Genomic DNA, 72,089 nt, shown 5'->3' with positions numbered 1-72,089 from the left:
ATGTTATTTCTCAATGAGGTTAGACCCAAAGTTTTGTTTACCATGTGGCTCCAATGTCATGAAAGATTGTTAACTGTGGATCGACTGGCTAAATGGGGAATCCAAGTGAACATAAGTTGCACTTTTGTGTATGAATGAAGATGAAATTCATCACCATCTCCATAGCAGTATCGATGAGATTATTGAGATGGCTCCAACTATCAAATGCTCAAACCAATTCTTGGCAACAATTGTTTACATAGATGCTTATCCACTCCAAATGAAAGTCACTGAAGGCAAGAATACTTAAGATTATATATGCAGAATATATTTATGCGATCTGGAAAGAGAGGAACAATAGAGTTGTTGAAGGCAAGACAAGGAATGTGGAATGACTTGCTATAGAAGTTGCATGCATATGCAACATCAGAGCTCAAGGGGGGAGTGAGTAAAAGGGTGCAACAACTTCATTTCTGATACTAATCAACTATACATAGACCAGCTGACTAGAAAGTAATATGTTGACTTATGTACTACATATAGTATAGGTACAGAGATAGGAATGTATATGGAATGTAGCAAGTAGAGGATGACTTAGCTGATTTGTAATGACTGTTCTTGGTGATTAATGAAATATTCTAATTACCAAAAAAAGAAGTATAGATATAAAATCCTTCGGTGAATTAAGTTCTTAAATAATAGAAATTTTTATATAGTTCAAATAAGGAAAGATTTAATGACTGGGGTTTGCTTTTATGTGTCAAGATTGTGTAAGGCTATTGAGTCGAAACTCATTCCTGAATCATCATTTGGGTCTTAAGAATCTTGATAATTTAGATTATCGTCTTCTCCTGAGCTTTGTCTTGGAGATATTTCTGGACTGGGATTTTTGATCATATATTTGCGTTCGTTCTCCCTATCTTGGAAGAATTTTTCTTATGTTTGTTTAACTATATCTTCGATTTTCTCATTTTTTTTTCTTTTTAGAGATTATGTTTTTCTTTTTCAATACTTCTCCTTGTACTAATGTTCTAGGTAGTCTTCGTCTTGTTTAGCTTCATGAACCTTCATTTTCACTTTTAGCCATAAACGGATTTGATAAGTCTTTACCGGTTACCGTTTGAACCGGACTAGTTGTATCTGTTATTCCCGGTCAATATTGCTGTATTTGTAAATATTAATTCTGCAAAATATAAGTTAACATAATGAAACAATAATAATAAATTCGAGCCCACTGAATTCACAGTGTTTCCTTAAGGAATTTAATCCCCTCCTAGTACCCAAGGTAATGGATTATTTCCTCCCAGGATAGAACGAATAACACACTGGTGTAGCGGTACTTCAAACCCCAGTGTTTCGGCGAACACAAAGTTCGGTAGCAAATCACACTTACAGTTGCTTTGTTTGAAGTTAAAAAACAATGCAGAACGAAGGAGTATATACTCAGAAAAACGTATGAAAGTTCTGAGAGGAAGGAATGCAATGTATAGCCAATTTGTTGAGCGAATTGTATGTTGAGTTAAGTATCTTTCTTCAACATTTGCTGCTCATATATATAGCAGCCAAGAAGGAGTGCAAGACCAAACGTCCACCCTTCATGGTGGAGCAAGCATTACATGTTTGTGGAGCAAGCACTTCATGGTGGGAAGACCATTATCCGGCTGCCAAATTATCAATACACGGATTGGAAAATATCCGTTACAAATACGGATAATCTTACGTTAATATTTACTATTAACAAATAAATTTGGTCTAAAAAATTAATCAATCAATCGATCATTTGACCAAATCCAAATCCAAATCCAAAGCCGAAGCCGAAGCCGTAGCCGAAGCCGAGCCGAGCGAGCGAGCGACGACGACGGCGCGAGGCTTGCTTTCTTCTTAACTCTTTAAGAGCTACAAGAAGAGCAATTATATATATACCCACCAAAAATGTCTTCCACTTCCAATATGGGACAATGTCTCATTGTTAAGAGGGGAAACTTAAAATTTTACTCAAAATTTTATTTTCCCTCCATTTCCCATTCATCCTCATTTTAAGAATATTACATCTTAAAAATAAAACCTCAACAATCCCCCACATGAATGGGGAATGGCTATATCACGGAAGTATGCATGAAAAACTGTGTGATTTACAAGCAAGGATTAATTGCATCTGGATAAGTAGGTTTCCCTTTGAACTTTCCGTAGTAAACTTATGTCGGATATACTCGGTCAATCGGTAGATTTGATATCTTTGAACCGTCGATCTTTGGTGTATACCTAGACAACCATAAGTCACACAATCAACCCTTAACCGTCTTTGGTTCTCATTGTTGTGTTCGTTTCAGCCATGAACACCGCCTGGTTTCATAAGTGCGTAGAGAACTGGCCTTACAAAGTTCTCCTTGAAGCGGCTCACACTTCACACTTAAATAGGTGATTCCTAAACGTGTCATCCTGTAGATACACTATTTGATATACCCCGTATCAAATTTAGAAATCATTAAAAAGCCTTAATGCTTTATCCTTGGTACTGAACATTGTCTCATCACGAGAATGGACTAAAATTTTATTTGACAATGTTGAACCGTCATTAATGACTTTGTTTGATCTCTTTGAACCTAGATCTTGGGATCTCTAGTCTTCTAGGTAGAGTTACCGCCACAATGACTTGTTCTCGGCCATAGCCCCATTCCCCTTGATGATTTCTCAACTACCTCTCTAGTTAGGCCTTTTGTAAGTGGATCCGACACATTATCACTTGACTTTACATAGTCAATTGTGATAATTCCTCTATAGAGTAATTGCCTAACGGTTTTATGTCTTCGTCGTATATGACGAGATTTACCGTTATACATGACGCTCCCAGCCCTTCCAATTGCCGCTTGACTATCACAATGTATGCATATTGGTGCCAACGGTTTGGGCCAAAATGGAATGTCTTCCAAGAAATTCCGGAGCCATTCAGCTTCTTCACCGGCTTTATCTAAGGCTATGAATTCAGCCTCCATTGTAGAGCGGGCAATACATGTTTGTTTGGACGACTTCCAAGATACCGCTCCTCCACCAATAGTGAATACATATCCACTCGTGGACTTAGAATCAGTTGAACCGGTGATCCAATTTGCATCACAGTATCCCTCAATCACCGCAGGGAAATTACTGTAGTGCAATTCAAAGTTCTGGGTATGTTCTAAATATCCCAAAACTCGTTTCATTGCCATCCAATGAGATTGGCCTGGATTGCTCGTATATCGACTCAGTTTACTTATAGCACAAGCTATGTCTGGTCGTGTACAATTCATGATATACATTAAGCATCCCAATACACGAGCATAATCCAATTGTGATATGCTTTGGCCTTTGTTCTTTGCTAATGCAAGATTCACGTCAATTGGAGTCTTTGCAACTTTAAAGCCCAAGTGCTTGAATTTTTCAAGTACTGTCTTAATATAATGAGATTGTGACAATGCCAGACCTTGAGGAGTCTTATTGATCTTAATTCCCAGAATTAAATCAGCAACTCCCAAGTCTTTCATATCAAACTTGCTATTGAGCATACGCTTAGTAGCATTTATGTTGGCAATGTCATTACTCATTATCAACATATCATCCACATATAAGCAAACAATGACTATGTGATTTGGAACATTTTTAATATACACGCATTTATCACATTCATTTATCTTAAAACCATTTGACAACATTGTTTGGTCAAATTTCGCATGCCATTGTTTGGGTGCTTGTTTTAGTCCGTAAAGAGACTTAACAAGTCTACATACCTTCTTTTCTTTACCTGGAACCACAAACCCTTCAGGTTGTTCCATGTAAATTTCTTCCTCCAACTCTCCATTTAAGAAGGCCGTCTTAACATCCATTTGATGAATTTCAAGACCATACACTGCAGCTAATGCTACTAATATCCGTATGGACGTAATTCTTGTAACTGGAGAGTATGTATCAAAGTAGTCTAGACCTTCTCGTTGTCTATACCCTTTGACTACGAGCCTTGCCTTGAATTTATCAATAGTGCCATCATCTTTGATTTTTCTCTTAAAAATCCATTTAGAACCCAAAGGTTTATTTCCAGGAGGAAGATCAACCAATTCCCATGTATGGTTGTTCAATATGGATTCTATTTCACTATTGACTGCCTCTTTCCAAAAGAATGATTCCGAAGAAGTCATAGCTTCTTTAAATGTTTGAGGCTCATTCTCCAATAAGAAAGTCACAAAATCTGGTCCAAATGAAGTAGACGTTCTTTGACGTTTACTACGTCTTGGATTCTCCTGATTACATGTACTTTCTTTTGTTTCTTCCCGAGGTCGTTTAGATCCTTCACCAAACGACTCACATTCCTTTTTATACGGATATATATTTTCAAAAAACTCAGCATTATTTGATTCTATAACCGTATTATTATGAATGTCGGGATTTTCTGATTTATGAACCAGAAATCGATATGCTTTACTATTTGTCGCATATCCTATGAAAACACAATCAACGGTTTTCGGTCCTATCTTTACCCTTTTGGGTTTAGGAACTTGCACTTTTGCCAAACACCCCCACACTTTAAAATAATTCAAGTTGGGCTTCCTTCCTTTCCATTGTTCATAAGGAATGGATTGTGTTTTGCTATGGGGCACTCGATTTAATATTCGATTAGCCGTAAGAATGGCTTCCCCCACAAGTTCTGTGGCAAACCAGAACTTATCAACAACGCATTCATCATCTCCTTTAATGTGCGATTCTTTCTTTCCGCAATCCCATTAGATTGGGGCGTGTAAGGGGCTGTTGTTTGATGAATAATTCCATATTCTAAACATATTTCTTCAAAAGGAGATTCATATTCACCACCCCTATCACTTCTTATCATTTTTACTTTCTTGTTAAGTTGCGTTTCAACTTCATTTTTGTATTGCCTGAATGCGTCTATTGCTTCATCTTTACTATTCAGTAAGTAAACATAGCAATATCGAGTACCATCGTCAATAAAAGTTATGAAATACTTCTTTCCACCACGAGATGGTATTGACTTCATGTCACAAATATCTGTGTGAATTAAGTCTAAAGGATTTGAATTCCTTTCAACTGACTTATAAGGATGTTTAACATACTTAGATTCCACACATATTTGACATTTTGATTTTTCGCATTCAAACTTGGGCAGTACTTCCAAGTTAATCATTTTCCGCAAGGTTTTATAATTGACATGACCCAAACGTACATGCCATAAATCATTTGACTCAAGTAAGTAAGAAGAAGCTGAAATATTATTATTATTTTCAACAACCATTACATTTAGATTGAAAAGGCCCTCGGTGAGGTAACCTTTTCCCACAAATATTTCATTCTTACTAATTAGAACCTTGTTGGATACAAAAACGCACTTAAAACCGTGCTTAACAAGAAGTCCAGTAGAGACTAAATTCTTTCTCATTTCGGGAACATGAAGGACATTGTTCAAAGTCATGACCTTGCCAGAAGTCATTTTTAGAAATACCTTCCCATATCCTTCAACTTTTGCTGTTGAAGCATTTCCCATATAAACTGTCTCTCCGGGTTCAGCAAGAGCATAGGTAGCAAAAGCCTCTCTAACTGCACAAACATGGCGAGTGGCTCCTGAATCAAACCACCACAGTTTAGGATTTCCCACCAAGTTACATTCAGAGAGCATGGCACACAAGTTATCAACATCATCATGGTTTACTGCCATGTTTGCTTGACCCCTTTTCTTGTCTTTCTTCGGAGCACGACACTCCGTAGATTTGTGTCCGGTTTTCCCACAGTTGTAGCAGTTTCCACTGAACCGCTTCTTGCTTGGGTTGTATTTCGGACCAGAAGCCTTCTTCCTCTTTTTGTTAGCTTCAACAATATTTGCTCCCATTATTGTTGAATTTCCACGGCCTCTCCTTTCAGCAGCTTTATTGTCCTCTTCGATTCTCAACCGAACAATGAGATCTTCAAGGGACATTTCCTTTCGTTTGTATTTCAAATAATTTTTGAAGTCCTTCCACAACGGAGGCAACTTCTCAATCATTGCTGCTACTTGGAATGCTTCGTTGATTACAAGACCTTCAGCAAGTAGATCATGAATAATCACTTGCAATTCCTGGACTTGAGTAATAACAGACTTGCTATCTATCATTTTGTAGTCCAGAAATTTTACGGCAACGAATTTCTTCATCCCGGCATCTTCAGTCTTATATTTCTTTTCAAGCGCATTCCACAATTCTTTAGATGTCTCCATGCTACTGTATACATTATACAGATTATCATCCAGTCCGCTAAGAATATAATTCTTGCATAAAAAATCAGAATGCTTCTACGCTTCAATCACGAGAAAGCGTTCATTATCTGGAGTTTTATCCGGCAGATCAGGAACATCTTCCTTGATGAACTTCTGTAGACATAACGTAGTTAAGTAGAAGAACATTTTCTGCTGCCAGCGTTTGAAATCAATCCCGGAAAATTTTCCGGGTTTTTCTGCCGGTGCCAACGCCGGTGTTCGGCTTGTCGTTGCGTTGGCAGTCGCCATCGGAACAGCTTGGTTTTCATTTTCAGTCATCATCTTTTCTGTAAAAGAATGACACAAACAGACGTTTAATACACGTTTTCAAACTGGAGTAAAAATCACGTAGATTTTAATATCCAACAAAACGCCACGAAGGCTTAACTCTCCAAAACGGGAGTACACAAACCACAAAGGTTTTAGTTTGCAGAATAATAAGAATAACACAAGTACAGAAATAAATATTAAATTCCTTAAGGTTGTTATTCCCGGTCAATATTGCTGTATTTGTAAATATTAATTCTGCAAAATATAAGTTAACATAATGAAACAATAATAATAAATTCGAGCCCACTGAATTCACAGTGTTTCCTTAAGGAATTTAATCCCCTCCTAGTACCCAAGGTAATGGATTATTTCCTCCCAGGATAGAACGAATAACACACTGGTGTAGCGGTACTTCAAACCCCAGTGTTTCGGCGAACACAAAGTTCGGTAGCAAATCACACTTACAGTTGCTTTGTTTGAAGTTAAAAAACAATGCAGAACGAAGGAGTATATACTCAGAAAAACGTATGGAAGTTCTGAGAGGAAGGAGTGCAATGTATAGCCAATTTGTTGAGCGAATTGTATGTTGAGTTAAGTATCTTTCTTCAACATTTGCTGCTCATATATATAGCAGCCAAGAAGGAGTGCAAGACCAAACGTCCACCCTTCATGGTGGAGCAAGCATTACATGTTTGTGGAGCAAGCACTTCATGGTGGGAAGACCATTATCCGGCTGCCAAATTATCAATACACGGATTGAAAAATATCCGTTATAAATACGGATAATCTTACGTTAATATTTACTATTAACAAATAAATTTAGTCCAAAAAATTAATCAATTAATCGAATCCGAAGCCGAAGCCGAAGCCGAAGCCGAAGCCGAAGCCGAAGCCGAAGCCGTAGCCGAAGCCGAGCCGAGCGAGCGAGCGACGACGACGGCGCGAGGCTTGCTTTCTTCTTAACTCTTTAAGAGCTACAAGAAGAGCAATTATATATATACCCACCAAAAATGTCTTCCACTTCCAATATGGGACAATGTCTCATTGTTAAGAGGGGGAAACTTAAAATTTTACTCAAAATTTCATTTTCCCTCCATTTCCCATTCATCCTCATTTTAAGAATATTACATCTTAAAAATAAAACCTCAACAGTATCTCCATCTGATACAGTGGATTTTATTGCATTCATTAGGGAATGCACACCCTTCTCATCCATTTTATTTATGATGCACTGTGAGAGGTCCCGAGTTCATTTCTCGGAATGCAACTCATGGTAATTTATTGAATAATGTTTTACCCAATTCTTGATCAAAATAAAATGGATGAGAAGGGTGTGCATTCCCCAATGAATGCAATAAAATCCACTGTATCAGATGGATATACAGCTAGTCCGATTTATCCTTTATGAAATTTATTGCATAATTTACTATTCCTAGAAATCTTTATAATTCCATAATATTATCTAGTTTATCTGGCATTTCTAAGGCTTTCTTAGCTATATAGGGTTGTAATTTAATTTTTCCATCCCCTAAAACTACTCCTAAGAAATTTATGAAAACAAATATCTTATATTCTCCAAATATACTGTCCATTTTTCTTTGAAAAATAGGTGAAGAAAATACAACAAAACTCATACACGATGAAGAGTTAATGAATATAGAAAATTATGATGCACTGGTATGTAATGCGGATAAAAAATTAAATACAATAAAGATACTTGCAAACGCCTATAAATTAAGTGTTCTATGAAGACGAGAGACACACTACAACAACCTAAGAAAACTAACATATTCCCTTCCTCACCAATGCCAAAATTCAATTTTCACCTTTCAAACCTTGTAATATAAACCCCTTTGTAAGATAGCAAAAATTCAAAGAATAAGTTTCCTAGTCCTTGAGTTACTGTAAGAGATGCCTTTTCGTTGTCTTTTCATTGCATTATTGTGCCTTGATAAGTCTTTACTGGTTACTGTTATGTCTATTAGCTGACAATAATTTTTAGCCTACTTAAGTACTTAACTGCTCTGCTAAATTATTATCTTTTCCTTTAATATGTTCAAATTTAAGTTATATATTGATATAGTTTCAACCATCTTCTTCTACTGCTATTCTTTTCATTTATTTTTTGATGGAATTTAACTATAGCTTCACAATCAGTTCTAATTAATATTTATGGTTTATTTAATATATATAGTCTGAAACTATTTAGTCCATAGATTATAGCTAATATTTCCGCATTTACTAAGAAAGCCTTAGAAATGCCAGATAAATGCCTTAGAAAGCCTTTGACAAGTGAAACTTACTCAGTTGGTAAAGCACCTCTACCCACGATTGTTAGGTCCTAGGTTCGAGTCACGCTGGAGGGGAAGTATGGAAACACTATAGATCCTCTTAATTTGGGAGGAATTTAAAAAATAAACTAGATAATATTAAAGAATTACAAAGGTTTCTAAGAATAGTAAATTATGATGCACTCGTCCTTTTATAAATTATATACGATAATGCAAGACCTACAGTAACTCAAGGACAATAATGCAAGACATATTCTGAAAACTTCACGTGAACAAGAGAAAAGAAAGATTCTTCCAGCAAAATGAAGTCCGGAAGTGAAGTCCGCAAATTAGTTGACAATAATTTTTAGCCTACTTAAGTACTTAACTGCTCTGCTAAATTATTATCTTTTCCTTTAATATGTTCAAATTTAAGTTATATATTGATATAGTTTCAACCATCTTCTTCTACTGCTATTCTTTTCATTTATTTTTTGATGGAATTTAACTATAGCTTCACAATCAGTTCTAATTAATATTTATGGTTTATTTAATATATATAGTCTGAAACTATTTAGTCCATAGATTATAGCTAATATTTCCGCATTTACTAAGAAAGCCTTAGAAATGCCAGATAAATGCCTTAGAAAGCCTTTGACAAGTGAAACTTACTCAGTTGGTAAAGCACCTCTACCCACGATTGTTAGGTCCTAGGTTCGAGTCACGCTGGAGGGGAAGTATGGAAACACTATAGATCCTCTTAATTTGGGAGGAATTTAAAAAATAAACTAGATAATATTAAAGAATTACAAAGGTTTCTAAGAATAGTAAATTATGATGCACTCGTCCTTTTATAAATTATATACGATAATGCAAGACCTACAGTAACTCAAGGACAATAATGCAAGACATATTCTGAAAACTTCACGTGAACAAGAGAAAAGAAAGATTCTTCCAGCAAAATGAAGTCCGGAAGTGAAGTCCGCAAATTAGTTGACAATAATTTTTAGCCTACTTAAGTACTTAACTGCTCTGCTAAATTATTATCTTTTCCTTTAATATGTTCAAATTTAAGTTATATATTGATATAGTTTCAACCATCTTCTTCTACTGCTATTCTTTTCATTTATTTTTTGATGGAATTTAACTATAGCTTCACAATCAGTTCTAATTAATATTTATGGTTTATTTAATATATATAGTCTGAAACTATTTAGTCCATAGATTATAGCTAATATTTCCGCATTTACTAAGAAAGCCTTAGAAATGCCAGATAAATGCCTTAGAAAGCCTTTGACAAGTGAAACTTACTCAGTTGGTAAAGCACCTCTACCCACGATTGTTAGGTCCTAGGTTCGAGTCACGCTGGAGGGGAAGTATGGAAACACTATAGATCCTCTTAATTTGGGAGGAATTTAAAAAATAAACTAGATAATATTAAAGAATTACAAAGGTTTCTAAGAATAGTAAATTATGATGCACTCGTCCTTTTATAAATTATATACGATAATGCAAGACCTACAGTAACTCAAGGACAATAATGCAAGACATATTCTGAAAACTTCACGTGAACAAGAGAAAAGAAAGATTCTTCCAGCAAAATGAAGTCCGGAAGTGAAGTCCGCAAACGCCTATAAATTAAGTGTTCTATGAAAACGAGAGATACGCTACAACAACCTAATATATATATATATAGATTCTTGAACAAAAAGAAATTGCTTTCTTTTCGTTTAAGTATATAAAATAACGTAATATTTTCTTTTCCAAAAAAATTACAAATCTTCTCTCTCGTTGAGGAGAAAAAACCTTCCCAGCTACACCAGCCTTCCGCCAAGCACCAGTTCAATTTTCGTCGGCCCGCCAGCGTCCAACGACTTTGTAACCATAAGTTTCTCTCTTGTTTATTTTCCAGCACCATTTCTTTCTTCTTCTTTTTTCAGAAAATTTTGCCCTATTTCAACGTTGCACTATTATGTATGTAATTATTAATTTATCAATTGATAAAAGAAAATTAATCTTTTTTTTTCTAGGAGAGCAATTCCTGCATATCTATTTGCAAAAACCTATTAAAAAGGTATGCAATATATTACATATATAGATCATAAAGTATTTGCAAATATAAGTAGTCCGTAAGATTATAACTAGAAATTATTATTGACCGTTTTCAAAATATGAAAATTCATCGAGGACAATTGTAAATGGATGATGTATTATTTCGATTAGTTTAACTAGTACCCACCGTAAGATTATCAATTATTTTCACCTTTTTAATATTTAAATTATAAACAAGAAAAATATTATACTGGTATAACATAACTTGGACTCTAAATTTATTCTATCGAATTGTTTAATTAGGATTATGACCTGGCTTACCAAAATTAGAAAGAATTCCCACCGTTCTTGTTTTCATCCTCGTTAATTTTACCGTAGAAATTTTGCAGCATCTTTGTTTCTTCAACACCATTGAAGCAATCACAAGGATACACCATTGAAGCAATCACAAGGATACACCATTGAAGCAGTTGGAAGCAATCATTAGCATATTTCCATATGAGAACTTGTTATTCATTATCTTTTACTATTTCAGATTTTACAGATGTGTGCAGTAAACTTGATTCCATATGCAAGTGATTTTTTTTTTGTTGAGTATTATTTAATTTTTTATAAAAAATGTCTTAGGATTTTTGTGAGACGGAGAGATGGTACAAAAGCCATGACTTTTGTTAACCTCCTATATATTTCCGCTATTACATTCTTAATTGATGAATGAATGCTCAAACGGTACCAAAAAGAGCGTACAATTATTCTATATTATTTTTTTTGGTAAATAAGCGTACAATTATTGACAACACATGTAACCATTCTGGTATTTTTCATTCCAAAATATTTTCCACAGACAGGCGTTGGTTGTCTTCTGTGACTACTACAAGTGAGGTACATAGTAACCAAGGCATAGTTGATCATCTTCCATTATACTCCACTTGTACTCCAGTTTGAACAATACTCAAAAGTAGTAGATATTGAGTCTAAGATATCTAATTATTTTTTAAACAACTTTTTTTTGTTTCAATTTACAATTATTATTTTTCTGGTGATTGCTTACCTCTAAAACGATACAGTTAAATTTATACGCGGTTTCTAGACAGGTAAACTAATTTGATCCTGAAATAATACAATAATTGAAGAAAAGTATGACACTTAGCCTTGAAATATGAATGAAAACAGCAGAGATGATAATTCCGGGACAGTGTTTCCGGGCACAGCGATGATAAGATCAAAAAGCAAGAAGTAAAATTGTATAAAGCTTTGAATAGAATATAATGTAAGTTTAGCTAGAAATTTCGTGTCGTTTACAATGATAACTCAACTCACTATTTATAGCTATCTCTAGGGAAGGAAGTCCTAGGATCATGTCCTCTTTTAATGTCAATTATGAGGGTCATTGATGAATACGTAACAATAAACATAAATGCCAAATTCTCTATAACGGACCGTCGCTTTTAATTATGCAGAATATTCCCTATTAAATGTTACCGGGCGCAGAGCATTTAATACACATATATGAACGTTATCCTTTCCGGTGACAAGCGGAATGGCTGCGTTCGGTCTTCGGTCATCCCTGTCTTGGGTTTCACGTGTCCTCCCTTTAGGCGACTATGTGTCATATCATATTTCACCCTATACAGATAATCTCGCCGCTTTCCGGTGACATAACTTTATGTTATCGAAAAGTTGGTAGAAACACCTTTTTTAGCTGGAATTATTATAACTCCCTCTGAAAGTCCCTAACAGTTGATTAGACGCACGTCTCTCCGTATTTAATGCCACAAACACGCGTCATCCCATGATTCAGTATGGCGTTTGCCGATTATTGAGGTAATCATGGCCATGAATTTAGCCGCCAAAATTTTACTTATACGCCACATTCTTTTCCTTCTCGTTTCATAATTTCTCGAACTCTTGATTTACATCTTTGCTTTCCATTCTTCCTCTAGTTCTCTTCAAACACAAAACTTTTTCTATCTTCTTTTTCAATGGCTTCTTCCTCTAAGCGTGTTGGTTCTACAAAGAATAAGAACAAAACCGAGGACTCTGTTCCTCTAACGGTGGGTTCCATCATCCCAAGAAGACTCAGTACTTCGAAGGATCTTGAAGAGAAATTCCCTACTGCTAACCCTCGCACATGGGCTGTTAGTAGGTACCCTTCTTCCATTCGTCGTTCCAGTATTCCTGCTATGATGGAGGATTGTCGCTGCCATGAGTTAGATATTATTGCTCCTGATCTATCGGAGTAAGTGACCCTTCCTAAGGAAGGTTTTACATACTTTTTTACGTATCCCTTTACTTTAGGTGCATTTTCTTTGAGCGGAGAGCTTGATTCCGTGATTGCGGAGTTTTGCCTTCGTTACCAAGTGTGCTTGGCACATGTAAGTCCTTCAGTGTGGAGGACGGTCGCCTGCCTTTGACATTTGTGCCAAGAAACTGGAGAGGAGCTAACCTTAGCTCATATGATGAATCTCTATTCCCCCAAAATCTTATATGGGGGAATGATAAACCTTTGCAAGCGTGGCCACCATACTTTGTTGTCTAGCACGGATGATGACAACGACTATGGGTAGATGGAACGGTTCATTGCAGTTGCCACCAACGACATCATTTCGACAACGGCTTCATCCTTTCCGGTCACTTGGAATCGCAGTAGTAAGTTCTTCGTATAACATTCCCTTTTGCTAGATATTCTTTTATGGCTATATCATTTCTTCACCCTTCGTATGTTTCAGCAACTCAATGGACCCCACCGGTGGTAGTAGGTTTGGACCGGTGGGTTCAAAAGATTTTGGACGTCACAATGCCTGAAACTCATTTATGGAAAGAACTGGCCCTTAAATACGGGTGGAAGGCCAAAAATCATGATAATTTTAATTTACCTTGCTTCCATTATGAAGAACTTGGTTGAACCCTTCTGACTTGTTCACGAAATTAGGTCTACATGCGGGCTCTGTTGCTATCCCCGAGGAGGACGCTTTGGCTGATCCCGTTGATGCAGCGAGGCTGCTTTAGGAAGCACTTCCTCGAATAGGTATCTCCGGGCCTGCTTCGGGCGAAAACTCTTCTTTGCGGAGTCCCCGGGCGGAGGATAAGCAACTAAAGAGAAGACGTTCCTCCGCTATTGGGGAAAAGAATAAGAGGGCAAAGACCGATGCCCCCGAGTCTTCTCCGATGGCGATGGCGATGGCGATTGGTCCTTCTTCCGGGCCGGTTATAGACACCGTGATGATTGATGCTGATGAAGAAGTTGTTGATGAGGGAGCTTCTTTACATAGAAGGCGACGATCTTCATCATCTCAATATAATGCTTGACCTATTGAGATAGTTACGCCAACTAAAGATGATGTCTCAGCACTTTGGGGAGAATCTGATTTGGTAGAATATGTCAACTCCCGTTTTCAGACCCTAATTGTTGTAACCGGTGCTGCGGGGAAGAATACCAGGTCCTTACCATCTTTGGTTGGCGAGCATCCAACAACCGGCAGTGCATTTGATGCAGCTACCTCTTATTCTTCAACTCCATCAACTTCATCTCCACCTTCACCAACACCAGCAACTGTTACGTCACTTCCATCTTTATCCACTCTTCCATCGACAGTTTCTACATCATCCATCGGTCGCACCTGACCATGAAGAAGGCGTTCCTCTTCCACAGTCCCTAGTTCATGGGAATTTGGGGGGAAATTATGTTGCCCCTTCTGAAGATCCGCAAATGAGGAGGAACGTTACACTTTTGGTCTCTACCAGATGCAACTTGTTATCCTGGCCGGTGGAGCTTGCTAACTATCTGAAGCCTTTGGCTTCAAAAAAAGACTGGGAAAAGATTCAGGCACTCTCGGGAGAGTGCTTGTTGAACAATGCCATGCACAACGCCGCAGCGGTACATTCTTTTCTCCTTTCATTACTTCTTTTACTTTTGTATGGATGTATTCTAAGTTTTACTTCTTCTTGTCTTGCAGGCCAACTTTCTTGCTTCTGAAGGCCTTCAAAGGTTGATTCGTGAAAAGAAAGAACTTACTTCTGAACAGAATCAGCATTTGGTGGATCGAGAGCAAACTGTTCTCCGCCTCTCAGAACTGGAAACCAAAGCTACTGAGGCCATTATTTTGGAGGCTCGTTTGCAGAAAAGTGACCAAGAAGTGGTAACCCTTAGCCAAGAAGTCGGGCATCGAGGGTTAGATTTGATGAAGCCAAGGCCAAATGGGCGGAAGTTCAGGATGCCGTTCTTGCTGCAACCGAGTGCGAGCCTGCTGCTGCCGAAAAAGTAACCAACTTAGAAGTAGCCTTGAACTCCAAAATCGAAGAGCTTGCTGATGTGGGGGCGAAACACGCCCAACTAGAAGAGAAGTACAGGAAAACAATTGAGCATAACAAGCTCTTTAGTTCAACTGTTTGCGATCTTGATGTCAGCCTCAAGTCTACTAGATTCGCCCGGGGAAAGCCTTTCTGCCGAGGTTTCCCAACTCAAAGAAGAACTTAAGCGTCGAGTGGCTTCCCTCGTTATTGAAAAACTTATTCCATATGCAGCATGAGGAGAAAAAACTTGGAAGAGGCCAAAGCTAGTATCATTGATGTTGATGCCGAATTGCTAAGGCCCGAGAGCTTGAGTTAGCTGTAAATAATGGACTCCCGGTGCAGTCTGATGCTCCAGGTTCTTCCAATTCCGGTTTCGAGTTTTCGGAAATTGAAGAGGGATCGGAAGGCGATGATGCCGAAGAGCAAACTGGGAAAAACGTTGAGCCATCGGTGGAAACACCTACTTTTCCTCGGGATGCAGATTCTTATCTTGCTCTTGGTTCCGGAGACGCTGCAGTTTAGCTTTTTCTTTCTTTTCTCGTTTTGGTCTGTTTTTGTAAATAAAGACATATTTTTGCTCAAGTATCGTTTGAGTCTTACTCTTGTTTGAATATCCATGTAAGTCTTTAACTTTTGTAGTTACTCAAGCATGTAGGCATGTTGTTCTATTTGCACTTTACTATGTGTAGTCTCGGATGCCTTTACTTCAAAGCATTTTGGTTTCGAGTATTATCCCTTTACGTGAGGGTTTCTATGAATATTTGCGTAAGTTTCCCTTTTACGTGAGAGTTTCTATGAATATTTGCGCAATTTTCCCTTTTACATGAGGGTTTCTGTGAATATTTGCGCAAGTTTGCTTTTGCGTCCTTTTCATATACGGCTTCGGGTGAATTTTTTCCCGATGGCATTTTAGATTCTGGGTATTGATTCTTCCGGAACCAACCCTTTAACGTGAGGGTTTTTATAAGAGATGGCCCTCTTATGTTTACGGTGCTCTTGAAGAGGACGTCTCTTGTTCATTCCGGCACTAACATTTGAAGTACTTATTTAACTTTCAAATGACAAAGTTAACTCATCGTTCGGACAAGAAACAAGATAAAATCAAAAGGATTTCATTTTATTCCTTCTATTTCAAAAATACATAAGCATCTTGTTACGCAGAAAAGAAATTGACTTGTGGCTATCTTGTACAACTTGTTTCTGCGGGGCTGGCTGTGCAGTACCCGGTCCCGATGATGCATTTAGTTTTCGAATTTTCGTTCCCCGGTTAAAGTGGCATTCATTGTTGTCGTATCCTCATAACATCTCCCCCAGTGTTCGAATGCGAAGAGTGCGAATTCGAACACTTGAAGTCTTGTATCTTCGAAGATTCCACTAATGAATTGCTAGGTAATCCTTCACTCGACAACATACCTTACTTCCCCTTAGGAATCCATGATATCGAGTGAAAGAATACCTAACAGTCCTCTAGTGATTTGTGCTCGTGAATGGTCAGGTAACCTCCGTTTCGATAGCAAACTTAACTTCCCAGTGGAAATTTTCTATCAAACCAAAGATTATCCAATCATCCCTGAGTGGAAGCTTGTTTATTTGCCTTGCTATCAAAGGTCTTTTTGATGTTGTATTTGTAGCATGCTTTCTGTCGCTGCCTCATTAAAAACCATGCCAGAAAAACCCAATTGGGACAAAAACTAAACGAAAGAAAAAAGAGTGCAGCACATACTTTCCGCTTGAATAATGTTTATCAGCAATAATATCTTTTGAGGTATACCACGTTCCAGTTGCTGGGCAACTTGTCTCCATTTTGGTTCTCCAACTCGTATGAACCTTTCCCAGAAATAGCTGAAATCCGGTATGGACCCTCCCATGTTAGACCTAGCTTCCCCGCGTTGAGCTTCTGGGTACTTTGGGTTACTTTCCTCAGAACCAAATCTCCTACTTTTAAATAATGGAAGTTGGCTCTTCAATTATAATATCGCTCCATTCTCTGTTTTTGAGCTACTATTCTTACATGCGCCAAGTCCATGCGTTCCTCGAGCAGTTCCAAGTTGATTAGCATTGCTTCGTCGTTCGTTTCTCCATTTGTCTGAGAATATCTCAAAGTGGATTCACCAACTTCTACCTGGATTAGGGCTTCAGCACCGTAAACAAGGGGAAAATGAGTCTCTCATGTGCTCGATTTGGCCGTTATTCGGTAGGCCCATAGAACTCCAGGCAATTCTACGGGCCATTCGCCTTTTGCTGCTTCCAACCTTTCCTTGAGGTTTTGAATAATAACTTTGTTTGTTAACTCTGCTTGACCATTCGCGCTCGGATGATAAGGAGAAGGTGTGATCCTCTTTATTTTCAAGCCTTCGAGGAACTTTGTAACTTTTGCACCGATAAAATGTGGTCCATTGTCGCATGCTATCTCTTTTGGTATTCCGAACCTGTAAATTATATTTTCCCACAGGAAATTGACCGCTTCACGTTCTCTGATCTTCTAATAGAAACTTGCTTCCATCCATTTAGAAAAATAATCAGTCAAATTAAAAGAAACCTTACTTTTCCGGGAGCGAGGGCAACGGTCCGACGATGTCCATCCCCCATTTCATGAACGGCCACGGGGATCTATATGACACAAAATGAGATAGTCCACCGGGGCATGCAACGACGGCATAAAAGAATAATAGCAAAGTTCTCCACGAGTACAAGTGCGGAGCCTTACCAAAAAATAGCGATAAGAGATGGAGTTGTCCTATCCATAGGGCTCAGCTCAGGTCTAGTCCCTGGAACAGAAAATGAAAATGTGACCAAAGGGCCTAAGCTTCACATACCTAGTAAGAATCAGGAATCATTTTTTCAAAAAGAAATGGGACAAGATTTAAGATAATATGAGGTGTGCAATAACCATTCATCTTCATCCTTATTCAAATACCCTAGTTTATAATTACCTATTTTAAAAACTAGTATTATTTCTTAACCAAATGGTGATACCTATCTCATAATACATCCCAAGTACTTATCCCAGTTGTTTTCTAGCATTGAATATAGATTTTATCTCTTGGGGTCAAAACTCTAGCTTGAAAACTTAAAAACAATTCTTGAAGATTAGAGAAATTCCTATGGATTTTGATCCATTACGGTGTTAGTTATTGCATTAAATGATGTTACATAATAATTATTGCACCATAAATACCAACCTTGAAGTGTATTGACTATCCTTGGATGACAGCTTCTATCTTTAGAGTCTTGCCTTTTAGCATGGGAGTTTATTTTCTCTCCCCCCGACCTCAAAGGCAATTTATAGGCCAAAGCTAAATTTTGGCTTTCAAGCGACACAATTGGGGCAACCTTTGGGAGCATGCGACATAATTGGTGATACGGTTGGGGAAACCGTGAGGTATGTGAAACAAATTGCCAGTAGCCAAATGTGGTGGGGAAACATATTGACCAGAAGTTAATTTTCGTGGTTGTCAGGTATGTGGAATAAATTGACAGTAGCTACTTTGGGTTTTTGTATGCATCTGCTTGTGTAGTAAATAAATCAAATCAATAAAATTTATGTAGAGAAAGTTTACAAAAAATTATAGACTCCAATGTGAAGCTCAATTATGTTCGACATTGTGCTGCGAAGGGAACCAAGTGGTTCGAAATATATGTGTGAGATTGGGTTGCATCTTTGGCTACTTTGGTGTGGCAATCCGATATGTTATTTTGAGTACTAGTCCTTATTTCGGTATTCTAAGACCCCCATTAGCTCCATTTGATGTTTCTGAGTTTGCGTGCATGGTCGGTGTCGCTTTTTGGGAAGTATTTATGCGAAAATTTGAAGAAAACATGATTTTTGGCTTTAAAAATAACTTGAGTTGACTACGGTCAACATTTTATGTAAACGATTCTGGATCAATATTTTGATGATTCTGGTGGTCCGTATCGTGATTTTGGACTTGTTCGTATACACAAAATTGAATTCGAAAGTTCCTAACTTGACTTGACTTCTTTTACCGAAAGCTAGTAACTTGAAGGTTTAAAAATTTTTTAGGTTTGATCGTAGGTTAAATTTATGGATACCGGGCTCGAATTTTAATTTTGGGACTTAGTATAAGCCCCTTTGCTATTTGAAGCTTATCTGCAAAAATTGGTGCAAACCAGAGTTGGTTTGATAGGATTCGGACGCCGGTTGTAATTTTTGAAGTTCTTGAGTTTCTTTGAAAATTTCATGCATTTTGATATCCAATTCATAGTTCTAGGTGTTATTTTGATGATATGATCGTGCAGGCGAGTTCGTATGATGTTACTACACTTGTGTGCATGTTTAATTTGGAGTCCGATGGGTTCGGGTGAGTTTCAGACGCGTTTCAGATGAGTTTGGATGGTTGAAGTGTGCTGGTGTCTTTCCAGCTTTGGTGTTCTGTTGCATATCTCACATTTGCGAGCTTTGATTTTGCGGACAAAAGTTCGCATTTGCGAGCAAGGCCTGAGATTGAGTAACCTCGCATTTTGCGAGGATTTTGTTAGCTTTTACGAACTGTGGCCATTCGCTTTTGCGAAGGAAGTGGTCGCATTTGCGATCACAGGCAACTTGAGTCTACTTCACATTTGCGAAGCTTTTGGCCGCATTTGCGATGGGTGGTTGTCCACATTTGCGAACATTATGTCTCATTTACTATATCTGGGCTTCTGAGGTAGGGTTCGTATTTGCAATGCTCACAATTGCGATATCCGTAGCTGGATAAAAAGAGGGGAAAGTCGAGACTTAGCTCATTTTATACTATTTCTCAACCCTAAACACTCTAGAGGCGATTTCTCAAGAGAACTTTCTTCCCAAAATTATTGGTAAGTAACTTTAATCCATTTTTTTTTCAATTACCCATTACTTTTCATGTGTTTTCCATATCAAAATTAGCATTTTCATGGTAGAAATAAGAGATTTTGATAGAAATTGGGGAATTTTATAAAATTGAGATTTAGATCTCAAATTGAGGTCGGATTTTGAAATAAATCACATAATCGAGCTTCAAGGTGAATGGGTAATTGAGTTTTGCGAGCCTCGGGTTTTGACCAAGTGGACCCGAGGTTGACTCTTTTTTTTTTACTTTTCAAAAAATGATCAAAACTGAACCTTTTCATTTTCATAAATGGGTAGTTTCTAAAGCTTAGTTTGAACCGTTTGATCGATAATTTGCTGGATTTGGTTGGTTTAGAGGCTTGTTCAAAAGGCAAAGTCGTGGTTGATTGATTGCTTTGGTTGCGTAGTGAAAAAAGTATCGCGGTTAACCTTGACTTAAGGATTAGGACTTGTTGGCCTATTTGCTACGTGTATTGTGTGTGGGAATGACGTACATGTGAGGTGACGAGTACATATGTGTTGTTATTCGGTTAAAGCATGCGAGTGAAAATTGATTCTTTGTTCTAAATTGTTTCATTGATTATATTTTTCATGCTTAGATTAGATTATTAATTCTTTAATTAGTCGCTTAGTATTTATTGTTTTATTTTAGAAGATATTGGTAATTTTTCGCAGGTTGAATTGGTTACCATGGCTCTATAATTGAAGTGAAATTGCTTTTCGCCTTGCATTGTTAATTTGTATTTGTATTGTTGCTTGGTGAGGAAGAATGAAGAGCACGAAGGGTGTTGTGGTGCCTTATTTGCATTTATTATCATATATTGAGAGGTTGTGAGGATTAAAGCACGAAGGATGATATCGTGCCATTTTATTTATGATATTACATGGTGAAGACGAGAGTAAAAGCACAAAGGGTGATGCCGTGCCATCTTTATTTCATTGCCTTATTTGATTTCTGGATTGGTGAATTACTTGGTTACATTGTTTCTTATTTCGGAAGTTGTTATTTGGTGATTTCGTACTTGCCGTACTTATGATATTTCCTTTTTTCGCATGCTCCCTCCTAATTAATATTTTTATTGTTCCACTTGTTATTTCGTTCAAGAATTACTGCAAACTTGTTCTCTCTCTCTCTCTCTATATATATATATATATATTTTGCCGTATGGTGACAGTGCCCTCTATAGATCAGAAGCCTCATCAGTACTCGTCGAGGTTAGGCTCGACACTTACATAGTACATTGGGTCGGTTGTACTCGTGCTACACTTTTACACTTCTTGTGTAAATACTGGTGTTGATCCTAGCGACGTCTAGTGGTTTTCTGCTCGGATTCAGCCACATTTGGAGACTTGAGGTATAGTTGCACGGCGTTCGCAACTCTAAAGTCCCCTTCTTTATTTATCCTACTGTTTATCTAGTTTCAAACAGTTGTACTTTGTTTCATACCATATATGTAGTATTTTAGTCGCTCATATACTTGTGACTCCGGATTTTTGGGAGTCGTTAGCATTGCGTTACTTTTATTCACAATGTGTTAAATTCTAAGTTTATTTCTTGTTAAATGACAATACTTTTTATTAATTATTAAAAATTGATTAATTATTTTATTAACTTCGTCTTGCCTAATAAGTGAGTGTTAGGCGCCATCATAGTCCCGAGGTTGGGAATTTCGGGTCGTGACATTTGGTGCGAGATGGATTGACAAACTGAAGCAAGCAATAAAAAATAGTTCTCTCATCTTGTGTTCAAGGACAATTATGACACATGTACATGATACCACTATTCCTTTGGGCATATATAATTATATACCAGTATTCCTTTGGGCAGATTTGTAATCAATTTTACATAAGAGGTATATTTTTCTTCAAACTTTAAACAATTGTTTTTTCTCTTGACAGATCATATATCTTTTTCCCTTCCGTTCTTTGTTGCCCCAAAACATGGGAGATTAAGGAGAAGATCAGTACAACTGGTGAAACAAAAACTCCTTCCCCGAAGTAGATAACTTCAACTGCAAAACAGAATGTTCAAGAATAGAGCAAGAGCGCAACAAGCTATATTGAAAAAAAAACTGCTAAAGTGCAATGCGATATGGAGAGAAATTAGCTGGAATATTGAAGGAAAAGGCAGTAGTTACTAGCTGGGGAGCCGCACAAGTATGGCATCTTGGACGAGACGCATCATTTAGTGCAAAAGTTAATGAAAATATTGGGTCTTTCAAACAAGAGGAACAACAATGATTGGTTATGCTTTGGACGATGGAAAGGGTATTGAATAAGTTGACGTAAAAGCTTTTACTATCCTTATTTTATGAAGGAAAGAAACTTCAATCACTCCAAGAGGAAATGTAAGACTGCAATTTATTTGATTATCTATACTAATTTTATTTTGAATTTGAGACAAATTTTATTTTTGACCTTTACGTGAGTGCATAAGACTGGTATGAAAGTATGAAATTCAAATATTAGTTTTTTGATTTAATTCTTCTCAATATGATCGCTAAATTTAGTCTACAATATAGACATGTTTATATTATATTAATTTTTTTTTTGAAATAATCCGCGCACCGGACGAGTACGTATACTAGTAGAATTCTTATTGGATAAAAATATAATGTAATCAAATATTATTATAGTTACAACTAAACATGTAAAACTTGTGATGAACTAATATTAAGAATTTAAATTAATACTTTTTTTATTGTTGTTGAGAATAAATAAGTACGTTGTTGAATCAAGCAATTAGTTAAAAATCCAATTTAACTCAAACGCAAACTTGAAACAATAAGTTGACTCGCTATGTTTCTATAAAAATAAAAAAGTAACTTACAATTAGTCATTTTTGACTTCACGTTTATCAATTCTTTTCTAGGAGCTATATAATCAACCTCTTAATTCCTAAATCTTTAAAAGAAAAAAATATTTTTATTTATGTTATCTAACAAATCTTTGAATAACTGTGATAAAATTATTTTGTGTCACTTGTTTGTTTTCGGTATTAAGTCACATATATAACAATAAAATTCATAAAGTATTTCCACATAAGTCCTCAGAAATCATAATAATGATATATGAAAGACTTCTAAAGGGCAAGATTTCTTTTTTATTGAGCTAGCTAAATTGAAGCAATATTCATCATTTTTAGGAACTTACACTTTCTAAATTTTTAATTTATAACTTAAATATATTATTTATTACTATCTATATAATTCTTAAAAACTATGCACTTATTAATATAGGGTACACAAGCAGATCCCAATATTAGTTCTTTTAAAATATGATCTTGCACAATAATTATACATTATTATTCACGGTATAACAATCTCTATATTGTTATTTCTATATATAATACTTAATTCATATGTTATTACTTTTGGATAATAACCAGTACTATAATAACTGCATAGCTAATATGTGAGACAAATGACCCTAATTTTTTTTTTTTTTTGCTAATTCCATTTTGAAAAAGAATTTTAAAAACACTTATTTTGCAAACTACTACTGAGTTTCAGATCTTCATTATCCAATCAAATCATCAAATCAAATCAAATCAAATCAAATCAATTAATATTAATAGGGAGAAAGAAAAGGACAAGGACGACACAGGAAATACCCTCCTACAGTCCTACTTGCTGGAGCTGGAGACTTTAAAACAAAACTATTAGCAGCCATCTTTGTTGACAGCCATTTGAAACCCTAAAATCTTATTCCGAAAATTTCATCGTTAACAGTTTCTCTCTCTATTTTCCGTCATATTGAGCTCGCCGCTACGTCCAACTCCGCCGTTCTCGGGGATCGCCGGAGCGAGAGACTGCTGCGTCAATCTGAAATCAGCTTCAGCTCCAAAATGGCGAGTCCAGTCGAATCATTAAATTCCATTGCTTCGTCAATCTCAACATCATCCACCAAACGCCGAATTCAGATTTTCCGAAATGAGATTCCTAACATTCTCCGTAATTCTGGTCAGCATTTTCTCTCTTATGTTTTATAATAAGTAAGACAGTATTTTCAATCGAAAGTATCATCAAAACATTGCCTGTACGCTCTAAATTTCACCATTGCTTTGTACATAATCAAACACTGGAAAATTAATCCGGTAAATGTTCTCTCAAGGTAAAATATTTTCCACGGAAGACTATTTTCCATGGGGAACATTTCTCCATAACGGTGTACCCATAGAGGAGAAAGATATGGTCTTTTCACAAATTTGTCAAAGTATTTTGATAGCTATTTTTTTGATAACCGTGGTATCTGGGCGTGCTTGCGTGCAACTCGACTCAATCCATGCAGTACCTCCCACCAACACAGGTACCTGTTAGTTCTGTCCACCAAGGCTTGAATATACGGAAAGAAATCACCTAATATTTTTGCCTCGGCTCGAATTTAAACCCGAGACTCCATGGTTCTCAACCCACTTCGTTGATCACTAGGCCACACCCTTGAGTGCTAAAATAGTTTATGAAAGTTAATATTTCTGCTTTTTTGTTGAGTAAAAGTTCTGTTGTTCAACAATTAAATGGGAATGTGTGAACAAGAGGCATCTAACTCTGATAATCCTTAGACTGAAACATGCATCCCTACAAAGAACAACCAATCATCTATAAGAATATATTAAGGGAAAAGGTTTCAACAATCTGTTAGAAAGTGTTCTCAGTTGACTGAATGCTCTGCTGTTTCTTTTGTTCCTCATGGTCACAATTGAAAAGTTATATGCATGTGAAGTAAATGAATCACCAGTTTCTAGCGGCCCTAAGGATTCAAATGATGTGTGATGGAAGCACTGTTTTCTATATTTGGAAAAGTTTGGCACATTTAATTAAAACTGAGATTATCAATGAAAAAAGGGACACCAATGCCAGCCTGGGGCGTACATTTGATGGTTTGATTGGTTATTTGCTCATCCTGGTTAATTATTTACTCATATTTATTTAGATGGAAGGGTCATAACATTCTCTTTTACGAGATTTGGGTTCAGACATTTGGAAAATAGACCATGGTTTAAGAAGCTTAATGCAGTAAGTAGTATGGGATATGGTTATGTTACCATTGTATTGCAGATTTTTAAGTATATATATGTGTTCCTTTTAGCCTTCAATGTGACATTTGAAGCATCTTCAACTTACAGGTGTTATAGGAGAGGGGAATGCTTGAGGAAACTAGCATTTCTGTTTTCACATCCGTTCCATGTTATGCATTGTTAGGATCTCCACATAGAATTGAATTGTAACTGAATCATTATTTGAACAAGTCCTGCCGGGGCTTTTGTCGGATAATATTGCATTCCTCAATCAAGTCTTTAAACTTTCGACATCTAGATGACTCACTGCAGCACCCACGCTGAATTTCAGCGAAATCTAAACAATGATCAAATAGAGATACAACAACAACAACAACAACAAACCCAGTGATTTTCCACAAGTGGGGTCTGGGGAGGGTAAGATGTACGCAACCTTACCCCTACCCTGTAAGGGCAGAGAGGCTGTTTCCGATAGACCACTGGTGAAAGAATGGAATGATCAAATAGAGATGATTTTGGAATTTGATTGTATATAAATTCAAGTTTCATTTTTGAATGAAGTTCGACGATACAACTCATATTAGCTTAGTAGTTTAACAAAGAGTTACTGAATGAATCAGAACAAAAAGTTACTCAATGAATTAGGCGATGGTGATGGAGCTGGAGTGTAGTTGCTTGAGTTCGATTAGTCGTTTTTGTTTGAAAATTTTGCTTCTGGTAGAGGCCTTGTTAGGCTGGGCTATTACCTAGTTGGTGATTCGGAAAATGAACATTCTAAGCACCTATTTCCTTTTGTAGGTGCCTAGAGAGGCGTATAAAGTTGTTAATACATTGATATAATGGATGGATGGCTAGAAAGCATTTATGTGCTTAAAGAAACTATTTATTTTGTCTAACATGAAACAATGTATAACATGCATAAGATAAATATACGACAAATTGTAGTTGTGTCCGGGGATAGTTTAAGTAAAGAAGTCTCGTAGACATGTTAATATGCATATCTTCTTTTTGAACTAGTGAACCGATAAATAAAATGTTGAGCTTTACGGTGATTAGGAGTAGCAAGGAGTTATGAGTGATCATGCACGGGATTAGAAACCGATAAATAAAATGTTGAGCTTTACGGTGATTAGGAGTAGCAAGGAGTTATGAGTGATCATGCACGGGAGAGTTAGTGTGAAGGAGAAAAGTAAATGTTACAAATATACTGATATGAGACTGGTGGTGTATCAAAAAAGCTATTATTGACTTGAAGAGATAGATGTGGTTGAGCCATAAGTTCACATTGTATATATTTTGTCGCACCATCTTGGTGTGCAATGTCGACGAAATTTTGACCATCAAAAGAAAGAAGGAGCCTGATGCAAATGTAGTAGACATATTCTTGTTTATAGAAAAGATTTGATTTCTTACCCCTAAAACTTTGGTCTAAATTCTAATGGTAGGAGCACATGGTGTGATGCATGGGTAAGACTAACGTCACAGGTTGTAACCCTGCCATTGACAAAAGTCTGGTATTTAAATGGAGAAGGGTAGAGCAGAGAACTCATTATCCGCCGAGTCTCGGACAATGCGCTATTGGTGCCCGGGAATTTCTTAGTTATAAAAAAAGATCTGATGCTTTTTGGCTTTTAGTGATATTATTCTTGCTTTGTGGTGCTTTATGCAACCTTACATGAAGCTAGGTGGAAATAATAGACCTTTCTTTGGCTTCTTCCTCTTGCTCCTCCTCCTTTACGGCTTTACCCTTTCTTTTCGTGCAACACCTATAGATAACTGCCTGAGTGGTCTTACCACTCTTTATTCTTTCAGTCTTGGTTCCTAAATTCTTTTTCACCAAGCATTCTCCACCACATCCCGCCAAATCCCTCTTTGACCTGCAACTTTCAGCTAAGCTTGATCAGCTCTGAAGTTGTTGTGGTCTTTCAATTCTAGGCTTGTGAATCATGCAATTCTCCTACATTACAGTATCAACAAGATGCGCACTTTCTCCAAGATTCTATTTATGATATACCTAACATCAGGTATAGAGTAATTGTTGAGAACTTCAACATGACGTTTTGAAGGTGCTTGATACCTTTTCTTGGTTATGGTTTGTATAGCAAGTACCGACTTGTCTACTCTAAGACTAATGCATATAAATGGAGATAATTTTCCCAAATTAAGTGGTCCTTGATCATATTAGAGAATCAGGATACAATATACCTTATGTTACCGTTGGACAAGTTGGAAAATGTTTTGTTATGATAGCATGATAAACTAGCAACCATTACAGGATAGGAAATGAGAGACTACTTTGGAAAATCAGACAATTTGCTGTAGGATAGAATTGTTTACTTTACCTCGTTTAACATCATCTTTGTAGCCTTCTTTTGGTTTGGGGTGGGGGTGGGGGTGGGCTGATAGAGTAATCTGTCTTGTTGTTTTATTCATTATGTATGCATTTTCAATTCCCACTCATACATGTTCAAATTAGTGAATAAAATCACATGAGTGCTGGTAATCTATGTCTTTCCTCTACTATAAGGTGAAATGGGTATAAAGGTTGTTAGGCCACTCCTCTACAAGCAAATTGTTGGCAATAACTATTGATTGCACAGGGTTGACATATGGACATGGTAGAGTTAGTGCAATGTTGCTTATGTGACATATCCGACTCTTGATAGAAATTATAAACATTTTTGTTTTTGAATGGGTTGCGGGTAAACACTCTTTTGTGGTGCATTTCTAGAAGTTCTTTTGGTGAAGTATTCCTATTATAAATTGAATAAATATTTACTCTTTCTAATTTCAGGATGTAATTTTTATGTTAAACTCACTGTTGACTTTGAATTCTACAGAGATGACAACTGAAATTGCTTCCCTGTTGGTAGAAGTAGTTTTCAAAACAGTATTTATTTATGATGATCGAGGATCAAGGGCCGCAGTGGATGATGTGATTATCAAAGCATTGGGTGAAATTGCTTTTATGAAAGCTTTTGCTGGCACCGTTGTACAATTCATGGAAAAACAGTTCAACTTCCAATCCTATATAGGGTGCCACAGGCTCTTAAGTTGGTCTTGTCTTCTCCTAACTAATAGCCAGTTTTCCGCTGTATCAAAGAACGCAGTTTGTCGACTAGCGCAAGCACAAGCATCAGTCTTGCATATTGGCATGCAAGGATCGTCCCATGTCAGAAGGACCTGCAAAAGAAGCTTATTCTTTTTGTTTTCAAAGGTTTCATCTCATTTGACTAATATGCAGGTCCTGATTGAAGCATGGTTTTAGAGGTCCTAAATTTCATTATAACGTGTTTCTTTTTCAGGCACCAGATATTTACAAAACTTTCATGGAGGAACTAAGGGATTCAAGGATCACTTACAAGGATTGTCCTAAGCTTATACTCTTGATGCTAGAATTTTCAAGTATAAATCCACCTTCATTTGATCAATGGAAGGTATGAACTGGTTTTCAAGCAGCTATGATGCCTCTTGTGATGTAAATGTTATGGCACGTGAAGCCAAAGATGTTAGGATCCTCCTAGGCCTCTATGCTTTATCTTTACATATTGTGTTGTTTTTGTCTTGCAGCAAAATTTTCTTGAGATGTATGTTAAAGCTGTTCTAAATGCAAGAGAAAAACCACCAAAGGGCCTCAGTGATGCTTTCATTCCATTATTTTCTCGTTTGACACATGATGATTTTAAGAACACTGTCATTCCCTCATCTGTCAAGATGTTGAAACGAAATCCGGAGCTTGTCTTGGAATCAGTTGGAATCCTTTTGCAATCTTCCAAACTCGACTTGAGTAAATATGCCGTAGAGATTCTTTCAGTTTTATTGACACAGGCGAGACATGCAGATGAAGCTAGAAGGATTGCTGCGTTATCCATCGTAAGGTGCTTAAGCATAAAATCTAGCAGTCCAGATGCTATAGAAGCGATGTTTAATGCAGTCAAATTGGTTATTGGAGGTTTGTGCTTCTGACTTTATATGTTTTCTTTGACTTATTAATATGGCGTTTTACTAATTAGCTAGCAATTTACTGGATCTGGAATATTGACAGGTTCGGAAGGAAGGCTTACATTTCCCTATCAGAGAGTTGGCATGATAAATGCACTGCAAGAATTATCAAATGCCCCAGAAGGAAAACACCTTAACAGCTTGTCAAAGACTATTTGTAATTTCCTTCTGTCCTGTTACAAGGATGATGGTACGTTTTGGAATCTTTATCTCGTTGATGTGTGTGCCTAACTTCTCTCGTACACTTCCTTTTTCTGCAATGTCTTCTTTAGCTTACAGATCTGTGTTATATTCTTTATGCTTATCCAGGTAATGAAGAGGCCAAGCTTGCATGTTTATCTTGTTTGGCTGCTTGGACCGCACGATGTGCTGATGCTATTCAGCCGGATGTCATATCTCTCATTGCATCAGGGCTCAAAGAGAAGGAAGCACTTAGAAGAGGTCATCTTCGCTGCCTGCGAGCAATGTGCCAAAATGCTGATGCTCTTCCACAGATGTCCTCTCTGCTGGCAGCTCTTATACAACTTGTTAAATCTGGTTACCCGAAAGCAGCACAACGGTTGGATGGAATTTATGCATTGCTCTGTGTGGCAAAACTTGCTGCAGTGGATGTTAAAGCAGGTGTATTAGGACTTTTCACTTTTGTGGTGCATGAATAATGGTTAATGACCTATTGATAAGAAAAAAATGGTTACTGACCTAGATTTTGGGTTCTGTGATACAATTCAGTAATTTCTTTTCATATGAATTTTTGTTTATTACACATTCTAATTTTGACTTTGCTGCTGTTGTTAGATGAAATTATAATAAAGGAGAAAATTTGGTCATTGGTATCACAGAACGAGCCGTCAGTTGTGCCAATTCCTCTGGTGAATATTCTGAGCTATTTTTGGTCATCTTGATTGATTGTTTTTCTCAGTTGGCACACGAGAAGCATAAGATGATATTCTCTCTGTTGCCCACTTATATGCGGTTGTCTGCATTGTTAGTGAATATGCAATTTCTCATGGCATTCTTTTAGTCCAAAGTCCAAACAATTAATGAAGTAAAACTCTCGGCTTTGAAGTTGATGCTCTTTTCCTAGGCTTCATCTCTTCAAATTTCAACGGCCTTCTTTCTTACTTCTGCTCTTCTTGGGAGGTCTTAAATTTTGTGTTTTTTTCCCCACCATTTATCGCCCGGCAGTTCAGGGATGTTTATTCCCCCCTTGACATTTTAAAGTTGTTTAAGCTCGTAAACATCTTAAGAAGTTTGCAACAGTGTATGAGGTGTAATATTGTATACAGAGATACTTCTATGCCTTCTTAGGAGGACCTATATATTGATACAAGATGCATGTGAAATCCTTAAGTTTGTGTTCTGTTTTCGTTAAGATTCTCTTAACTTGCTTCTATTCTCTTTCCAGGCCTCAAAATTATCAACTGAGGACTGTTTGGCTTGTCATGACCTTTTTGAGGTGATGCTGGTAGATCATTCACGAAGGTTAGTTTTATGGTGCACATAGGAATCCTACTTTTGAGAAGGTTCCTACTCTCAGTTTGCTATCTGTGTATATTTTTTTAGTGTTGCCAGGAAGTATCATGATCAAAGTTGAGTGTCTCTTTTCTGCAGGGTATTGGAGACTTTTGAAGTTAAGACATTAATGCAGGTCAATTGGCGAGGCAGTTTATCTAATTGGGTGTCATTATGCTTTAATGAATTTGTTTTTATTTCTAACTGGTGCTTAATTTTTCACAGTTTATACTCTTTTTACAATGCCATCCAAGTTGGGATATCCGGAGAGTAGCTTATAAATCTACGAGGAGGATACTTTCTGCTACCCCGCAGTTATCTGAAACTTTAATGGTTGAATTTTCATGTTACCTCTCAGTTGTTGGTGAAAAGGTTCTTCAAATGAAGATGAGGTGAACTTTCTACACATACTTACACCTTGCACATTCTCCACCTTGAACCTAAAGATGAAGGGATTTAAAAGAAAATTGAAGTTAAAAGAACCCACTTTGTCTACTATTTCCAAAAAAAAAAAAAATTAAGAAAAAGAAAAAGAAAAAGAAAAAAGAACCCGCAACGTCTTAGAATGGACCTTGTTTGCTTTGTAGCCATGAAAAAATAGAGGTTATCGAGATTAGATGTACTATAGGAAATGTGGATCATATGACCCAATTTGGTCCAGGATGCCTAGATCTTAGCTACAAAACATGATTGAAAATTATAGGTAACATATCTCAGTCATGCTTGAGTATTCAATTGTGCTCGATCAACTTCACATGCACATGACCATATTATCTGTGTACTTTTGACTTGTCTTCCTTGAGTTTGGTGGTTGAGTAAATGTTTATTGGCTTCAAAATCTTCCGCTAGGTTAAAGGGTCAATACTAGTATGAAGAACCCATCAAATTTATCCTCGTACTTGTCTTTTACTATTTTATATCTTCGTTTCAGATTGATATTGCATTGCTGTTATTAAGGATTTAGTCGACTAATTTTTGGAATGAGATTGGAAGTTTGGTTAATTAACTTCCTTAAAAATAATACTTATATGTTTGAACACGTCATTTAAATTAGAACAAGCTATGTTCTCACATTTTAAAAATAATTAAGCAATAATTTATGTGATAACTGAGAAATCCCCGATGATTAGTGGCGGATAGTTTGAAACTCAGTGGGTAATGGGCTCGCTCCTCTACCCTTCTTCACTTAAAAATACTTAAACAATAATTAGAACATTAGTTGAAGATAATCAAATTTTGATTCTCTAAAATATAAGGACAATTGAAATCAAGGAAGCGCAAGTCAGTTTTATAAGTATTTAGTTTCAAATTTTCAATAAGCTATTAATTACTAGAAATACTTCATTATCAAATTTAACCCTTTCTAGCAGTGTTTTTACAAGCAAAAAGCAGAAAATACTGGCTAGGTTCATGGGCTTGAATTGAAAAGCGAGAAGTGAAGCGCGTACTTCTTTAAAGTGAAGCACACAATTTATCAAATTAAAAAAAATACTATACATATAGTTTTTGGTGTAGGTTCTCTGCTATTTGGTTACAACTTGTATATGTGGTTTTCCCTTCCATTAATAAAATTACTTACCTTATCAAAAAAATAAAAAAATAGTACTATAATAATCAACTTGCAACTAGAAGAATTAATTTTAGCATCCAATATACAATAATGCCGATACTTTATAAAAAACAATACAATAATGCCAATATTAACCCTGTTCCTCAAAGTTGAAATTGAACGAATGAGCTGCTTTTCGGTGGGTTTAATTGCGCATTATCATTCGAAGCACATATTTCTTTATAGCGTATGGTTTCTCCGTCAGTGAGAACCTCTTGGTTCACTTGGCTTTTAATAATATTCTTAAAAAACTTATGAGGGACATTATGGGATGGATTGAATGGTTGCAAAAAATCTGCTTAGTGAGCTGGGAATCGGTTATGACACCAATCTGGACTCTGGAATAGAGTACTGGCATCCGAAGATGAACCACATTTAATTGAGCACTTGTAGGATTAGTTATGGTGAATTCCGCAGAAGGAAAAAGTCTCATGGAGGAAAGCAATTAAGCTGAAGTATGTTGTAAAATGTAAAACAATATAGGGGGTTCTTAGACAAGAGATGTCACCGTATGATGCAACTCCATGAAAAGGGTTATGTAATAGAATATATTCTTCAAGAGTTATAGTATTCTCGGTGGGGAATGGGAAACAAATTTGGTTTTGGCTCGATTTTGGTGTGGCGATATGCTCTAAAAGATGAGATTCCCCACCTTTCTCTCATAGCATTTAAAATTCTTAAAAGGGATGAAGGATACCATGCATGGAGCATGCATTAGAAGAAGCATAGTGGTTTGGGAGAATGAAGAAGTGAAGAGATTTCTAGCGGAAGTATATACTTCTAAAATATTTGGGAAGGTTGGTAAAATGACATGGAGGGTTCGTCATCATCATACTATGAAGTCATGATTTTAGGTGATCCGAGACTAATGTCGATGTCAACATGGAGACTGAAGGTACCCAAGAAAATCCTTACATGGTGCGATGTGGGCATCGATTTTTTTGTTGTTATTTCTTGTTGTTGTGGTTGCTCTGATGGTAAGCAACCTCCACTTCCAACCAAGAGGTTGTGAGTTCGAGTCACCCCAAGAGCAAGGTGGGGAGTTCTTGGAGGGAAGGATGCCAAGGGTCTATTGGAAACAGCCTCTCTACCTCATGGTAGGGGTAAGGTCTGCGTACACTACCCTCCCCAGACCCCACTAGTGGGATTATACTGGGTTGTTGTTGTTGTTGTTGTTGTTATTTCTTGTGCAAATCCGGGAGAGGATGTAAAAGTTAGAAGACCTACAAATTGGATACTACATAAAAAACCCTACAAATTGGATACCGGAAGAAAAAGGTTATGGAAGATTGCTCTTTTATGCATTCTTGTGCTAGTATGGAGAGAGATGCGATCATAAGAATTAAGAACTTAAGTATTAAATGTCAAGACTCTCTTTTTCCTATTAACTTTTGGTGTAGATGAGTTTCCTTGTGCGCTCGGTATGTTGTTGGATGTTTTTAGCTGAAATAAGTGATATATCATTAATAGGCATCAAGAAGATGCAAAGATTACAAAAGAGGGAAATTCTCAGCTAAAACAAAGACAAAGAAACTATCACAAAACTAGTGAGCTGATGAATTCCACTAAAGTATCAATACTAAATACAGGAGTGCGGTTAAACCAACTAAAAAGATTAACCAAACGTCTAGCCTTAAGAGTAGGGGTGGGAGTTGAGATGCCATCAAAACATCTTTGGTTCCTTTCTGTCCATATGCACCACAAAATGCAAGCAGGACCATGAGCTCCAGCTCACAAACTCCTCTCGGATATTGCCTGGCATAGACCATTGCAGCCATAAGGTGACACAAACATATTCCAAATATCAGCTGCAGCTAGGCACTGAAGAAATAAGTGGTTGATAGATTCTGAATTGTTAAGGCATATGTTACATCTGTTGGCTAGCTTAAAGCTCCTCCTGATAAGGTTATCCTGTGTTAAACATGCACAATTTAGGGTGATCCAACTAAAGCAACATTTAGGTTATCCTGTGTTAAATATTTTTTGGAGGTTTTCCACATACTTGTAGTCATTTGTCTTGTATTTTCAACACAAAAGCATATTTGAAATTGAAGAAAAAGCTTACCTACCAAATTAAATATCCAAATTCCTTTAGTGCTGTCCAAATATGTGTCCGCTTAGTTCATCTTGAAGGGAAGGAGACTACGTGTGGAGTGCATGCTATAAAGAGTGGGAAGGTTGAGGAGAATACAAAGTTTTTTGAAGATGCTTCCCGAAAAATGGAGAGCTAGAGTAGTTTTGGATGGTAATGTGAAAGTATGGCTGAACGAAGTTTAAATTTGGAGATGTACAGTATGATGATCCGTTGGTTTTAGTTTTCTAGTCTTTTATGACACTTTCATTTGGGTGTAGTTTGGAGGAATATTATGAAGGGGTGAGAAGACTTCATCCGCAATATAACTTTCAGAGTGGGAGATGGAAGTAGAATAAGCTTTTGGAGTCACATGTGGTGTGGAGAAGAGACCTTAAGACATATTCCTGGCATTATTTCCGGCTTGAAGGAGTCGACAATATGACACATGTGGATGTTGGGGTTTGGGGGGGGGGGGATGGGAATGAGTTCATTGGGATATAAGTATTTGGAGGAATCTTCAAGATTGAGAAGTAGTTGAATTCCAAGGCTTGGTTGAATTGCTTTACAAGTAAAGTATATCAAATATTAGTCAGAACTTTATAGAGATGGGAAGCGATGGATTTTTTTAATTCAAGTCATACTATCATAAGCTTTGGTGAGAAAGGAATCGATTTTTTTGGACTTATCGGTTTGGATTCCTAGAGTAAGAAAGAAGGTGTATTTGTTTACTTGATTAGCTGTGAGGGGGAACTAACCTGACCATTGAGAATTTGGGAAAAAAGAGGATAAATATGTTATTTGGTGCTTTATGTGCAAATGTTGAGATGAAGGTGTGGAACACCTTCCTCCCACATTACAGGTGGTAACTCGCGTGTCTGAGATGCTGAGATGGTTCCAGCTGCAATGACAATGCTGGGCACATTAAAGGAAGCACTCATCTAGTTGGACTTTCAGAAGAAGGATGTGAAGTTAGAGAGCATCAGATGTTGCACCATTAGCACCCATGTGGGTCTTGTGGAAGGAGAGAAATATCCATCGTATGTTAATAAGAGAGTTCAAATGTGTTGCAATAAGAAAATAAAAAATCTTTATACACAAAAGAGAATGATTTAGACCTATTGGGAGTAGTGTCAAATGCCGCTTGAAGCAAAGTACAACATAGGCCATGTGCAATGTGTCACTTTTAGTGTGCTTCAGTGAAGATGCCAAAGCGCTAAGGTTTGCACATCCGCAAAAACTACCCAACCAATAACTTCTTTGCAAAAATTTAGGTTACTTTATGACGCTCACGGCCTCTGACTTGAAAAAAGGCAGCAGTAACCAATACATATAGCTCGCAAAATAAAATATTAATGTAAATAAAACAGTATGGATGGATTAATATATCTAGCGTAGGGATAATAAATTATTTCCTCCGTTTCAAAAAGATTGGCACTATTTCCTTATTAGTATGTTTCAAAAAGATTGACGCCTTTCAATATTTCCTTAATAAGAATCATTTATAGCCACACAAATGCTATGGCAGGTTTCAGACCACAAGTTTCAAAAGTTTTATAGCTACACATATCTCAAAAGTCTTTCCCTTCTTATTAAAATTTGTGCCAAGTCAAACTAAAACAATCTTTTTGAAACTGAGGGAGTATGAAATTTTTTAATTTATAAGAAAGCTAGCTTCTAAATCGCCTATCAAGGAAAAAAGAGCTAGTCACTGAATCTGAATTTTTAGAAAATAATAACTGCAATAAAATTTAAGGTAGTCTGTGCAGTTGGTAATTTTTTTATAACCGAGAAATCTCCGAGAGCTAGTTGCACACAGTTCTAGACTAGGTGTATGATGGGCCCTCCTCTCTACCCTTCTTCATTTTAATACCAAACTTTTGTCAATGGCAAGGTTTGAATGTGATGTGCCATAACCCACACATCATGAGCTGAATTCTTACCACTCGACCAATGCCCCGGGGCAAAATAGCATTCTCTTAACTAGTACACAGGCATGTCCTATTAGTCTCTGCCCTTTTTTTTAATGGTTTTACAATATATATTTCATTTGATTTCTTACTTGTCTTTTGTGGTTTATGAGTAATCTTTTCTTGATCATATATATATATATAATTTTTTTTTTCATGCATATATATTTTTCCTTTATTCTGCATACAAGTGCGCTTTAATTAAGCTTTGCACTTAAAGTCCAAATACCTTTTGTGCTCTATTCAGTATGCTTGTTGAACTACTGATCGTGAATTATCCTTTGGGTCTTTAATATGTGATTTATTAGCATAAACTGAAGCATACTTTAATTAGCAATGATATATCTAGCTTTTTTCGTGTTCATGTACTTAAAGATCTCTTCTGATTCAAAAAACATCGGACCAATGGTTTGCTTGCAGCGAAAATGAAAATTTATTGGATGCTCAAGTTCCATTTGTTCCATCTGTTGAGGTTATGGTGAAGGCTTTGATTGTAATGTCGTCTGCTACTTTGGCTGCTGCACCAAGTGCGTGTTTGCAAGTTGTTTTTTGCTCGCATCATCCATACCTAATTGGCACAGCTAAAAGAAATTCTGTGTGGAGGGTAATGTACTACTCTTGCTCGTGCCTGGATCCTTCTCAATATCTGTTGATTAGATTAGATTTCTCTTTGACACCTCCAAACAAGAAATAGAAAAAAAAGAAATATTAAGCTGCTCTTTACCTGATGCATCCTAAAATGATTTAATATTTCCTTTTAATTCTTCCTTTTTTTCCTTTAATTTTATTCTGGTTTGGGAAGCAAGGAGGAAGAGTAGCTGTGGGAAAAGAAGCAATGTCATAAAAATACTCACTGTAACATAAATCTACAATATACTAAACAATATCTAAAACCTGGTCATATCCCTGTTTGTATGAACTTATATGATCCAACTTCCTCTCATCCTCAATCACTGCAAACATTTCCTGACTCGCTGGCTGGATGAGCCCAAAGGATAAAATATTAATATATGGATAGGATTTAATTCATTTACCAATGATGACACAGCTTTCTTAACAATTGTACAAATTCGAGCGCACATACTTTGGTGTGTACTGTGATGAAATTTAGCACTTTGCTCTTAACAGTGATAACAAGTAGGACGATTAAATCCACTAGAATCTCTGATAATCAATTAGGTAATAGTTGTAACAGACAACACTCTTGACTCTATGTTTCTGTAATACTTTTGATGATCATACTTTAGGAGGTTTTAATGCTTTTAGCTAAATATTGCTGAAAAGTATATAAGGTTTGCCATATGTACCACTACAGTTGTATCTTTTCGAAGTTTGTGAAGATTATCCTAACCATCTAAACTGTTTAAAATACAGCTTATCAGGAAAGTTGACGAGAATGGTAACGATTGTGTACTTGAAAGTGTCTTGTCCTTTGAAACATATAGTTAAAAGTTTACTTTTAGCTTTTCTCGTTACCACACATGTTTGTTTGCCACATATAGTTGGAACTTCTTATGAATATAATAAGTGAGGTATTTTACCAGACAATTGTATGAGGGGTTTTTCTTGCATAGTGTTTGGTCTTATCAGGTTTTGTTTATATGAACTTGTTCTTTTTCCCCCTCTTTTGTTGCCTTTAATTTCTAACTTTCCTTCTAGTTGAGAAATTATCTTATGCATATTTCACTTAATCACTTGGCTAAACCTCTTTTGTTTTTGTTTTGTCAGAGGGTGCAAAAATGTTTGCTAAAACATGGTATTGATGTCATTGGTCTTGTCACAACTAATGTGGTTGGCTTGTGCAAGGTGAACTGCAACTTCTTTGCTGTTATTTTCCTTATTTTTGTGGAAGAACATTGTTGTCTTTAGAAAGATCTACATATCATTAAGGAATGCTGAGATGGAAAGTTTTGGAAAACAATATTGTTTATACACAGTTCTGCATCATGTCAAAATCATGCTTACCTCTTTCTCTCCCCTCTTTTATTGCCTGATAACTTCAAATGGAGTTGGACGAGGGGAAGTAAAAGTAGAGGCTATGGGCTGCTTCTCTTACTTGGTAAGGAAGTGAGAGCGAGAGGACGTTAAAGTGTAGGAATATCCAAGCCCTCCATGCCAGTTTTATAATCCTTCTATAACTGGGTGGGAAGGTTGAAGCACTTTTACCTCCTATCAAATGCATCAAACAACTAAAAATAAATCATCAATAATCGCGTAAATGAAGTAAATGAATACTCCCTTTCACATTTCTCTCTCCTTCCTGGAGCCAAACAGAATGTTATTTCAACTGGGAATCATCCCTCATTGACAGACGGTCAGTAACTTATCCCATAATTTTAACTTTCAGGGTTTGTTGGGATCGACGGGTCTGCTGAGTGGTAATCATTTTGAGCAAGAGGCAGCAATAAACTCCTTATCAACTTTGATGTCCATGTTACCTAAAGAAACCTACACGGAGTTTGAGAAGGTTATTTGCATGGTTTTGTTGAAGTTATTGTTTGTCACTTGTTATTGCTTAATCTGGTTATAAATTCTTTAATTCTCCTCGCCAGCACTTCAACAATCTTCCAGACCGTAGCACGCATGATATGTTATCTGAAAATGACATTCAGGTAATATCATTACCTTTCCTGTTGCTAGATTCGATGATGATTGCAACTCATGATCTTTAGAATTTTATGGATGTATCTGATAGTTAACACTCATATGCTTGGATACACCGTATAATGAGTATGTGTGCAATTTAATGCAAGTTACTTGATCTATATTTGGGTATTCTTCATGTCTTATATCTGGCATTTAAGCATGTTCAAGTTAGTACATGTCAATTGTATGAGAGCTTTGGAGAGAGAGAGACAGAGAGGTAGAGACATTATATGGGTCCTCTGAACTTGTGATCTTGTAAATATTTCCCCCCAATTAATGCTGATACTTTTCCACAGCCTGGATCAGCCCTCACTAACTCTCATGATGACAAGCTCTTTTAGTCCCCTCAAGGGGTTTGCTTGCAACTTATTTGCTATATTTTAGTTAATTTTGTGTTTCAGGTTGTAACTTTTTTTCTTTGTTTATACTTTGTTACATGCCTAATCTTCTTATCCTGCCCAACCAATTCAATTAGCTGCAAAGAAACATCTTCTCATTAATCAGATATTGTAGGACTAATAAGCCTGTTGATGCTCTTTCATCTGCAAGTCACAGACTTTTATATAGAATGAAAACAAATTTGCTAATTATTTGTCATAAATGGCTAAGGATATTTTTTTTGGAAACAGTAAAGTCCGATTGTTAAACCATGGTCCTAATCATTTGAATCAGGCCTGTGCAAGAGACACTAAACTTTCTTTTACCCTGTAGATTAAAAGCCTGAGGAATTGCTGCCCATGAAAATATGCTGGTGAAGCATTGACCTCTAACTGACCTGAACTCTTGGCCTTTGGAAAACTTACCTCTGAGATCCTATCAAAGAAGCATATGTTTTGCCTGCTAGATTTTCTAGCAGAGGTTTTAATGCTAACTATTATTATTATAATGCTGACAGCCGAATGTCAGTGGTCATATCTCAGATTCAAATCACTCAACTCTATGGCTCCTCTTTTCCGTCTTTTTTCTTTTTCATTTATCTTGAGTGTTTCGGTGGAGCAGGAGGGGAAGGGGTTGTAAGTTACCAAATTTTCAAATTATTTTTTGAGACACATTATTCTCTCCGATATCGTATAGTGCTATTGTTTTCTTGCTTCCTAATAAGTGTGTTTAAAGTCATTAGCCGTTTATTTGATTTATATCCTATTTTGGCTTTGTTTCACCGGTTCTTTTTATTTTCTTAATAGCTATTTACTGACTAATCTTTTGATTTTGCTTCTTGCATTTAGATTTTTCAAACTCCTGAAGGATTGCTTTCTACTGAACAAGGGGTTTACATTGCTGAATCTGTTGCAACTAAGAACACAAAACAACCAAAAGGCCGTTTTAGGCTTTACGATAATAGTGATGGCCCTGTGAGCATACAATCTATCTTTCCCAGGTCCAGAATTAAATATCCTCTGTATTTACTTCTCTTAAGGAAGAGATTTCTTTTGCATACAGGACCAAATGAATTCTAATCATACTGTAAGGCGTGAGCCCTCTAGCAAAGAGGTTACTGGAGTGGCGAAAAAAGATGGTGGAAAATCATCAAAGAAAGCTGGTACCTTTTTGATATTTTCCGTTTCTGTTGAACTTATTTTAATTATAGTAGATATTTTTGTTAATCATCTATTCCATTGTGATATTTTATTTCTTTTAGATAATAAAGATAAGGGAAAAAGTGCAAAGGAAGAGGCACGGGAGGTGCAGCTAAGGGAGGAAGCATGTATACGTGAAAAGGTCATGGTTGTAAAAGAGAATCTTTCTTCAATGTTGAAAGCTCTGGGAGAAATGGCCATAGCTAATCCTGTTTTCACTCACAGTCAGTTACCTTCCTTGGTTAGTGTGCTCTATGCTCTCCGCTATCCAACATAATATCGTCTGTACATTAAGAAGGTGTCATCTAATATATATTCTACTCAACCAAACCACCCCCATCCATAAAATAAAGGCCTATGTTCCTAAGGAAATATGTAAGAAATATCAGTGAAGTGTGGAAATTTCAACTATTCTCTCCAGTTTGATCACTATAAGTCTGTGACTGTCCAGAGGGGAATATTTGGATTATGACTTTCTGCTGGTCTTATTATTATGGTAAATCATATAGTGAGGAATGAGCATCTTAGAGTATCTTTTCATTGTTCCTATTATGTCGTGCAAAAATGTTGCTACTAAATGGTAACAGTTTGATGCAACTTTCTGTCGGTTAGTTAAAGACGAAAACGGTCAGCAAAAAGGACCACAAGTGGGTCTTTTGAGGAAATCTGTACTACAAGTGCAAGTAGAGCTAAGTTTGGTTTGTCTCTAAAGTTGGATTTTATCATAGCTCTAAGGAGGGTGGATTTTTCTCAGAAAAGCACCAACTCTTTCTTAACCTATTGTGGCATACTTTGAAGTTCAGACTTCAGACATGTTAGATTTTGATGGCCCTCGGTAAAAACATTAATTGTCATATTTCCAGCTGGTGGTTGAACACCTGACCTACCTGATATTGCTCGATTTATTTAATATTAATGAACATATGGGCCAATTAGACAGGTGAAATATTATTCTTGCATTTAAAATATGCAAAAACTGTACATAGTTAAGCTGCATATATCAATCATGCTTGCAAGACAACTTGCAAAAGAGAGGCTACAACTCAGTTAGTTCCATCCATGCTAAAGAGAGATGGAAGTAACTGCGGCATATTCGTACAGTGCAAGGTTAGAGCTAAACTCTGGGATATGCTTCTTAATATGCTAAACTTGAAATGGGCAATGCTATAATCTCAAGAGCTACTATTTTGATGGAATAGAAAAATTACCACCACGAACATAAGGATGTGGAACAAAATCCCTGCATGCATATGCTGGATAATTTGGAAGGAGAGAAACTGGAGTCAGGTGTTCCGAAATAGAGCAACAGCCCATCAGTAAAATCAAGTTGACTGCATAATTTTTATAAAAAGGAACTAATAGAGAACAGAAAAGCTCATAGAGTTCATCCGTGTTGTACAAGACTAGGAAGTTTTCCTTTTGTCCTCATGTAAATATCCACGCGCCCAGAACCTTGCAGACTATGTAGGTTAGTATATAAGGAAGTCCAGTGCAATCTTTTGCTGCAGAGCACTTTCTTGGTGCTGCTTATTAAGCTTTACTTTGCCTGATAAACATCTATATAGTTAAGCTGGAAAATAGATGTTGATTGTTGTACTAGGGGAAGCGAAAATTAGGAACACTAATTTAGCTATGGGGTGTTGAGCCGGATAGTAAACATTTCTTTCATCTTTGTTGAGTTTATCCGACTTCAATTATCGGAATAGCTCATTTGACCCTGTTCTGCCCTGATTCTATTTTGGTAGACTGGTATCTTTGTGTTTTTCGTGAACTTAAGTTAGAGACTTTACCCTAACTAATAGTTATCTTCTGGATTTTTCTGTCTTATCAAAATGATATAATTCCATGTGCCTATAATGCCAATAGAAAAGAAATCTGGGCCGGTGTGTAACTTTTCTAGTGTATCGGAGTTGTACTTTTGAGGGTCATACCCTTGTATGTTGCTGTCTTTAACTCTTTTGTGTGATCTGATCTTTAGGTGAAGTTTACCAATCCTCTTCTACGGTCACCAATAGTTGGTGATGTGGCTTATGGAACGCTGGTGAAGCTTTCAAAGTGTACTGCTGCTCCTCTTTGTAACTGGGCTCTTGAAATTGCAACAGCATTAAGGTTAATTATGTCAGAGGATGTTAATGTCTTATGGGGTCAAATTCCTTCTGCTGGTGAGGAGGTATCAAATGAAAGGCCTGGTCTCTTTGAGCGCGTGACAAATGGCTTATCCGTCTCTTGCAAAACCGGTTCTATCCCTGTGGATTCGTTTACTTTTGTTTTCCCTGTAAGTTTGTGATCTGATCATGTATATCATACTCCGATAACTTTACTTTTCTGGTGGTAATTATTCTTTCCTTGTCATTGACATTCTCTGATATATATATTTTTAATTTTTCCTTTTTGTTGCATGCCTAGATAATGGAGAGAATATTGTTATCTCCCAAGAAGACCAGACTTCATGATGATGTTCTCAAGATAATATTCTTGCATTTGGATCCGATTTTACCCCTACCTAGAGTTCAAATGCTCTCAGTTACGATCATTATAGCTTTTTGTTGTTTATACCTTGATAATCATTCCTGTATCTATTTTTGACGGGTTATCTTGGTGTTTTTATAGGTTCTTTACCATGTCCTGGGGGTTGTTCCTGCTTATCAAGCATCTATTGGACCGGCACTAAATGAGTTATGCCTTGGGCTGCGATCAGCTGAAGTGGCACCTGTATGTGGTGTGGTTATGATTTCTTCTGTGAGTTTCCACATAAGACTTATGATCTCTTGTGTTTCATGCTCTTTGCAGGCTCTATCTGGTGTTTATGCTAAAGATATCCATGTAAGGATGGCTTGCTTAAATGCTGTGAAATGCATTCCTGCTGTGTCTCGTCATTCTGTCCCACAAAGTAGTGAAATTGCCACCTGCATCTGGCTTGCTTTACATGATCCTGAAAAGGTATTACACATTCTTGCAAAAGTTCCTTTTCTAGTGATAATTGCTCTAACTCTAAATTTTCAGTTCCTTAAATATTAATATGATATGTTATTCAGATCTGCACAATGACTCGTAAGCATTTTACTTTGGTCAAGTATAGTTCCCGCACATAGGTTAAGTGTCTATTTTTATTATGGTTGCACTAATGTCTAATATATAGGGGAAGCAATGAACACTGCCATCAAGTACAGTATGTTTTCAAATATCAGTAGTAATAAAAATTCAAGATTTCACGTTAGAAAAGAGTTTAGACTTTTAGTCTAGCTTAACATTCCACATCATTAATGAGCTCCAATATGTGCTTGTCAAGGGCAGGAGGCAACTGGATTTACTTCCTTTCTCTTCTGTTTTCCTGGAAAGCTATTTCGGTTCTCCTTGTGAGTTTCGGATTATTAATTTTATCATTTATTCTTGTGACATAAAACATCCCTTGTCCACCTTTCAAATTGTTTAACAGCTCCCTTATCATTTATCTGGGGGAATATGTGGCAGATATGTTGTCCTTTCTAGTGTCTGATTGAAGGACTTGAAAGTCCAATTTACAAAACATAAACTAGGAAAGCAAAGAAATTAGAAGAGATATGAGTACTCTACGAAACGTTCTCCAACTTGTGTTGCAGTAACAAAAGTGCAAAACCAACATGGAGCTAAATATATTGGGTTCTGTTTTTCATGGTATTGGTCCTATGGTTTGGTTCCTCCCATCTGTCACTTCTTGAGCATTTACCTGACTAACAATATCTTCCTGCCCACATTATACAGTTCCGCACTTCCTGTTAGTTGAAAGTGACAAAAAGCAATGATTTGAACTTAGGTAAATCTTAGGACCTTAATAACTTCGTATCTGAACAGTCTGGTCTTATGATATTTGCTGAATTAGTTAATCAACTATAAGCTTGAGTATCTTAAGTTGGGTTGTCTATGTAGCAGCAATTCAGACATTCATTTCAAATTTTTGGTACTAATTGTTCTGATTCAATATTTTTATTCTCTGTCCAAAATGTTATCGTGACAGTATGAACTTTGCGTGTTCTCTATTCAGTGTGTTGCTGAAGCTGCTGAAGACATCTGGGATCATTACGGATATGACTTAGGGACAGATTACTCAGGCATCTTCAAAGCTCTTTCCCATGTTAATTATAATGTGCGAGTGGCTGCTGCTGAGGCCTTGGCTGCTGCTTTAGATGAAAGTCCAGATACGATACAGGTTTTTTTAGCTTCTATATTCTGTTTACTGGAAATGTATTGAAAGTTCTCACTGACAATTGTGGAAGTTTTTTGGATAAACAATGCTTTCAGGAATGTCTTTCAACTTTATTTTCTTTGTACATCCGTGATGTTGGTTCTGGTGAAGACAACATCGATTTTGGCTGGATAGGCAGACAAGGAATAGCATTGGCTTTACTTTCTGTGGCAGATGTTCTTAGAGCAAAGGACCTTCCTGTTGTTATGACATTCTTAATTTCAAGGGCACTGGTAATAATTTCTTTTTTCTGAATAAAAGGTGTTGTTAGTCATGTCTAAGTTTTAATATATCATACTAGATGATAAAACCTAAGATCTGCAAATTTGCTTTTCGTTAAAGCCTAAGATCTGCATTTTTTCTTTTCATTCTCTCTCTCTCTCTCTCTCTCTCTCTCTCTCTCTCTCTCTCTCTCTCTCTCTCTCTCTCGGTGTGTGTGTGTGTGTGTCTCTCAAAAGATTTCTAGATGATATCACTAACAGGTGCATGGAAGTTTTTACTCTCTCTCTCTCTCGGTGTGTGTGTGTGTCTCTCTCAAAAGATTTCTAGATGATATCACTAACAGGTGCATGGAAGTTTTTATTTACTTTGACGCATGCTGATTTTGGCAATGAAGGTCTTCAAGAGTTTGTCTTGCTATCATGATACTAAACGTGACAACTCTTTTAAAATTGAAATATCCTTGCCGAGATATTTTTTTCTTGGCTTTTAAGGAGCTCCCTCCTTTTATTTAAGGCTTTAAAGCACAGATCACTCATAAGTTTCTGTTTTATGAAATTTCGTGCTTCACTTAGTTTTGTAAACCGTCGAAATAAACTTTTTAGAAATATGTGAAATTTCATAAAAAAGGTTATATCATTTGGGTTTGACTAATGTGGCTTTGGAATCGCAGGCGGATCCTAATGCAGATGTTAGAGGAAGAATGATAAATGCCGGTATAGTTATTATTGACAAACATGGAAGAGACAATGTCTCACTGCTATTCCCTATTTTCGAAAACTACTTGAACAAAAAGGTATGGCATTTTATTTTCCACCATCATCTATTTGGTTTACTGTCTAGAGGTTTTATACCTTTGGGATGGGGTTAAACTATCGGTAGTTGAGTTTTTTGTGTTGACTCCTATTGCCCGTTTGTGGATGTTAAAAGCTAGTTATAGTCTTTTAATATATATCATATGTTAAAATATCGTACAATGCCCAACTAATTGTTGATTGGGCAGGCTTCAGATGAGGAGAAATATGATCTGGTCCGTGAAGGTGTAGTAATATTTACCGGAGCTTTGGCAAAGCATTTGGCCAAGGTAACTGATCTTCCCTCTTATAAACTTGGTCCTTTGTAAAGAATGGTGACGTCTTAAGATTCTAGTTCCTTATACCATGTCTATTTTGGAACAGGATGACCCTAAGGTTCACGCAGTTGTGGAGAAGTTGCTGGATGTACTCAACACTCCTTCTGAAGCTGTTCAGCGAGCTGTCGCTACCTGCCTTTCTCCACTTATGCAAGCAAAGCAGGTTAGTTAAGCATCTTCTAGAAAAGCTTCTGTATACCATTTAACTGGAACGAGCTCGAATGATTGCCACATTTCAAGACTGTAATTCTTGAACAATCTGCAGTTATTAAACTCCCATTTAACTGTAACGAGCGCGAATGATTGCCACATTTCAAGACTGTAATTCTTGAACAAATCTGCAGTTATTAAACTCCTGTTATTGCAGTAAAAGGTGTTTTCTTTTGTTTGCTGCCAGGCTACATAGACTTTATGTAACATACATGTGTCAAAAGGATATGATTTGGCTTGGTTACTTTGTCTAAATCCTACATAATACGCCAACTTGCTAAAATTTAGATGTGCCCTACCAATTAAAAAGAAGACCCGTGCCTGTACCCATTCCATGTCCACGTCCATGTCCATGTCCATATTTAAGTCCACATAAAATAGGTTTACTGTGTGGAATGATATATCATATATTCTTGTGAATTGTGCTAACTTTACTTCTCTCCTCTAGAAGGGTCTTACTTTTTAGCAAAGCAAGTAAAAAGAACCATCGTGACAGTATTTAGAACCATCTGTTTCTTCCTACTTTGCATGAATCTTGCAGTCAAGCCTTTCAGTTTTATGGCGAGTAAAATCCAATATATTAAGCTATCTTGAATTTTGGTTCCTTTTTCCTTCAGGCTATCAGTGTTCTGAGGTGGTAACTGGAGACTTATTTGGTTAACTACAGACCTATTCTCATGTATTTACCATGCCAATTCTGATAGTTCCTTGAGATTTTCTGAAGGACTTCTTGTCTCACTTAGCTTTTAAATTTGTTTGTATTTTGTAATTCAAAATTTCAAATTCCTGGAAGGGATTTTGTTCTTTTCAACCTTAACATCTATTTAAAAGGATGAAAAGTAACAGTGGGGAGGAAAGTGGTATATGATCCCCACTTTCTCTTCCAATCTAGTTCGGGAAGCATTCTCTCTACTTCTTGTTCTGTACTGCGTAAAGTCAGGGAAATATGAATTATTAATTTTAGTGACCTGACAAGAGGGGTTGCTCTAGTGGTGAGCACCCTCCACTTCCAACCAAGAGATTGTGAGTTCGAGTCACCCCAAGAGCAAGGTGGGGAGTTCTTGGAGGGAGGAAGCCGAGAGTCTATCGGAAACAGCCTCTCTACCCCAGGGTAGGGGTAAGGTCTGCGTACACACTACCCTCCCCAGACCCCACTAGTGGGATTATACTGGGTTGTTGTTGTTGTTGTTGTTGTACTCAGTCACAGTTTACTTGTTTATTTTATCTCAGTCTCTATTGTTCATTATTGATGCATCAGTCGTCTCTCTTTCTTTCTGCTGTCCAAACAAAACCTTTTGATAGTTTTTACCTTATTTGCAAGCTGAAACTGGATTCTCTTTTTGCCCATCTCTTCTCTTGCACCAGGAGGATGCACCATCTCTGGTTTCTAGGCTTTTGAATCAGCTAATGAAGAGTGACAAATACGGAGAACGCCGGGGTGCAGCATTTGGACTTGCAGGGGTGGTTAAGGGATTTGGAATAGCTTGCCTGAAGAAATATGGCATTGTAAAAGCTTTACATGAAGGTCTTGCTGACAGGTTAGTCTTCTGGCATGTCTTAATCGCTCTAAAAGCTGAGGTTGAGTTATGGTTTTCAACTCAAGGGACTTTCTGTCCTTTTCCAAGGATGCGATGAAGTGTCATGAATAACAACTCAGATGAGACATCAAATAATGGAATTAGCGAGAAGAACTAATTCTTCTAATTACCTTTATCTTTGTGTGCTAGACATTGTTGATGCGAAATCTCAAGGTTACGATCGCTTGACATATACCATTTTGTATCAACGGTGATTATGTCTTTGTGGTCCAAGGATGTGTGGTGTTAAAATAGATAAACGTTTTCTTGGCTTAATTTGTGAATTAATTTTCCAAGTTGGTACCTGCCCGCAACCAAAAAAAGGGGAAACGTGACTTTGTTATCTTTCAGCTTGCCTTCTCTTTTCGTTATAGGTTTAAAGTTTGAGCTCGGCACTTAATTTCGGATTGACGTGTAGTTGATTGTTTTCTTTTATAATACGGAATTTTAGGATTATTTCTTGACTGGCAGTTTAGCTAGCAATAGTTGACATTGACATTGTTTCACTGATATCGCTTTGTTACGAGGTTGCTGATTTCATTATATTTCAGTAACTGCACCTCTGCATATGAAAGTTTCTCCTTCCAGGATCTGAATCGATTTTTATTTGCAGGAATTCAGCTAAGAGTCGTGAAGGTGCACTGCTTGCATTTGAATGCTTCTGTGAGAAGCTTGGGAAGTTGTTTGAACCGTATGTCTGCATGCCCATCAGTTTATATTTCTTTTCTCCGTAACATGATACAAGTGAAATGCTTATCCTCGTATGTAATTTGAACTTGGATGTGGATATGGAATAATCAATTTTGATTCACTTGTCTCCCTGTTTTACCTTCAGGTATGTAATTCAAATGTTACCTTTCCTCTTGGTTTCATTCTCTGATCAAGTTGTCGCGGTGCGTGATGCTGCTGAATGTGCTGCTCGGGCAATGATGTCTCAGCTTAGTGCTCAAGGAGTGAAACTAATTCTTCCATCACTTTTACAGGTTCTTAATTTAACTTTTCCCCTTTACCTCGGCTCACTGCAACCGACGCTATCTGTAATATATTGGTCGAGCGATGTGGTTAACTGGATGATGGAGTAATCTTGCAGAATGTAATTTATGCACACACTTAGAGTGTACTCTTATGAATGCATGCTCAAAATTCTTTTTCAATGTACATCTATTCCTACATGTTTTTGTAGTTTGTTGAGACTCTTAGAAATAGGAAAAATTATAGGTTTTGAGACTGCTCTTTGATGACGAGAAATTGTTGTACACCGGGCTACGTTGGTTAACCTTGAGGACTGTTTAGCTGTGTAGGAATAGAGAAACTGTAGCTGTAATGCATGCTTGCTCTTTGATTTTTGAAGAACAAGTCTAACATGTCATGAATGCTTATATTGTGGGTTTGTACTACCTCTTGGCATCCGTATATTTCATCTGAATTGACAGATTGGATCCTCAGTTCCTTTGTTGATAAACCTACAATGTGTTTAGGATTCACAAAACTCATTTATTAGTTAGCCTTCATCACATGAGACCTATGTTTACTATTACTTTTCTGTGTCAGGGCCTTGAAGATAAAGCTTGGAGAACCAAGCAGAGTAGTGTACAACTTCTTGGTGCCATGGCGTACTGTGCTCCACAGCAATTGTCACAATGTCTCCCTAAGATTGTGCCCAAGTTAACTGAGGTTTGTTCTTCTGCATGCAAACGTAGTACTTACTGTCTCTGACTACAGGGCCATACTGGTCTCAGTTTCATACTGCTCTGGTAATACTGTACAGGTGCTTACTGACACTCATCCCAAGGTTCAATCAGCTGGACAGACAGCCCTTCAACAGGTTAAACAATCTCACGATCAAGTTTCTCTTACTTCTTAGTTCTACTTCTTGCTATTTATTGTTTAGTTATGTCTTTTGTTGAATATAGGTTGGGAGTGTTATAAAGAACCCTGAGATATCTGCACTTGTCCCTACTCTTCTAATGGGTCTTACAGATCCCAATGAGTATACAAAATACTCCCTTGATATTCTCCTCCAGGTAAATGCGTTTTCTGATAACTCTGGTTTCCATGTACTTTTTTTGATAGGTAATCTGGTTTCCATGTACTTCCTGATAAGCTAATTTCTTATTCCAATACTTGCAGACAACCTTTGTGAATTCAATTGATGCTCCTTCTCTCGCTCTGCTTGTACCAATTGTACACCGTGGGCTTCGCGAAAGGAGTGCTGAAACCAAGAAGAAAGCTGCACAAATTGCTGGAAATATGTGTTCATTAGTGACAGAACCTAAGGACATGATACCATACATTGGACTACTGCTACCTGAAGTTAAAAAGGTACTTCTGGAAATAATTGGAGTAACACGTTATGATGAGCCCAAAAGTTGACTCGATTTTCTTTACATATGATTTCAGGTACTTGTGGATCCAATTCCTGAAGTTCGATCTGTTGCTGCAAGAGCCATTGGTTCTCTTATACGGGGGATGGGAGAAGAGAATTTCCCAGACCTGGTGCCTTGGTTGTTAGATACATTGAAGTCTGATGGAAGCAATGTTGAGCGTTCTGGGGCTGCACAAGGACTAAGTGAGGTATAGTTATCTCATTCGGTGTTACTTGGTTACAGTCTCTCTCTCTCTCTCTCTCTCTCTCTCTCTCTCTCTCTCTCTCTTGTTATAAGGAGTTGAAAACCTCCCTTTGCTGAGGATTTTCATTTCTAGAAGAAGCTGTCAGTGGGGGGCCCCAATCTCAAGCTTTTTCACTTAAAATAAATTTTGGATCTTAATTCTAAGTTAGCATTAACATGGTCTCTTACCTGTGCTTTTTGATCAAGAGGTAACTATAATAGATCTTTTTTGGACTTCAAAAAAATTTCTTCTTCCATGTTGGCAAGATTAAGGTTTTATGCTGTGTGCACACTTTGCTCGTCTTGTTTTGGTTTAGTATGGTGGTTTTAACTCTAAAATAAGTTAGTGACATTGTTTGCATAAACAAGTTGAAATGGTTTTTGAGCATCTTTATCTTATTGGCTCTTCTTTCTCTTTCAAACTTGGTTGTCGTGAAGAGCAAGGACCAAGAAAAAATAATTGACAAGTACGGAAAAGCCTGTGCTTTTTGGGTGCAACATCAAGGAGTTTTGGGGGTAGTGGTGGGTGGGTGGGTCGGAGCCAGTAATACAGAACGGAGAGACTGCTTTTGATCTGCTTAGGGTTCTCGTTTTCACATTCAACCTACAAGTGTTTTCTCCTCTTTCCCAGGTATTGGCCGCATTAGGAATAGAGTACTTTGAGAATATACTTCCTGAGATCATAAGAAATTGTTCTCATCAAAAGGCATCAGTTCGTGATGGGCACTTGGCGCTCTTTAGGGTAAGCACTTACATTTTTTGAAGTTTGTGTTTAGAAAGACGGATAACTTCTTCTTCTGTAAATTTTCTCATATGAATTATTTGGCTGCTTGTAGTATCTGCCAAGATCTTTAGGCATCCAATTCCAGAACTATTTGCAGCAAGTTCTGCCAGCGATCTTAGATGGTAATTTATCTCTCTTTCTCCTCCCTTTTTCCATCCATATACACAAACACATGCAGTCACACAGAGATAAACAAAAAATTAGCATTCAGTTGAAGTATTAGTTTAGTGGGCGTCTTTTATGTTTACTTGCGTGGAGACATTCCTTGAATTAACATTACTTTCTACAATAGGGTTGGCCGATGAGAATGAATCTGTGCGTGAGGCAGCACTCAGCGCCGGCCATGTTCTGGTGGAGCATTACGCAACCACGTATGCGTTTGTCATCTTCCACATCTAGTTTTAAGCTGTCTCCCGAGTTTACTTTGGAGTCCCGTACCATAACCATATATTTGGATATACACAATGAAAGAGGCTATGATGAAGTGAAAAATCATGCTGTTATAGTTAAAGTATGAATGATAATTGATCTGCTGACTATTTGCTACTCTCTGCTCTTCTTTTGTTCTATAAATTTAGATCTTTGCCTCTGCTTCTTCCTGCTGTGGAAGAAGGTATTTTCAATGATAACTGGCGTATCAGGCAGAGTTCTGTAGAGTTGCTGGGTGACCTTTTGTTCAAGGTAAGCATTGCACTTTAGCATCATATTATATAAGAAGCAGGTTTGTTAATGTTATATTTTCTTCTAGGTTGCTGGAACATCTGGAAAAGCACATCTTGAGGGCGGGAGTGATGATGAGGGTGCCAGTACTGAGGCTCAAGGACGGGCTATTATTGAGGTACTTGGAAGGGAAAAACGCAATGAAGTCCTTGCTGCATTGTATATGGTCCGAACCGATGTCAGCATAACCGTGCGGCAGGTAGTATTTGTTTCATATACTATGCGATGCTTCAATTATGGTGGTCGACTTGTTTTGAGATGCTAATTATAGTAATTAATGAACTTTAACCACTTTGTATTTTTATTTTTCAGGCTGCTTTGCATGTATGGAAGACCATTGTTGCAAATACCCCGAAAACATTGAAGGAGATAATGCCTGTACTGATGAGCACATTGATAAGTTCTCTAGCATCTTCATCCTCTGAAAGGAGACAGGTGTGCTGGTACTCTTGTTCATAGTGAACAAGAATGTAAAACATTTGTTCTGGAAATAAGAAATCATTGGTCTAAAAATTTGCAGGCTTCTGGACGAGCATTGGGTGAGCTTGTTAGGAAGCTTGGTGAAAGAGTCCTTCCTTCGATTATCCCAATATTATCACAGGGTCTAAAAGATCCTAATCCAAGTAGAAGACAAGTGAGTACTTTACCTCCTCCACATGCTTCCAGGTGTTTTCTTTAAGCTCTCTGAGTGTTTTCAGTTATAGAGTGGTTAATAGATTTTCTCTTTTTATTTTTTATTTTAATAAAAGGTACCCCAGTGGTGGGGCTAGTCAGAGTCCTACCAGTTTACTGGTATCAAACATCAAGTACACAGTTTATAAATATCTTGCATATGTTTGTTATCAGTATTTTAGTTATGTTAAATGCAGTATTTTATGACGATCTTAATTCATCTCTCCAATTTTGGAGTTGGAATTTCAATGCAAATTGAGGTGGGTTTATCTTAGCGAGACAACTTAGTTATAGCTAAATCGTATTTGGGGCAGTGATGATTTTGAGAGCTTCTGTAACTATCCGGATAGTAACAGCAAAATAATATGAGTGAGCTTCTGTGAGAAATGTTCTGTAAGTCTTGTTTACAAGAAAGAGAAGTGTTATCATTCTCCAGAAACATACTTCAACTCTGGCTGGAAAGACTTAGTCTTCAAAATTCAATGATTCGCAAAATAAGTTCGACAAGCCCCAATAAGGACTACCAGACAAGAAACCCCATCACTTCCGCAGAAGCAATCAGAAGTAGCAGATGGCCAACCAATAGATAGCAACCCAAAAGTGGTGTTAGAGAAAGATAACAGAATCTTATGTAATGGAAGTCTCCTCCCATACTAAAGACCTTTTGAACGTATGCATAATTGGAAGATTTGAAGAGAACAATCAAGAAATCCTTTATTGCTCAGGGATACCAATAGATAGTAACCCAAAAGTGGTGTTAGAGAAAGATAACAGAATCTTATGGAAGTCTCCTCCCAAACATAGAGACCTTTTGAACACATGCATAATTGGAAGATTTGAAGACAACAATCAAGAAATCCCTCATTGCTCGGGGATACGAAGATGGCTGCAGCAGAAATGGAGAGTTCCTAATAGAGTGAGTCTTTGTAATGAATGGGCTACATTTCCTATTCAAAATACTCGCAAGGCAAGAAGTTGAAAGAGTTATGGTGAAGATGGAAATATTGTCAAAATGGCGGTCGCCAGCAGCGGGGTGTATTCTGTCCAGCTTCTAGCCAGAATAAGTGTGGGTTAGACTTCTTAGGCTACCTTGCACCTCTAGTTCCAAAATTTTATGACAGTAGAAGGTGCTACAGTTTTGTGGAAAACCATACCAGCATGTAGTGTTGTTCACTGGAAATTGAAAAATCAAACCAAACTGAAAATTCAATCAAACAGAAAAACGACATTTTTTGGCTTTGATTTTTAATTTTAGAAACCGATAAAATTTGGTTTTGGTTTTAAACAATGAATAACCGGAAAAAATTGAAAGAAATTTTAAATTATATCGTATGTACTAATTTTTCGCTCTCTTGGTTTGTAGTCTAGTTCATTGCCTTTACAGTAATCTAGTTCTTTTTTTTTGATAAGGTAAATTGTATTAATCAAAAGGGAGAGAACTCCCGTATACACGAAGTATACCAAAGACGTAGAGAATTTACATCAGAACATGATTCTCTACAAAAGACGCCCAATCTTCTATACAAGTAGGGGCTAAATGAGTGCACCAAAAAGCGATCAAAGATAAAAGACTATTCTTAAGATGTGAAAAAGGAGACTCAATCTCCTCAAAAGCTCTCCTATTTCTCTCCCCCCATACTACCCACATGAGAGCTAACGGGGCGAACTTCCACGCCTTTTGCTTTCTTCTTCTACGAAAACCGCCCCAGCTATATAACATTTCCTTTACAGTGCTTGGCATCACCCATTGAACACCAAAAAGATTCAGGATTGCCCTCCACAAAGCAGAGGACATAGGGCAATGCAATATAAGGTGATCAACTTCTTCCCTTGAGCTTTTACACATGTAGCACCAACTAACAAGTGTAATTCCCCTCTTTCGGAGATTTTCAGCAGTCAAGATCACTCCCCTTGCCGCTAGCCATGCAAAAAAGCACACCTTCGTGGGCGCCCTAGGAATCCAGATCGAGGAGTATGGAAAAGTGGTCTCCTCTCTCACCAACATACTCTGGTAAAAGGACTTTACAGTGAACAAACTATCGCCACGCAAGCCCCATCTCCAAGAGTCGCAGGATGGCTGGAGCCTGTCTTGCCCGTATAGCAGTGCCAACAAAACTTGGAGCTCCGCAATCTCCCAATCTTGCATGTTCCTCCTGAATGAGAGGTCCCATACTACCCCCTTTCATGCTCCTTGCGGATCTGTTGGAACATCAGTTCCTTCTGGTTTGAAACTCTGAAGACGTGGGGGAAGGAGACCCTCAGAGTATCCTCTCTGCACCACCTATGATTCCAAAAGCTGATTCTCCTTCCATCTCCCACCCTGTAAGTGATGTTGCCACTGAATGCTTCCCAATTCTTCATGATGCTCCTCCACATGCTACACCCGAAAGGTGTTGTGATCGCCTTGGTCCTCCAACCCCCTCCCGTTGAATCGTACTTTTCTACTATGACCTCCCTCCATAGAGCATGCTCTTCTAACCCGAATCTCCACAGCCACTTTCCCATTAAAGCTCTGTTAAATACCCTATGATCTAGTTCTTTACCTTTACATTTTTTGTAAGGTAATAAGATTTCATTAATGAAGGGCATAAATACCCATATACGAGAAGTATACCAAAAAAATAGAGAAACCTCACAATATAATATGGTTCTCTACGAAAGACACCCAAATCATCTATGCTTAAGGGAGTCTCATGGGTGCACCGAAACATAATAAGAGAAATAAAGACTACTCCTCAAATGTACAAAGTCCTCTATTCCATCAAAAGCTCCCCTATTTCTCTTTCTCCAAATAGTCCACACGAGTGCAAGTGGAGCGACATCCCAAGCCCTATGTCTTCTTCTCCTCCTTCTGAAAGTCCAGCTGAACATTACTTCTTTAACCGTGCCTGGCATTACCCACTGATTTGTAGTCTTTATTTTGATTAGTCCAAGAATCAATTTCACTTTAAAGACAACTTGTCTTTGAGTCCTTAAATTATTCGTTCTGTTAAATTCAATTATCGTCAAGATATCTTGGTAAATGACATCACTTCAAATTTTTGCACAAAAAAATTCACAGTAAGCAGTCGCTGAATATGTGCTTGGCAGTATATGTCGCATTTAAAAATCGACAACCGAAGCGATGAATAATCGACTTAATTTGTTTGGTTTGGTTCCCAATATTTTAAAAACGGAGTTAATTGGTTTGGTTTCTTTTTGGAGCTAAACCAGCTCAAATCAAGCCGTGAACACCCTTACCAGCATGCATCTGGTGGACTATGTGGAAGGAAAGGAATGCTAAACGTTTGGAAGACAAAGCTAATTCTATCCAACAGATTAAAGTTTAACTGTACACTGTTTCTTTTTGTAAAGAGGAACTTTTAAATGCAGTAAAATCAATACTTAGCCTCTTAGGATCCCTGCAAGATTAGAAAAGGATTCTTTCTTTGGTTTTTGCTCACTTGTATATTTCAGCACTTTCTTTAGTGATGCAGCTATAATCTCATTCCAATTTTATTGGATGTTGCCGAAGGGACTGATATAACGTATTTACTATTTCTGAAAAGAGTAGCTTAAGCATGTAAGTGAGACAGTTCACACAATACATTATGGTATTAGAATAGGAAATTGTCCTGCATTTGAGTGTCATCACTACCTATCATAAAATACTTCCACGTGCTTGGCCCAATAAAAAGAATTAGGCCTGCATGTGAGGGGGCATTGTGCAGAGCTAAAGTAACTAAATGTGTCTCATCTATAAAAAGAAACTTCATGTTTTCAAAATAGGCAGTTCAGACTCTGAATTTTCCCAAATATGTTGCTTGACTTATTCCCTATTTCTTTACTGGCACAATATAGTTGTGACTTCATGGTGACTGGAGTGTATATCTTCTGTCTTTGGTAAGATGAATAATAGTCTTATTTATACTTTTCGTACAGAAGCTGTGAATCTCATCCTTTTTCCTTCATTTGACATGGGTTTTCCTTCGCACTTGCAATCAAAATTTACCAACAAGATGTAGTTTGTTTCCACTTATCATTTCTCGATCTTTAATACTTTTTCAATTTCAGGGTGTCTGCATTGGTCTAAGTGAAGTAATGGCCAGTGCTGGTAGGAGTCAATTGTTGAGTTTTATGGATGAGCTCATCCCCACAATTCGGACAGCACTTTGTGATAGGTGTGATATCTTTTGCTTATATTACTATGAAAATGACAGTTTTTTGCATTTCCATTCTGAGGTAATTCTTTGGTGTTCCTTATTCAACAGCATGCTCGAGGTTCGTGAATCAGCAGGCCTGGCATTTAGTACTCTTTACAAGGTAAATCCTACAGATCTTGCCAATATTTGAGAAATTTCATATTTATCGAGAAACTTCTCAGCACTAAACTTTGCACTTGGTGGTTCGTAATGTAGAATGCTGGAATGCAAGCAATCGATGAGATTGTTCCAACACTTCTTCATGCTCTGGAGAATGAGGAGACCTCAGATACTGCTTTGGATGGCTTAAAACAAATTCTGAGGTAGTCTATTGTTTGTCTAGATAAGTCATGTTTCTATGTATTATCTTATCCTTATGTCCTAAATTTTGTTGCCACTTATTTCAGTGTCAGGACCACAGCGGTGCTGCCACACATCCTCCCAAAGCTCGTTCATCTTCCACTTTCGTACGTATATATGCTTTCTGCTCCCTATATCTTTTCTGTACCTTGTGGTTCTGCAGTACTCACCAAATATCTGCGCACACCTACAGTGCCTTCAATGCGCATGCTTTGGGAGCTTTAGCGGAAGTTGCAGGACCTGGTCTTGATTCCCACCTTAGTGCTATCCTTCCTGCTTTACTGAATGCAATGGGTTATACTGACACAGTATGCCTCCTCACAGACATGTGCATATGTTTATGTAGTTTTCACATTCACTTTTTAATTTTTCTATGGAATAAAATACAGGAAGTTCAAAGTTTAGCGAAGAAGGCAGCAGAAACTGTTGTGTCAGTTGTTGACGAGGAAGGCATGGACTCTTTGTTGTCAGAATTACTGAAAGGAGTTGGGGATAGTCAGGCATGATCTTTCTTTGTTTTCTTGTTATTTTTAAAACTCGTTTATTGCTATTCTTTTCTCTAATGCTGCTGTATGCTTGTAATTCCAGGCTTCGATTAGACGAAGTTCAGCGTATCTTATTGGATATCTGTTCAAAAATTGCGACTTCTATATTGGTGATGAAGCTCCAAACATGATATCCACCCTGATTATTTTGCTTAGTGATCCGGATTCTGATACAGTGGTGGTAATGTCAGGATCACTGCATTTCTTTTGTATGTTAATTTGTGTGGGTTATCTGACCACTTATTGACAGGTTGCATGGCAAGCTCTGTCTAGTGTTGTGAGTTCAGTTCCTAAAGAAGTTCTTCCAACATACATCAAGTTGGTTCGTGATGCTGTATCTACTTCAAGAGACAAGGAACGTAGGAAGAAAAAGGTTGCAATTTTCTATTTCAGACAGCTGTTATTTTATGTTTTAAAAGCATGGTTGTCACAATGTTTTCTGTTGTTTCATGAGTCTGTTGAGATTTTAACGTTCTTCTTAATGAACATGTAGGGAGGACCAGTTCTTATACCTGGATTTTGCCTTCCCAAAGCTCTTCAGCCATTGCTTCCTATTTTTCTCCAGGTATTCCAGGTTATTATTATACCTTATACCTGGTTGTTGTTGTTGTTATACCTTATTTTTTTTAAAGGTACTCTGGCTTATTTCTTTGTAAATTCACGGTAGATATTGTTTCTCTTTTTGGTGGGTGTTTTTGGGGGTGCTGGTGTTAAGTTGTATATGTTTAGAGGAAAATTCTTCTGAGAGTACATCAGAGTATCAGTCTTCAAGTTTAACACATTTATATTTTTGTGTATGCTGTGGCAGGAGGTACATGGGGATTTACTGCATTTCAGAGTTGATTATACAAATATCCATTGTAATCCTAGGAAAGAGAAAATGGTACATAGTGAAAATAAAGGAAATTTGTAAAAAGGTGTTAACATGAGGATACCAAAGAAAGAAACAGAGAGAAAGACTGAATTGGAGAGTAACCTAAGCTTCTGTTCCTTCAATACTATTTTTCTTAGTTCCTTCTTCTCCAAAACAACGCTCCCTAGATTTCCTCATTATTTTTTATTGCTACATTTCATCATAATGGTAAAATTGAAACATTATCCTAGCCGACTGGCGCGAGGCATCAAAACCTTAGTCTAGGCACCAAACTTATTTCTTAATCGATGCGAGGCATCATTTTAATTCTGCTCCATTGCTTAATACTGGTAATTATAGATTGTATTGACCTCCTAATAGTCCTATGTGGTATTTTATTTATTGCACTGCTCCTTGGATTTTCTGTTACCCAGTGTGATTTTCTTTTTGATCTGCAGGGTCTCATTAGTGGATCAGCAGAATTAAGGGAGCAAGCAGCTTTGGGTCTTGGGGAGTTAATCGAAGTGACAAGTGAGAAAACACTAAAGGAGTTTGTGATTCCTATCACAGGGTATGCACCATGTGTATTAATTCAATGTTTGTACCAGCATGAAGAAGATTCATATAGGCAGATATCAAGAGGATTATGTTTTTTACTTTCTAGATTTAGTATTTTCATTTACTCTAAAGTCAATCAGCGTACGCTGAAATTGTCGTACTATGCTTTCAATTGCAGGCCCTTGATTCGTATTATAGGTGACAGATTTCCTTGGCAAGTAAAGAGCGCAATTCTATCAACTCTGAGCATCATAATACGAAGGGGAGGAATAGCCCTAAAGCCTTTTCTTCCCCAGCTTCAAACAACATTTGTCAAGTGTCTACAGGATAACACGAGGTTGGTTCTGTAGTGGTGTACCCTTTTTGGCTGTTAGAAGGGGAAATGATGTGTTGTGAAACTGATGCCCTTCTGATCTGTTTTCTCTGTCTGCTTTATGACATCTATTGCTTCTTGAAGCGATAACTTCAGTTCTTTGTGATCTTTATTCCTTTAACTTATACAAGTTCTATTATAGGACAATACGATCTAGTGCAGCTCTTGCGCTTGGGAAGCTTAGTGCTCTCAGTACCAGGGTTGATCCTTTAGTTGGTGATCTGTTATCTGGTGTGCAGGTGATAGTTGTACTTTATTCTACTTCTCTATTGTCGCAATTCGCCTCTTTTTAAGAAGCAGAGTTATTCTATTGAGTTATGGTTCAACAGACATCAGATGTTGGAATTCGTGAGGCTACTCTGACTGCTTTGAAAGGTGTGATTAAGCATGCTGGTGGAAGTGTCAGCATTGCTTCTAGAACACGCGTGTACACCCTCCTGAAGGATTTAATACACAACGATGATGATCAGATAAGAAGTTCTGCTGCAAGCATATTTGGAATTATTTCGCAGGTTAGGGTCATTCTACCCAGGAAACATTTCTTTTCCTTTATATCAAGATTTTATGTCCTGTATTTAGCATGTTTTTAATCATCACTGAGGTGCTGGTAAAGGTTATTTGGTGATTTATTTGATGTGGGGTTTTGTTCAGAACAAAGCAGGGTGTAGATCATAGCAGATTGCCTCCTTTTTTGTTCCAAAGCAGGCTGCTTCATTTTGAAGTGGTGTCTTGCATATTATTATGTTCCTCTGGGGGATAATGCTCAATCTATTGCTTTTCTACCCTGTAATTCAGATGTTTTAGTAGAGGAACTCTTGTCTAATTGGTTGGGGTGCATCACCCTCTCAAGTTTCTCTCTAGTATTCTTTATTTCAGAATTCTTTTTCATTGGTCATACAAGATTGGACAAGATTAGAAATGACCACGTCAAGCAAAGATTGCAAGTACTAATTGAGGATAAAATGAGAAAATATTTTGAGATTTTTTTCCAGATAAAGTTGTGTTTGTATATCGGAATTGATCTGAATCAATGGGTTTCTTTCATAACATCACCTTAGCTGAGCTAACTTTTAGTGGATCTGTTTGTCTTCTTTTTCTGCCGACCTTTATTAGTACTCCCTCCTTTTCACTTTATGTGACACTTTTTAGTCCGATTCAAAAAGAATTGACACATTTCTATATTTAGAAACAATTTAACTTTAAACTTTCCCTTTTACCCATTTTGCCCTTAATGAGAAGCTTTTATAGCCACACAAATTGAAGGCTCCACAAAAGCTTTTATCTTTTAAGCTTTTAAGGTGACAAGTTTCAAAACTCTTCCATTTTCTCTTAAACTCCGCGCCGGATCAAACTACGTCACATAAATTGAAACGGTGGGAGTAAAATTTAAATAATGACAAATGAGGGAAAAAGTGATTGTGGATTGCTGCGGGAAAACATAAAGCACCAATACTGTGGATGATAATGTTTCATGGGTTTCTTGAAAGAGAATCTGAATTTACAGCTTTATATACGACAAACTGATTGTGAAAATCATTAACCAAATTTTTTTATGGACGGCTTGATTTTCTTATTAGATTGATTTTGAGGCAGTCTCATGGACCTAAAACTGTATTATTGAGATTTATTGTGATTTATCCTGCATTTTATTATTCTACAGTACCTAGAAGACGGACAAGTTGTTGAAGTACTTGATGAGCTGTCAAAATCAGCTTCATCATCTAACTGGTGCTCAAGGCATGGGGCAGTACTTACCATTTGTTCAATGCTTAAGCACAATCCTGACATAATTTGTGCTTCTTCATCATTCACATTGATTGTGAACTGCCTCAAAAGCACCTTAAATGATGAAAAGGTACGTCTGACATAAGTTATTTTACTTTATGTAATTTGTTTTGGACAAAACTGCATTCTGATTGTTGTAGAAACTTAAAAATGTTGTTTCATATATATATGTTTTATCCAATTGTGGAAACAAAACGAATTCCACTTTTCATTGCATTTTCTCCATAGTTTATATTGCCTTTTCTGAAGGGAAGGTGTTTGAACTGGAAATCTATGAACCTGTGCTTTTTTCTATTAAGTAAATCAATAAATCAGTGCTATACACTAACAGAAACATTTAGATGCCTTTTTATTTTTATTTTTTTTATCTGAAGTATCTCTTTCCCATTGAGATACTTCTCTACTCTTCCATTTTCTGTACGGAAAACATCCACGAGAGGATTCAGATTTTCATGTTCTTATTTTCTTTTGGTAATTAAAATTTCATTTACCAGGGGAAAATGTAGGTACAGACAAAACAGAAAAACCATAAGTTGGACAGGACCCCGACTTATAACAGCAAGAAACAAAAAGAAAAAACTAATCACCTAAATTCCCAGTTCTCCCCTCTCAACTGTGCTACTTAGATTTCTAAGGATAGAAATGTAAAGTTCTAAGCTGACCAGCAATTCTAGTGTAAATTGCAGATGAAAGCAATAGAACTGGAAAAGCTTGGTTAGTATAGTTTTTCAGAAAGAGCAAAAGTTAATTTATTTGGAAATCTGATGGTTTTCTTTGTGGTTGCTTCTTTATTTGTTAGTTTCCTGTTCGTGAAACATCAACGAGAGCGTTAGGATTGCTTCTACGTCAACAAATCCAGAGTGATCCGTCAAATTCTACTTCACATGTGGAAACTCTGGGATCCATAGTGTTGGCCATGCAGGATGATTCAAGTGAAGTCCGAAGACGGGCTTTATCTGCATTGAAGGCAGTTTCGAAAGTTCGTGCTTCTGTAATAACTGACATACTTCATTCATATATTCTTAAGTAGGCTCAACCTTAATTTTTTTGAAGTAAACATTGAGGTTTCCGCATTACAGGCTAATCCTGGTGCCATTGCCATCCATGTTTCAAAATTTGGCCCTGTTCTGGCTGACTGCTTGAAGGATGGAAATACACCTGTGAGACTTGCTGCAGAGAGATGCGCACTGCATGCCTTTCAGTTGGCAAAGGGTATTACCTCTGTATTTTCTGTTCTGTTACATCTCAAATTGAGATGACTGTAGTCCTTTTCTGATTTTAATATGAATCTCTCTTCATACCTGTTCTTGGTCATATATTTTGGTGGAATGCTTGTTAAGCTGTTTCTGGTACTTGCTAATCCTTTTTACATAGATTTTAAGTAATGTATACCGTCAGTGTACGAAATTTTTACATTAATAGGTCACCTTTACGTGTTGTAGCAAATCCTATATTTTAAGGAGGCTTACCTGTAGTATGTAGATATTCTTTGGGTGACTTGATAGTGTAAAAAAATCTTTACACTGACAATGTACAAAACTTTAATTCTTTTACATGTGTTTGGCATTTTCGTTGTAACGCTTAAGCGCCTTTCGTGATTCAAGTAGTAAGCTCGAGCGAATGAACATAAGTCAAACCGAATATGAGGAGGCCAACTCCAAGTTCCTTCTCTTCTTTCTTTTTTCAAAGAAATCTGCTGCTTCAAGTGCTTGCTAATCCTTTTCAATTTAATAGTTCTCTGGAGCTGCCATGGTAAGCGTCTCAACGTTCCTTTCTTGGTGTTTGCAGGTACAGAAAATGTTCAAGCTGCGCAGAAGTTTATGACAGGCTTGGATGCTAGACGAATAGCAAAGCTCCCTGAACACAGGTGAAGTGTTTTTAATTACTCCAGATCTGTAGCCTACTGTTTGCAGATTGTTGCTTTGGAGATGCTATTCTGAATTTATCTGTTGCATTATGGTTTAATGTCTTACCATTGCAAGTACAACATCTCTGTATTATTGAGATTCATTGTGATTTATCCTGCATAAATCTCAATAATGCAGCTATTAACTGATTTATCCATTTTATTAAGTGTTGTGCTATGCTGGCCTCTCTTTCTCTCTTCAAATCCCACAGTTCAGAAGAGAGGATTTGTTTAAATAATCCTCCAGGAATGTCACTCTGGTCATATAAAGTAATGTTTCTTAAATATTATTCTGCATCTTCGAAGATTGAATCTAGAGAATCTTTATATGAAAAAGATTAAATCAAGCTCGTATTTGACTAACAAATAACAACAGTAAGTTTGAAACCCTTTTTCTTTTTGTGAGAAATTTCCAAATTCCAATGCATATACTAACATGTTTTTATTTACATGTAAAAGGTGAGTTAGTCTGTTCATTTTATGTTATTGAAACAGCTCGTTAGTCTGATAATAAAAGCATCGAGGAAGCTGAATGAATTTTTGTTCTTTTAACCCCCTTTCCCCCTGTGAGGGCTCTTTTTGTTCTATTCTGATGATGTCTAGGAGAGAAAAAATGGTAAGCTGTAAAGTTAGGCCAAATACATAAGCAGGCACCTAAACTTGGCACCATTTTTCACTTAGATACTTAAACTTAGGCCTGTTCCTATTAGACACTCGAATTACTTCTGAAGTGTCTATTTAACAGACAGCTGACATGTCATATTGTGTGAACAATACTTCTCTTGAGCGTGTGAAGAGCCAAAGAATATTTTAGTTAAATAGTTTTAATTAATTTTTTATTTTTTAGCTATTCTTCATCAAAAATCCACCACGGCCACTCCTTAAAATCTCCAATTCCATTCTTTACAGAAGATCCAAGGGAACAATTGCAAAGAATCACTTTTTAAAAATTTCCTTTGCTTACTCTCAAATTTTCTTGGTCGTAGCGCTGTCAAAGCTCTCATTGTCATTGATAGAAATGAAATCGTCGGCAAGATTTTCCCATCAAACTCGGTGGTTATCTGATTTGATTTTTGAAGGAGGATGTAATTTTTAAGGTGTTTCTGAAATGAGGAAATAAGAATGGAAGGAGAGAGATTGTCGGAGGTTGTAGTACAAGATCGTCGGAGAATAAATTTTCAGCCAAGATCGAGGTTTTCCGGCGGTTGCTGTTAGTCGGACTTTTTTTTTTGCTGCTCGCTCACTACTGCTGGTTCTTCTCTGGTTGTAAAAGCATTTTATAGCGGGTTTTTAAATTTGTCTATTGAAATCAATATGTGAAGGAAGTGCTAAGGTTCTAACTGGTTGAAGATTTTTGTTTCTGGTGGGTATGTGAAATGGTGGTGGTGTTGGTGATTCTCTATGGGGTTTTTGGTGGTCTGACAACAATGGTGGAGGAAGAATAATTGGGATGCAACTGGGTTTTGTTCCCGAGGGGGGAGGGGGAATTTTAATGAAAATATTTTTTTTCTCAAAACAAATTTTAATAGTGATTTAGGGTCAAAATAACACGTCTTCATTTTATTCGTTGATTTGCCATGTCATCCGCGAGTGGATTACACTCACTTTGTTTTTCCTCGTGATGGTCAATGAGGTGTTCAATAGACACATTGAATATACTTGAAGTGTCTAATAGGAACAAGCCCAACTTTAAGCGGTGCCAAGTTTCGGTGCCTGCTTATGTATTTGGCCAAGAATTTATCAAAGATTTTTAGCTCATCAGGACAACCTGAGAGCATTTAGTATAGTTTTAGATTTTGGAAAATCTTTCTGCTGAAGTCCTGTGCAAGAATTGCTTGCCTGTCAATGTTCTTAGAATTTTATTTATGTTCGTTTAAAAGGTGCTTCTAGGATACCCTGTTTTTGCAAGTTCTTCTAGGTTACCTTTAAACATCTAAAATGATTTCTCAGAAGCTCTCACAATCACTCCATCGGTATATTATTTACTTATGTTTCATGTAGTGTTTCCTGGACTGTAAGGAAATAATATTTGACATAGCTCGCATCTTGTGGTACAAGAGACAATGATTAGACTTTCGTTGGTTTAAGGTAATGTATTTTCCAGTGGATCTCTCCTGGATTTGATGTCCGCTCTCCTCTGGATTGCAATTAGTGTTAACTATTTGGGGCGGTATAAGGTTCCTATCTCAACCCTCACAGACCAATCTATAGATTTTCCTTTGCTTCTAATCCAGAGTGAAAATTGTGTCATTTTTTTTATAATCAAGAAATCATCCAACTGCGAATCGTTCAAAACTCGCTGGTAATGCCCCGCTCCTGTACCCTTTTCCACTTAAATACTAGGCTTTTAGTCCAGAACAAGATTTGAACTTGTGATGTACTAGGCCCACACATAACGTTTTTTGGCTCTTGACGTTGAACCAAATCCCGGGGGCATTTTTGTCGTTCTTGTCTCAGCTTATTTATTCTGTGCGCACCTTTTGGCATTTATTTTATCTTCTTGTAGTTGGTTAGCTGCGCCATTAACTGGCTCGTGATATTCTGGCTGTTTTCCTGTTGATGCAGTGATGACAGTGGAGATAGCGACAATGACACCTCAAGTGGCTGACAAGCTTATGACTGTACAGCACTTTTTTGCCTTCAAATTACTTTAACCTTAAGGTCAGTGAGGCAAAGAAGTTAGAAGCGGAAATTTTGCTTGAGATTTGATATTTACAGCAACCATCACATACATATATAGATGCGTAAGCAAATAAGGATGAGTTTCATATTTGCCAAATTTTGACACCGAGTGGATTGTTGCTTTTCCCGTTACCTTTTGTAGTTGTGTATTATTGAAATTGAATAGCCCTTGAGGAAAGGAAGGGAGCTTGCGTTCATGTATAAATTTTGTAAATTTTCTACAGATATAGGAAATCACCGTTATTATTTCCACCAAGGTGCTCTCCATTTTTCCTTTCAGTGGCGCAACCTTTGTGCTACTAATTTATCCACTCTGATTACTAGTATAGACTAGAGAAGCAAAGACTAATAGGGAAAGTATATTAAGAAAGGTGGACAGGGTTCCTTTCATTGAGATTCAATTCAGGTATAAACTTTATTGTTACCTCTAATTTCTGGAGAGGACGTGTCATTACAGTGCAGATATCACTTTCAGAAAAACTGTTTTTCTGCTTGTTATTCACGTATGAAGAAATATAAGACTTTTGTTCAAGAATGGTAGGATAAAGATTTCCTCAAATGAATTCATTCCTCAGCATTTATCTTTCATCCGTGTTAGCACTTAACATTCGCTTGAAAGTTCACATTCCCTTTCCCCCCCAAAAAGCAGCTATGATGTTTTTTTTTTTGATAAGGAAAAGGCAGCTATGATGTTAAACTGTTAAATATATGAAATTACATCTGTGTGCTGGCGAACATAATCTTTGTTAAATGGTTTTCTGTTATCGTTGCGAAGTTGGTTTTTCTGTCGTGCTTTCAGTTTGATTTTCTACTTACTGTCGTGCTTTCAGTTTGAAAATAAAGGTCACGGAAGTATATCGCTAATCGTAATAAGGAGTGAAACTTCTTCATTTTTTGTTTGTATTACCCTTTCTCATAGGCCTTGCTCTTAGATAAAGCAGTGTTCAAGAATAGTTGTTCCTAATGACTAAGAACTGATTTAATTGCAAGGTTAAATTCGGATTTGGAGTTAAATTTACTCCTTCCGTTAAATTTTATTTCTTCTAGTTTAATTAAGCACAACGTTTAAATATAAAGAAGATATTTGAATCTTGTGGTCTTAAAATAAAAATGTGTTTAACATCAAAATAATCTTTCAATATTGTAATCTTAAAACACTAATGATTACTTTGTGCAATTTGGCAATGAATTTGTAGCTCGATGACATCCCTTGTTAGAAACATCGGTGACACTAATGTAAATGGTGATCATGCAAAAACAAAGACACTGCACCTTTTTAGTTTTCACTCAAAGTATTTGGTTTCGTGTCTACTGGATGGAATGAAGATGGCCTTTTCAAATATTGATAAAAATCCCTTTTGATTGGTAGAAAAATACATCAGGCAAACTTAAAATTGGTGTTTTTGAAATTCGTGCAGGATACTACTTGCCCACTGGACAGTAAAAGGTAAGTGTTACCATTCAAATACATAAAAGGTAAAAAAAATGATATATTTATATTACGATTGCGGCACTCTTCTAGCAATTGCAGAGACAGACCTAATAAATGCTTCGTTTTTATGGTATTAGCTTTGCTATTGCCGAGTACAAACTCCCTTAAACTCGCGATCGTGGCACTACCTCGCTATTGCGAAGAGGTCAAATATTTAAATTTCGCATTCGCGACAGTTAGCTCTGTGATCATTCTCATTTCTCCCGTCCCACAACACATTGCGGTTACAAAAAAATAGCAATTGTGATTTTGGTTCCTACATGTCTGAAATCCCCGAGCCAACAGTTATACAAACTTATACATAAGCTCAAAACATAGTTTAACAATAGGTTCATTTGAAATCAATCCCAAAAGAAAAAGTTATTCGTTTACTTATTTTTGGCATAGGCTATTCGATATAGCTGTCATGCCATCAAAATGGGGTGAGACGTGATAGGTATTCAACTGTTATTACACGTTGAGCGAACCTTTTACTAACTAATACAAGGTCCAAGCTGTTCTCAATAATTATAATAATATTAACAAAGTCTTTACTAAATTTTTGGCAAGTAAACTAAACGAGGAATTTGATTTTAAAACGCCTATAAACTAACATATTGCCAAGTCGTAAGCCTCTACTTGAAATTTGAGTACGTGAGGCTTTGGGGCATTCCCCAGGGATAAACAAAAATATCTAAAACAAATTAAAGACTGATGAATATTGCTACCACTAGAACGAATCAACTGAGCTTGCACTTTTGAGTCTAGGAAACTGCCTCTATCCACTATTTCGTTACCTAAACACTCAACGCCTGTCACACGCAATACCGGTCCCAAACGGGTTAAGTACCTCAAAGGATACCCAGTAAATCCCATTGACAAATCCTTAAACAGAGGACAAGACTAGTCAACGCTATAAATAAATATAATGAAATGCACAAAGTAAAGCAGGCAATTCACATAACAAAATATTGAAAATCTATAAACTGAAAGAGTATCTGAAAATTAAGTCAAGAACGAAAGTTGAAACTGAAACTAACTCATGAAATCTGGGATGCACACTGAATCATAATTTCTACGCATAAAATTTTTTTTTTTTATCATTCTGAGTGTCTAATAAACAAATGCACATAACTTTATTATGTATAAAATCTATTTTGAAAATATAACACAAGAAAACAAGCAATTAATATGTACATTCCAATCTAGATCTTGACTTAGAAATAAACCTCAACTTACCTCAATCAACTGTCAATAATCTCTACCGCGAATTTGCAGATTTAATCCCTTTGAGATCTATAATAAGTGGTAACTACTAACTCAATCTAATCCCTCAACTTAGGTTTTACTTGGCTATTAATGGCTTCATGTCGTTTTCACACATAAACTACATCATTCTTACCATCCAAATATCGTTATACATTATAAAGTTTCTATCTTGCGAAGTAGGATGTAAAGCCCCGACTATTTTAGTGACTTCTTAAGCCTTGAGTTTACACTCATACTGAGAATTATTTCAAAATCTTAAGTTGGCAAAAGTACTTATATAGATGTTAAATGATGATTTAGAATCTATTTGTGTGGGTACAATGGGTGAAAAGATGGGAGAAAAGTATTAGAGGCCAAGTGTAAAAAAAACAGAAAAGTAACAAATGCACGTAACTTTATTATGTATAAAATTGCTATAAAATATAGCTCAAAGCAACAATATATAACCAGAAAAAACAAGCTAAGAGATATAGAGAGATAGAGAGAATGAAGAGATTTTCTTTTTCAATTGTGTGTATTTTTCTATCTATTACAAGGCCTTTATATATGCATGAAAAGTGAAGAAAAATATGTCATTGAATATGTCATTAAGCATTTGAGATGAAGATCATGGAGGAATAGTAGATATCTATCATAATTTGATTTTTCTTATAACACTCCCCCTTGAATGTCTATAGATAATGTGCCTCGTTAAAACCTTATTAGGAAAAACCCTATAAAAAAATTCTATTGAAGGAAAAAGAGTACACATGTTTATAAATACGCCTTTTGGTTACCTCGTTAAAAACTTTCAAGAAAAATCCAGTGGAACAAAACCTTGTAAGGGAAAAAGAGTACAACGCGTATTAACTCCCCCTGATGAGAGCATCAATTCACATCCTTGAGCCTTCACATCCCAATCTTGTACACTAGTTTCTTGAAGGTTCACGTCGGTAGAGATTTGGTGAACAAATCATCCATATTATCACTTGAACGAATCTGTTGCACATTGATATCACCATTCTTTTGAAGATCATGTGTGAAAAATAACTTTGGTGAAATGTGTTTTGTCCTATCTCCTTTTATGAATCCTCCCTTCAATTGGGCTATGCATGCTGGATTGTCTTCACACAAAATTGTGGGTAGTTTGTCACACTTCAAACCACATTTGTCTCTAATAAGATGTATTATAGACCTCAACCATACATATTCTCGACTTGTTTCATGAAGAACAATTATCTCAGCATGATTAGATGAAGTAGCCAGAATTAATTGCTTAGTCGATCGCCAAGACATGTCAGTGCCTCCACATGTAAACACATAGCCTGTTTGAGATCGAGCCTTGTGTGGGTCAGATAAATATCCAGTATCGGTATAACCAACAAGATCGGGACTGCAATCATTGCCATAAAATAATCCCATATCTGTAGTTTCTTTTAGATACCACAATATGTGTTTGATTCCATTTCAATATCTCCTTGTAGGAGCAGAGCTATATCTTGCTAAGACATTAACTAAAAAAGTTATGTCAGGCCTTGTAGTGTTAGCAAGATACATTAGTGCACCAATTGCACTAAGATATGGTACTTCAAGACCAAGAATCTCTTCATTCTTTTCTTGAGGTCGGAACGAGTCCTTATTCACATCAAGTGATCGAACAATTATCAGAGTACTTAATTGATGTGCTCCATCCATGTAAAATCGTTTCAATACCTTTTCTATGTAGGCAGATTGATGAACAAAAATCCCGTTTGCCAAATGTTCAATTTGCAAACCAAGACATAATTTTGTCTTTCCGAGATCTTTCATCTCGAATTCCTTCTTTAAATAATCAATTACCTTTTGGAGTTCTGTAAGAGTTCCAATAAGGTTTATGTCATCAACATATACATCAAGTACACCAAACTCTGATGTTGTTTTCTTTATAAAAACACATGGACAAATGACATCATTTATATAACCCTTCTTTAATAAATACACATTAAGGCGATTATACCACATTCTTCCTGATTTCTTTAGACCATACAAAGATCTTTGCAATTTGATTGAAAATATTTCTGGGACTTTGAATTATGTGCGTCAAATATTTTAAATCCCTCAGAAATTTTTATGTATATCTCATTATCAAGTGAGTCGTAAAGATATGCTGTAACCACATCCATTAAATACATGTTAAGCTTTTCATGGACATTAAAACTAATGAGACAACCGAACGTTATAGCATCCATAACAGGAGAATACATTTTTTCATAATCGATACTAGGCCTTTGTAAAAATTCTTGTGCAACAAGGCGTGCCTTATATATTTGTACCTCATTTTTCTCATTCCTTTTACGTACAAAGACCCATTTATAGCCAACAGGCTTAGCACCATTAGGTGTTTGAACTACAAACCCAAAAACTTCATGTTTCGCAAGTGAAGTTAATTCTGCCTGGATAGCGTCTTTCCATTTTGGCCAATCATTCCTCTGTCTACATTCATCGATAAATTTTGGTTGAAGATCCTCATCTTGTTGCATTATTTCAATAACAACATTATAAGCAAAAACGTTATCGATAACAATATTATTTCGATTCCATCTTTTTTCCGTTGAGACATAACTTATTGAGATCTCTCCATTCTCATCATTTTCAAGTACCTAAACCTCCCTTGAGGTCTTATCATTTGTTATGTCTCTGTGCTCTTCTTGAACCACTACGTCCGTATTATGATCACATTGATCATTTCCTCCTTTTTTTTTCGAGGATTTTTATCTTTAGAACTGATTGGTCTACCACGTTTCAAGCGTGGTTTAATTGATTGTCCTACCAGGATATCAACTCGAATTGGAGCATTAGCAGCTGGAATATGTGACTTAGTCACCCTTGGTAGGTCAATGAATGCATCTGGCAGTTGATTTGCAATATTTTGCAAATGAATTATCTTTTGAACCTCTTATTCACATTGATTTGTTCGAGGATCTAAATGAGATAGTGATAATACATTCCAATCTATCTCCTTTTTAAGCTGCTTATTTTCTCCCCCTAATATAAGGTATACTGATTCATCAAATTGACAATCAAAAAATCTTGCCGTAAATAAATCTCCAATCATAGGCTCAAGATATTTTATAATAGAAGGAGATTCATACCCAACATATATCTCCAACCTTCTTTGGGGACTCATCTTTGTGCGTTGTAATGTAGCAATTGGAACATATACCGCACAACTAAAGATTCTAAGATGGAAAATATTTGGCTCCTGACCAAAAACCAATTGCAATGGGGAGACTTTATGATAACTTGCGGGCCTTATCCGCACAAGTGCTACTGCATGCAAAATAGCATAACCCCATACTGAAATGGGAAGTTTTGTTCTCATAAGCATTGGTCTAGCAATTAATTAGAGGCGTTTGGTCAATGATTCCGCTAGACAATTTTTTGTATGAACATGAGCAACTAGATGCTCAATTGTTATCCCAGTTGATATACAATAATCAGTAAAGGCCTGAGACGTAAACTCACCAACATTATCAAGATGAATTGTCTTAATTGTATAATTTGGAAATTGTGCTATTAGTTTTATTATTTGAGCCAACAATCTCGCAAGTGCCATATTATGAGTTGATAATA

The 72,089-nt window shown here is 36.9% G+C and overlaps 1 protein-coding gene across 3 annotated transcripts; it reads left to right on the top strand.

The window, feature by feature from the left end:
• Nucleotides 1–23,561: 23,561 nt before the first annotated feature.
• LOC107809447 (protein ILITYHIA-like) lies at nt 23,562–66,010 on the top strand. Of its 3 annotated transcripts, none has more exons than XM_075228206.1 (59): nt 23,562–23,928; nt 27,824–28,200; nt 28,289–28,420; nt 28,554–28,935; nt 29,029–29,175; nt 29,295–29,606; nt 29,781–29,854; nt 30,391–30,467; nt 30,597–30,633; nt 30,723–30,889; nt 36,568–36,751; nt 37,876–37,953; nt 38,495–38,614; nt 38,700–38,759; nt 40,020–40,145; nt 40,234–40,333; nt 40,433–40,611; nt 42,349–42,645; nt 42,777–42,893; nt 42,981–43,082; nt 43,161–43,310; nt 44,392–44,556; nt 44,649–44,825; nt 45,485–45,607; nt 45,815–45,895; nt 45,990–46,106; nt 47,519–47,691; nt 48,344–48,421; nt 48,566–48,713; nt 49,282–49,404; nt 49,499–49,555; nt 49,644–49,754; nt 49,861–50,052; nt 50,131–50,304; nt 50,971–51,081; nt 51,176–51,245; nt 51,416–51,494; nt 51,702–51,804; nt 51,872–52,042; nt 52,156–52,278; nt 52,364–52,477; nt 56,569–56,675; nt 56,766–56,817; nt 56,913–57,019; nt 57,104–57,163; nt 57,250–57,364; nt 57,446–57,556; nt 57,645–57,782; nt 57,852–57,974; nt 58,095–58,166; nt 58,913–59,025; nt 59,191–59,349; nt 59,528–59,624; nt 59,715–59,897; nt 61,046–61,240; nt 61,970–62,149; nt 62,250–62,382; nt 62,959–63,037; nt 65,642–66,010. In XM_075228206.1, the coding sequence occupies exons 1-59, from the start codon at nt 23,814–23,816 to the stop codon at nt 65,682–65,684; spliced, it is 7,890 nt and encodes a 2,629-aa protein (XP_075084307.1). In that variant the 5' UTR covers nt 23,562–23,813; the 3' UTR covers nt 65,685–66,010. The 3 variants fall into 3 exon arrangements, with proteins under 3 accessions (XP_075084307.1, XP_075084306.1, XP_075084305.1); XM_075228205.1 differs by having other exon boundaries at nt 61,970–62,161; XM_075228204.1 differs by having other exon boundaries at nt 58,095–58,175; nt 61,970–62,161.
• Nucleotides 66,011–72,089: the final 6,079 nt, after the last annotated feature.

This window comes from Nicotiana tabacum, chromosome 13 (genome assembly GCF_000715075.1).
Source record: "Nicotiana tabacum cultivar K326 chromosome 13, ASM71507v2, whole genome shotgun sequence".
Lineage (NCBI taxonomy): Eukaryota > Viridiplantae > Streptophyta > Magnoliopsida > Solanales > Solanaceae > Nicotiana > Nicotiana tabacum.
The sequence above is the reverse complement of the archived record's forward strand: the minus strand, read 5'-3'. Positions and strand labels throughout refer to the sequence as shown.

Coding starts and splice junctions, on each gene's coding strand:
- LOC107809447 (XM_075228204.1), top strand. CDS start 23,814: ATGGCGAGTCCAGTCGAATCATTAAATTCCATTGCTTCGTCAATCTCA. Junction 30,468..30,596: donor CTGGTAGATCATTCACGAAG/GTTAGTTTTATG, acceptor TCTTTTCTGCAG/GGTATTGGAGACTTTTGAAG. Junction 59,026..59,190: donor TTTGTGATTCCTATCACAGG/GTATGCACCATG, acceptor TTTCAATTGCAG/GCCCTTGATTCGTATTATAG.